Source organism: Chiroxiphia lanceolata, chromosome 5 (assembly GCF_009829145.1).
Source record: "Chiroxiphia lanceolata isolate bChiLan1 chromosome 5, bChiLan1.pri, whole genome shotgun sequence".
Lineage (NCBI taxonomy): Eukaryota > Metazoa > Chordata > Aves > Passeriformes > Pipridae > Chiroxiphia > Chiroxiphia lanceolata.
Genome location: NC_045641.1, coordinates 35,565,198 through 35,628,719, shown reverse-complemented (window position 1 = coordinate 35,628,719; position 63,522 = coordinate 35,565,198). Strand labels below are relative to the sequence as shown.

Below are 63,522 nucleotides of genomic sequence, written 5' to 3'. Positions count from 1 at the left end.
AAGCAAAATATATATGGGTGAAGGGAAATTAAGAGGGCAGCATGCATGCTTTTAAAAAAACCCAAACCAAACAAACCTGTTAAAAGTATATAAAAGATTGGGGGCCTTGAGAGAACTTCTCTTAGTATGTACAGCCTCTCTAAGTACAGAATAGAGAAGCACCTTAGAGGCTCCAGTAAGGGGGCAATGTGGGGGGAACACACCTGAAGGTGTGTTTTCAGGCAGTACTTTTTGACTGGCATCCCACTTCATATTTATCTACTGAAAGGGAAAGGAAAAAGGAGAAAAAAAAATAACTGACAGTTTCATGCAAGCATCTTATGCTTCCAAAAACCAGAATTTTCAGTCAGTGATATAAAGGACTCTGAATTCAAATTTATAATTAAAAATTACATCTCCATCTTAAGTTTCACATATTTGCATCAACACTGATCTTAACTGCAGTTTCGTTACCAGAATATCGGGGGAGGTAGCAATGTTCCCTACTTAGAGGCAGGACAACCAAGGCAAGCCCAGCAGCTAGCATCACTAACACAGGCACCTGGCACGTGCATCGTCAATGCCTAAGGTTCCTTTGCCCTCTACCAGTTTTCTACGAATTTAACAAAGTCTACAGGATGTACTAGGTTAATTTTGACATAATATATCCTGAACTTTAAACAAGTAAAGTCAAAACTCCAGTTACCTTTGAACAAAATATGTTTTAAGACAGCTCATGAATCAAATAAATTGCTCCAATATATATGACATCTGCATGTATAAAATTGTAATTTTAATTCAGAACTACCAAAAGCAAGAGCTCAAAGTTCATGTGCAATGTGGGACAGCAGCACAACTGCATTCACTACAAAGAAAACTATGGAACCTACGCTATACCCTGCCTTTTTGTAAGAGAAGGAAAAAAGCTCATGGTTTAGCCCATCTTTCCTTAGTCGAAACACATTCCTGGAAGTGTGTAATTCTTCACTTTTTATTTAAAAGCAAGGAAACCTTTTTTTAAAACCAATCTCAAGCATTTAACTAAAGTGTTCATGTAATTGCTTAGTATTTCAACACCTGTGTTGAAACTCAAAATGTTCTCTCAGGGTCTTACCTAAACAAATTGATTCCCATGCCTACTTCTATTGAGGCAGTTCAGCCAAACCCCCTTTTTATTGAAAAGGAAAGAGACAAATTTGTAACTTTCATTTTATTTGTGTCTGAAAATCATGACAGTATTGCCAAGGGTCTTTGTTGCTATTGGGTGTGTTACAAGCAGTAAACCCAGTTTATGAGAGCTGGGACTTCACATGTAGATTTTGTACTTAGTATGGGAGTGAAGCTACTGACTTCACCCTGCTAGATTTGGAAGTACTAGGTAAAAATGCCACATAGTATAAAAAGGTAAAGTATACTGATGAAAGAAGGAACTAACTTCCACTATAGTTTCACTCACTAACCAAGACTGCAGAAATGTCCCATCGCTTCCAGTTTATGGTAGTCAAAAGACATTTTGTGAATTAATTAGAAATGACAGTGTCTTTCAAAAGAAGTAGTTCACCCCAGCCACAACCTCAAAGAAAAAAAGCCCTGGTAGTAGCGACCTTTCTTAAAACAATGAAGCTGTTGAGCTTGTTGTACGGCAGAACTAGTATCTCTTGAAACTGAAGTGAGGCCAGTGCAATTACAAAGACATTCTCCATTTGAAAATCTCTCCCTAAAGAGCAAATCTCTCCCTAAAGAACAACTCCTTGAAAACAGGAAGCCACACTCTCCTTGATGATTCAAACTTCTGAAAATAAAAGGCTTTGGAAGGTATTTAAAAAAAGCAAACAAACAACCCCCCAAAAACACAAACACATAAAAAAAGCAGCAAAATCCACATTCATCTGTTGTTTGAAGCCCAGATATTGCAACACTGAGAACAAAATCAAGACTACAAAACAACTTTGTTTACGGTTCCACACTAAGAATGTAAAGTTTTCCACAAATATAAGCATCTTTCCAGAGTTTACTTCATAGAACAGAGAATGTAAATTAGGTTTTAGGAATCCTCAACTTGTTCATAAACCTTTCAAAGAAAAGCATAAGGTGCTTGAGATTCAAAGTAAGAACCTAATTTGATTAAGAGCTCTGCTACTCTAATGCTACCTTAGCAAACAGCTTACAACTGGATTTTGTTACATATTTGATCAACTTGTTATTTGCTTTCATCCTCCTTCCCATACACAGGCAAAATAAAAACTATAAATTGAAGTACAGCCTGATTCCATTGGGACAGCAGTTTCAAATCAAACGAAAAGCCTTCTGTCTACACTGATGCTTGGCTGCATCATCAGATTACAATTCAAAAAGTGCTACAGACAGCGGTATGTTGACTATTTTTGACCATTCACATTTCTATTGTTGATATGTCTAAACTGAAGTCTGTCTAGAACTAGTACAGTACTGTGGCCAAATCTCTCCCCCTTTAAGTTATTTCCAAAACTGGCAAAGATAAGAAAACTTCGGAAAAAAACCCAAGCAGTTTGATTCCAAACTCCTCCCATCTCTCATTTCTAGCATCACAGTATCAGTACATCTTATGAACAAATGTAATATTTAACTCTACAATACTTTCCCAGAAGTTAAGTTCTCTTGCGCAGGAGAGCAGTAGTAGTTTGAGCTTACAGGTAGTTCATTTGGACATGTGAAAGCATCTTCCAATGTCTCAAAACAGTCTTCTATTAGGCAAGTAACATTCACTTCATAGAATAATTTGAGAATGAAAAAGGGCACTAGGAACAAGGTGAGGTATAAGAGGAAATTTATACTGCAATGAAAGAGTGCTAACATGAAGAGTGCAATTCCATTAATTCTTTTGTATTTCAAGACATAAACATTACTTTTTTCATAAAAGGGTCAGACTTTAAATATTGACATATACCAGTTTCAGATTAGGGAGGAAATAAAGCAGTCACAACCTCTGTGTACACTGTAAGCATAAGCTAACTTTACAAGCAGTAACACGTGTACTAACACCGAATTTGAAAAAAAACTTACTGCGTTAGTTCTCTAAATGTGAATTATGCATATTTTCATCCAAAGTTTTATGAGAAGTGTTCTGCTTCTGTACAGGTAGTTCAAGCGTGAGCTTCTTAAGCACTGGTACACAAAACAATTAGCTTGAAGACATGTTAAAGTTCATTCAAGAATTTCAGCAGACAGGATTCTTTTCTAGAATTGGTAACTGCTTACATAGTTCCAATTCCTGTGGGGAACTGGATGTTCATTTCCTCAGTGGGAACAGCTTCTTATGCTGCACTTATTTAGATATGAAGAGAATTTCCATGTTTTACTTTAAACTTCATGTCCATCATTTCCTTAGCATCATTCTGTCACGCATCTTCCCTTTAACAACCAGGACACTGCTCCCTTGAAGCTTGCCTATGTTTTCAAGGAGAAAAATACTGGGGTTTAGGTATTACCTGTGTTATGATGCCCCAGCTTTCCAAATCTGACTTAAGTTCTAAATACAGGGGTTGTGAAGTAAGGGGGGGAACATATTTCATTTTTTTGAGCACAATCTTTAGATGTTAAAGCCCAGAGATTGTGAAAATTTTACTTCCTCAGGATTTGATCCAACTGAATACCTCTAATGCTGAGGAACAGAACAGCCAACAATGTTTCGGTACAGAGCCTTTCAGGACAAAGCCTGATGTTCCCTGTAAATGGTACTCTTTGGGCAGACACTTGAGACCAGACCAGGGCTCCCCCCCTGATGTTCTCAAAGAATTTTCTCTCACTCCCGCCCAGTGCCATCTGTACAGCTTACTGGAAAAGAAACATATTAAAAAGACTGATAAAAGGACAACTGAGACATAAAAGTGTTACAAGACCCAAATAAGCAGAGGATGAAAATGAAGGGAGGAAAAACACTGATTAGCTCATCAAGGAAGAAGGTAAGTACCTAGTGAAAAAAGAACTAGAGCATCCAGTGCTCCGGTCTCATCTACTCTGGGGACCATGCAGGATGCCGAGTGCAACAGTGATATTTATGGGGATCATCACATCTTCTGGTTTCTAATGATAAGTGAAAAGGAATTTCAGTCTTAACTCTGGTTCTGCACAGGTGGAAGTGTGTTACCTCCATTAAACAATGGTGATGGACTGATGAAATTACTAGCCACAAGGATCAGCTGGGCTCCTTAATTCACTTTAGGCAATGTAAACTATCTCAAAGCTTATTGCTATTAGCTAACCTAATCTGATTGAGTTTGCAGGAATGGATTAGAACAAGCTCTGATAATTCTGTGCCAGAGTAACAGGAGACACCAAGTATTTGGGTGTGACATGAATTTTCAGCAGCACAGTCAAAAATCAGGAAATCATCTACAGTCCCCACATTCCAGTTCTCAGTCCAACAATGTTAACAGATATTTCAAGTCTGCAAAATTCTACACTCAATACTGCAAGAATGCTCTTCTGCAGATTTCCTTGAAACCAAACAAATATGGTTTAGTCATGCAGAAAAATCATATTGTCTCCCGAGATAATTTTTTTTTGAGCTACATTAAGTAAGTTTTAACAATTCTGACAGTTCTTCCTGGAAAGAAGGAAAATAGCAGGCAACATATTTTTAAGTTTCCAAAATAGCCACTGGTAGTCTAACCTCTGAAGACAGGTATTTCTCTATTAGACTCTTTGTTACACCTTGGAATATTCCAAGTCAAGAACTAAGTAGGATTTAATTCAGTCAGAAATTCATCCACCCTAACATATGGGATACAAGAAATATCTATGGCAAGTATTTGTCAAAAGACAAAGTCATAAGGGTTCCTTTTCATTCTAAGATGTATGACTCTGCACTGTGTAAGAGATTTAAAAATCAGTATTTACTAGTTCTACTAAACCACAAAACATTCAAGTAGTATAACTGTAATGCAAGCCCTTGCATGGCAATCCAAATTTATTGAACTACTGATGCTAAGTCATACAAAATTGCACCACTTTTAATTAAGGCTTTTAGTTTACATTTGGCCACCTCAAAGCAGTTGTAACATTAGGTTGGTCAATTTAAATACTGTGGCTCCCTGTTGGATATACACACAATCTTTACACCCAAACGTTAATGCATACAAAGCAACAAGGCATTGTTAAATAAATCAGCAAAAGTTAATTACTGCAACTTAGGCCCTGTGACCAATTACACATGATTAAAATTACTTCCCACATTCACATCCACAGTACTCTTCCACCATTTAACATCTCAACCAAAACGTTACACATGTAAAACAATCACTAACAGGCAAAAGTACTAAACCTGTATATTTGGTATTGCAAATACACTTATGCATGAGCAAGCAAGGGAATCACAGTGAGAATCTACAGCTGCAGAAGCCCAAAAATGATTTACAAAAAATTGTTAAATCATTAAAAAATTGTTTTAAAATATACACTTCTTGTTGTAGACCCCCACTGTACACACAACTATAAACATTGTTCCCTATGTAAACAAGGAAAAGGAAACATACAATAAAAGGTTGAAAAGTCTGGACATTTCCTTCCCAACAGATATTAAAGGCCATGTCTTTAGTCAGACGCTATACTGAAAGGACTCTTAAAGACTAGGTCACTGTCTCCACAGGTTTTTCCTAAAATTAAAAAACTATATAGCCGTTGTGTTAATCAAAGCGCTTTTGTACAATACGATGATGATGATGATCCTGTATTTCTTTAAAAAAGTTACAATAAGCTACAAATACCGATGAAGCAAAGTTATCTGGAGTAGTCTATATAGGAGCTCTTTGGACTTTCTTTTATTATGCTAAAATAGTGGTGCTTTTAGGATTTACATTATTGTACTCTCCAATAGAAAGTGGGGATTGTTGAAGTATACAGTACACAGTTTTCATACATGTACAACATTGGTGGATGAACAATGTCTCTTATCAGTAATACTGGATGTAGGCTCTGGTTTTACCAGTTGCATACATAGAATATTTAGAAGTAAAAATCTCTCATGACACTGGAAAGTGATTAGAATGTGCAAACTGATGTAGCTTTCATCCATTTCTTAAAGGGTACCACCACAGGAAAGTCCATTTAAGATGTTGGTAGGTTTAATAAAGTTGGAATGCTGGCACTGTTGAATTGGGCAACAGTTCTTCAGACCTGTAACAACAAAACAAGGGGTTAGTATTAAGAACAACTATCCATCCTTGCTCCTTACAACCAAAGCAGGAACTAGCAAAGTTCATAGCAAACACAGAAAACAACCTTATCACTTCTCCTCAACTAATGTAATTTCTACTGTACATATACAAAGAACATACTATCTCAATTATTATCCTAACTGGATTAGGATACATGTAGTAATCCAAGCTGAATTGTGGAAGTAATATTTGACTGGGGAGCCTAGTTTTGCTTCCTGTATGACAGTTCCCGTGGCTTTAAAAACAGAAACACAACTGAAGGATCAAAGCCCCTGAATCAAAAGTCCTGTTACGTAAATGAAGCAACCATTTCTGCCACTCTCAGCTAATGTTTGGAACCCTCTCAGTTTTACATTGATCAAAGCTGTTCAAATTAAGGAATTTTTAATTTATCAAAAGGAATTAAACACAGCACTACCTGATAAGTAATAAAAGCCTGCAATTTCTGACAGTGAGATGTCCTACCAGAGTCCTCCAGTATCTCAAATAGCTCTATCAGATAACAAAATAATAGATCATAGTACTGAAGCAACTGAACCACCACATGTTCAATAAAACTGAAGGGAAGGGAGATAACAGGCAACTTGCCCAACATCAGGTCAATCAAGACAGACCATCAATCTGTCCATACTAAGGCTTGGAGATGAAAAGAGGAAAACAACCTGCCCAAGAACAAGTTGCAGAAAAAAATTCATGCCTGCTGACTAACTTCTGAAAAGGCTTGCTTAAAGAACAAGGTGGAGCTTCCTTGATCCTTCAGCAGCCTTCTCTGAGTACAGATTAAGTCATGTAGAACTTTTGCTGACTGAAAATGAGTAAGAAGTTGATCTAGTAACCAATAGCTCCAGGTCAAATATTTGGAGTGTTACAATGCTTGCTTCACCTCTCTCTTCCAAATGTACTAATTACAATGCAGCCTCCAAAATACCCATACAGTCTCAAGAAAGGAAGCTAAATTCCTATGACACCACAGAAGCATATGCATGCAGGAGTTCAAAGCAGGAAGTGACACTTTAGTGTGCAAACTGCAATACTGTACCATGTGCATTCCTGATAATTGAGCTCTTGCAGCATATTCTACCAGGCTTCAAAAAATAAAACTGTTTCCAAAAGCTAAAACTCGAAAGTATCAAAACACTGTTAATTTGAGCTCTCCCAACACCTTAAAGTTTGAAAAAAATTTTGATACTAATGTGAACAGTGTATCTTGCACATATTTGTAGTTCTGACTTTGAAATGGCAAAATAAAGACCATAAACATTTCTATGATAAAGTAAATCAATAATTTTCAATGCTGTTCTGCATCAGCAGCTACCACAGCTGTTTAGGGTTTCTTCTTTGTTGTTTTGTTTTTAATAGCCAACAGAAAATTTAAAATGTTTACCTGGCTCAGAGCTACAGTACAGTTATGTATTAAAGTAGCTGACATGATGACTTTTTGCGTGCTTTTCCAGGCACTGGAGTTTTTCTGTTAATTTGTCGCACAAGGTCATAAAAGATCTGAGAAGATAAAAATCAGTTGGGTTATTAAAATTAAAGAGATTTCTCTTACAACCTTAAGCCTTGAATCTTCACACATAATGTACTCACATGCTCAGGAACCCCTCTAAATATTTAGTTATCACAAAGCTAGAAAGTTAAATTGTATACTTAATTAATAACTGTTTGGGGTTTTCTCTTGTTTAAGATAATTGTCTGCCAAGGGTTTTCTACTTTCAGTGAAGCAAATTGGAAAGGCATCTATAATCTGCAGCCGTTTAATCTCTGGGTCAAATTAATCTGAATTCACATGACAAATGCCACAGTGATCAACTACTATATGGTATTATTTTGCAGTTCAGCACTGAGGTCAAGAAACAGATCACGGCTCTCTCCTAACTCAAATCACTCTAAGGATATTATTCCAGATACTTTAAAATACTGGTATCTAAGGAATCAATTCAGCATCCCTAGAACTACAGCATGACATAAAGCGTAACATTTCTCAGAAAAGTAACTCATGTATGGGACTCTCACACTTTGAGTTTCCTAGAATTCTAATGAGAACATCATTTTTTTGAAACGTTATTTTAAGAAAAGTCAACATACTACAATTCAACAGCATCTGTTTCATTTATAATTGACGTTGTTCCAATTATTTCCATATTTCCTAAACTAAGAAAGTCCTTGTACTAATGCCATCCTGGTAGTTTCTTAAGCACTGGCTGTTAAAGCAGCAAAATGTTCCAACAAGGGCTTATAGTATTTGATGGAAGTTCTAGTTTACTAAACATATGACTTTTATACAGTTGGGGGGATTAATTTATATTTAAGAAAAACTGAATAGTTTCCAGAAGTTCCCAACTAATTAAACACACATTACTTATTTAAAAAATGAGCTGCACTGAAAACCGCCATACTCTTTTGATTACTTGCAAGTCTTGCACAGAGGCCCTTTCAACTCAACTGATGCTGCCAACGTTTTCCACACGACCTAATGAACTGTGGGGTGTATCATAAAATTCAAGCTATTCCAGAAATGTAAATACTAACACAGTTTCTTTTTCTAAAACTTTTGTATCCCATTCTTTATGCTGGCACTTCCCCAGATAAAAAGGCATGCGTTATGGCAAGTCCCCAAAATGCATGCATTTGATCAATCATCTAGCTCCTCTTAACAAGTAGATACATTGTAGAGAGGCTTTTGCCTCCCTTTTTCTATAGAGAGCAGCTAATTTTAACAAAACCTTTAAGAGTTTTTGTTCTTACCATCTCAAATAATTAAACACAAATAACTTAAATCAAACTACTTTTAATGACTTAACTCTCTTAAAGGTCTTTAAAAAAATAGTTTAGCAATACAGTCTCAGTTGATAAAAATTATATCAACTAGGGAATAGCACATGAAAAAATTATTTATTCTAAATTCATATGAATATAATTTGAGAACTAATTATACTAAAATTAATATATTTGAAAAAATCCCAAATCAAATCATAACATAAATATATCCCTTAACATAAACATCTCACAATAGCAGGGTACAGTTTTGTCCATTATAGTGGATGTTATTCATGATTTTTTTACTTTTTCCTTGACAACGTAAATGTTTGGTTACCACAGTGTCCCATCCTTGCCTCCCTGCTACCCCTGTCCAACACAGGTAACGTGCCTTACCTCATTAACGTTTATCTTTGATTTTGCAGAAGACTCTAAGAACGCACAGTTATTCCATTGCCTTGCTAGGTTCTGACCTTGTTCCTTTCCCACAACTCTTTCATCTTCCAAGTCACACTTATTGCCAACCAGAATCATAGGCACCTAAAAACCAATTTAATGCCAGCAAAGAAATAATTAGAATTTTAGGAAGGCATCATGTAAATGCACACCTAAACCCCTATCTGAATCCTTAGAGGATTCTGACTTTCAGAATAATCAAGCTCTGGTCTAACTGCAACTTAAGTTTACAGTTGTGTGGCACTTTAATCCTCAAATGACTGTACTTTTTGCCTGCTTTTGACAGGGCAGTGGAGGGGAATGATTTGAGGATTCAGAACACAGCCAACTGAGCAAATTTCACGTTTTCTAGATGACTTACTGAGACTTCATTTCTAGGTGTTTAAGGCATCAAGAAGTCTACTGAAGAATTTGCTACAAAATTCTTACATGTTTAGAAATTCTGGAAACAGCATACTGGAAACATGCTACTGTACTGGTAGCACGATGATGGATGTTAAAGCTCCTTTCACCATTCCTCTACTTTCAGCATATCAGCACACCTTTCGAGAGCAGTTTGCGCACGCAGTTCTTATTAGCAAGGTAATGCATACAGAGAAAAAAAAAACATGCTACCTTATCAAAATTACCAACTACAGAAAACACTGATTTGACCTTTGTGGCAAGAAAAGGCAATCATCCAATTTTTTTTTCCTTTTACTGTTTTAAGGACATAGCTAAGTTCCTCACAGATTCAAGTGTCAAAAAAAGGTTTATAAAATTACAACTATTTTTTTTTAATTTCCCCCCACCAAGAAAGCAAGTCATGCCTAAGCTTTGGCACGTGAAAAACTTCTTCTGTGAATTTTGATGAAAACTGAAGTTGCAACTTGAAGCTCATTATCTTTCTGCTTATGCCTTTTGAGACTGAGGGAGTGTTCTGAAATGAAATACAATTCCAAGGAAATACTACCAAAATGTTACCAAAGAAAGCTATTATGTTAATCAGCATAAATATACCACATAAAGTAAGATTTTAAATATAATCCCATTTATCTTGATTTTAGTGTACAAAACTAATTTCATGATAAACAAGGCTATAATTTGGTAGGTTGTGGATGGGAAAGGCACATGCAACTTAAATACTAGCCTTCTGAGATACATATGTGATAATGGGTAATAAGTGACTTCTAGAAGAAATCTGCTGAACATAGACAAGACCTGCAAACACTTATTGTCAAGAAAGTGCAGGGTTATTTGTTTTGCAGAAGTCATAATGCACTTCCCTGAAGCTGAAATGTTTAATACATTCTGTGTCTGCTGTCAGCAGACACATATGCAGATACATGCAGTAAGGAAAGCATCAAAGTTTGCATAAACACAGTTTAAATGAGATGAGCACACTTAAAAACTGTTCACTGCTTAAATTTTTCTTCAAGAAGGAAGTTATTCTGCCTGAAAGCTATTAGCTACAAGGTGTTTCTGTTACGAATGCATTCTTACTGCTGTTTCACATTTGAAATACCTCCTTCCTTTATTAGGGGACTGAGTATTCACTTCCTTCAACTGTTGTAAGGGGTTTTCAGTAGTTTATAAAATGTAAGGTTTTAGCCTCACTTTATAGCTTTAATAATGCTAAGAGATACATATAGAAATTGCATGGAAATAGGATGACCAAACAACTGCAAGCAGAAAAAACATAGAAGCTGCATAACGTGTAAATTTAAAGTTTACAATACTGTCTTCTGTGAGAACTTAATTTTGTGCTTTTAGAATACCATAAACAGTAGGGATATTGAAGAGAAAAACTCTAGGTGTTTTTAAACCTTCATTGATAGGAATTAAGAGAACAATAGAGTTGCTTTAGAAATGCTTGGTGCAGTACTGGTGAATAAGGTTATATACAGTTTTAAATAAAATATTTTAAAGGAAGAGATGAAGCAATTCTCTATATAACACATGATGAATTACAACTTCTCCAGTTTACCTTACAAGTAAGGTATCTACGGGTTGATATATCTCTTAATTTAAAGCTTGAAAGCCATCTGACCACAGTGTGTATACACTGCAACATCTGTAATGAAAACTCTAAGTATTAAGAATTTTTAGAGATGCTTACATCATCAGTGTCTTTGACTCGAAGAATCTGTTCTCTTAGATCCTGTAAATCATTAAATGTGGACTGCGCTGTGATGGAATATACTAATGCAAAACCTTGTCCATTTTTCATGTATAGATCTCTCATTGCTGTAAACTGTTCCTGTAATTAAAAAAGATACAGATGTTGCATTCAATTTGTACTTTCCTTGCACAGACTGCTACAAACTTAATGTTACAAATGGATCACAAGTACAATGCATTTGTGCCCCTTCCCTTCCCTGTTAAACTGACCGATATTTCACTGTTTGACTATACGCACTATAGTAAACAGAACTGCTTTTAAAGAAATCTGAAGTTTGGAACACTATCTGGGGTGGCTGAGCAACATCTAGATATTGCCGACAGCCATAACCTGGGAAGAAAAGTCACAGAAACTAGAGTAATTTCATGGGAGAAAGGTACAGTAGAAGGTACAGTGTAATCTGTAGATTACAGAAGTTACATTCCTCCCAAATATCTCCTTACATACCAACTTTTTCTCCATCACCCAATAGTTCCTTAAAATGGATCGTAAAGTATATGCATCCCTTTTCAGTCTCCATTTTTTAGTCTAGGCACTTTTCTATTTTAAATTCCACTGTAATTTCCAAGGAGATGGACTAGAGGATGGAGACACTCAATAGAGTTGTCACATTTTCTTGACTTCAGTGACAACTATGATTTTGCATATAAAGACTCACTGGTGCACTGCAGAGGAGCACCAGGACTTCTCCCTGTTTGAAAACTCTTACCAGTATGACTGTGGAATAGCATTTGCCTTTCTTGCTTTTGTGACTTGGCTATCTGGTGCCTGATCAGTCACTCTCTGTCCCTCCCTGTATGTCAGATAAAAAGTGTGATTTATTTCTAGAAAACAGCCACTCCATCCATCTGTATTTTTGCAGAGTATTCATCTAATATGGAATTTAAATAAGCCATTATTCAAACAGATTACTATTACAGTTCAGAGAACACATGTTAAACTACTCCAAGGGTCTTGAGCTTAAGTTCACTGGAATCAATGAAGGAAACAACTGGTTTCAAAAGTTCTGGAACTAGTCAGAGAAAAACCTGAGCAGTATGCAAAGAGTCAGCATAAACCTTGTGCTTTGAGCTCCTATAAGCTGACTAAAGCAATACTATTTTTATCCCAATGTCACAGTACATCTCACACACAAAACAAAAAGGAGATGAGAAAGACTGTATTCTCTACAGCAAGAGAAATCAAACCTGAGTAGCCAGTGGGCCTAAATTTTCTCTGGGCAATATAAACTTAAAACAGGAGCAAAATCTCTTTAAAAATACTCAATCTCATGTTTCCCCTATTACAGAACATAAGTTCAAAGGAAATGCAATTTATTTTCTGCTGCAATACTCAAGTATTTTTAAAATACTAATATGTTAAAGGACACCCTCTAATCCAATGAATGCACCGACCACAGTTACTCTTTAGAAAATGGGGAAAGAAACCCATCACCATTTATATCCCTATAGTTTTTGATAGTTTTAACACTGTATGTCAGTATTTAGGAAAGTTCCTTTTTACATACCGTTCCTGCAGTATCTAAGATTTCAAGCATACACTGTTGTGCATCTACTTCAACTTGCTGTTGAGAGAGAAAGATCAGTTGGTTAGAATTTTTCCTCTTGCAACTCTCCTCTCCAAAGACATCAGAAATTGCGTGATTTTTATAAGCAAATTCATAATGCATAAAGCAACATAATGGCTTAAGAAGTTTGAAAACAGCAGGAAGAAGCCTTTGAAAGAACCCCAGTGACATTTTCAAATGCAGCATCAGCAGCCAAGTACCACTTTGCAAAGTGATTAGGGATTTTTGATTATTTAAAAGGAGGCTGCTAAATTTGTAATGATGGTTATCAGCAACTAGCACAACTAATTTCCACTTGTTTCTGTGATCATCACAGATTGAAAGAGAAGCACAACTGAAATCTAGAAAGTTGAATTGTCATCTAATGCTCCAATAGTAATTTACATCAACAAGAGTATAAGTAGTTCATGGCAAACAGTTAAACAAGAACCACTAAGAGCAGTGTCACCAAAACAAGCCTTCAGGAACACTAATTAGAAAATTGACCCATCTTAGAAAAGTTTGCAATAAATAGGTTTGAGAAGGTGGATAAGTTTCTATACCAATTCCAGAGTTGCTTTATCTAGTTTTTACCTCAAAGAAATGGTTGTGAGGCTAGCAAGGGACATGAAAGTGTCCTCAAGCTGTTTCGAGCAGGCTACCCACATTTTTTTTTCAAGTTGTTGGTACACTTTCCTTGTTTCCATTTACATGTCAAATTCCTGGTTGACAGATCAGCACTCAAAAGAACTTTATGTCACCTATTCTCCATATATGCATTGTAACTTTTCTTCTGTAAATGGATTTGAGTTTAGGGGATGGAAAAAGGGAGTATTTCCACTCCTCTTACACCTCCCAAATGTCCCCTATGGATGGCGATTCCTTAAAAATAACTGCGATTTTAACATGTATTGCTGACACAGTTATCCAGCTAATTAAGACGCATTTATTCACTTTATGAAGAAATATTTGGGGAGTAAACCAAAGCATCAAGTTTCAAGACTTCATGCTCAATTATTTAGTTCCAGACAAACAAGTCACATCCTCTCAACTTCAAATACTATAAAATTAGATTTAACATTAGTAGCATAGAATTGCAGCTGCTGAATCAACACATCAAATTTTGAATTTACTCAAGAAGCAAGTTAGAATTGTAACTAACAGTAAGGGGGTGAAAATGACTGCATAAAGTGTTCAATAATCTGGCTGACTTGAAATGAGCACCCAGAGGTATTACTAGTCATTTTAGGAACAAACCTGAAAAGAACATAATAAGATATTTACTAGCCACAGTAACAAAAAATGTAGTTAGCAAAAGGCAAAATTTCTTAAGATGGCTTTACTTTCCTAGGCTCTGTGGAAATAGTCTTTGGAAAAATTAACCCAGCAAACATCATAAATCTAGTATGACCTGAAGGATGTAAATATATAAAAAAAGAAATATTTTGCTTTAGATCACCCTGTGAATATTTTTTGAGTCATTTACTAGGCCTGACCCAGCAAAGGCCTGCACCAACCACCGGGATAGGATCCAAAATTCCTGCTTCTCTAATACAGAAAAACTGTCTGTATAGAATTTGGTTTTGCTGTTATCTCTTTAATAAGAGTTCTAGCTTTGGCTGGAAGCCCACATACTTAAGACAGACTAGGATTTTTCCAACATACAGTTTACATGAAGTCAAAGAAAAGAGGTGTGAATTTATCATTTTGCTCTCACTAGTTCCTCTTCTGTTCAGAAGAGATTCTGGTGACTATATACTGCAACAGTTGTTAATACATCGTCTTCATTTCAATATAAATGTAGTCCAGTGCTGAAAGAGGAGGTCTTTTTGCCCATTCCTATCTAGGGTTTGTGGATCTTGCCTCCCTTGTATAGACGCCGGCATTTTTGTGGCCACATGATAAGCTACATCAGAATATCAATGCAACTGAAAAGTAACTCAGCTAGGAAAAAACCCAGACAGATAGATTAACGACACAGCCAAAAACTTATCTGTTGCACCAAATGGTTAACGGTAGCAGTTCAGATACAAACTATCTTAGTCTGGCATCTTAATCATGGTCTCAGGTGAAACTGAACAGTGAGCAATATGGAGATTCAAGATGATGCAAGCAGAATCAAACCTTTCAGCCTGTCATGCTGAAGACGGGAAGAGAGAAACTAACAGGCCACTTGCTGTAAATGCTTGTTCATTTATGATAGGTTTGTGTTAACTTATTAATAAAACAACAGCCCATCTAATGGAAGCATATTTATCTACCATTTAAATCATTATGAATGCAGTATGATAGATGCCTCCAGTGTTCTAACGGTTAGTGTGAAGTCGTTTGTAGCAATTTTCTTAGTAACAAAGCAGCTTAGCACCTCCGAGTCCAAATCTACCTGCAGATACCAACACACAAACAAACTAATAATAAATATGATAAAACCAGGAAATGGTAGTGTATTTTGCTTTTTTTTTTTAACTGATGTTCCCAATTCTGACAATGAAATTACCATTTCTTATTGACTAGCAGTAAGATATTATACTTAAACATCAAAAAGCCAGTCCTGAATTATTCCTTTTAAACAGACTTTAAGAGCACCTTTATATTTCAAACTTGCTAAGTTACCTGGTATTACCAGGCATACCCTTTTTCAAGCAATGACTCATATTTGACAATAGGTACTGCAGCTTTAAGTTTCTGTAACACTAGAGAGGTCTTTTGCATATACCTTTCTGTAGGAGTCTTCTATCGTAGGATCGTATTTTTCAACAAATATTCCTTGAACAAATTGTACAGTCTGCAACACAAAAGTTCTTGTAAGATTCTCTTGCATAGTGACATTACGTAAACATCGCACACAAATTACTGTTCTAGGTGTATATTCAGTTATCCATTAAATTTTTAAGGCAAATTAAGTGATTGACATAACTATAAAATTTTAAGAAACAACAGAAAGTTAGATGTGTATGCCTATTTAACTATTTAACTGTTAGATGAAGCAAGCTATCTTTTCTGTTTTCCTTTATCCATCGTCACTCGGAGTGTAAGAATTAAGGCAAACATTAAATAAATGCATTCTTAACTCTTAGAATCAGCATTAGTTTCTAGTTGACCAGGATACTATACAGCTGCATAGCTTTTACATTTGCATTGAGAACTACTGCATCTTCTGTCACTTATTGGTCAGCACAGGAATTAGTCAAAAAAGAACGGCCAGCTTTTACTAGTCTTAACTAGACTCAGTAGGCTGTTCCTGTGTACCTAGCATGAAGGATGTTTTTAGCACAAGTCAGATGGAACTTTAAGACTCAATGGCCAAGTCAGAGCAGACAGATTCAAATTCAGAAATGCTGCAGTAAGATAAAGAACTCAGAGGTGAAGGAAGATGTTCTTTCACAATCTAGCATGATTTGTCATTTAAGTTTTTCTTTAGGAACTGCTTTGTAAGAGAATATTTCTTACCCAAGAGTGGACCTCTGGACCTTATATTATGATAAGGTGCCCAATTAAACTGAAAGATGTTACGTTTTTAGGTGGACTGCGAACATCATATTTTGTGAACTTTATCAGTTCTTGTCTAGGTCAGACTAAACTGTTCTGTAATCGTGTAATTAAAATGCACGAGCTCTTTGATTTACAATCATCTATCTGCCACAGCTATACACCCACTTGCACGGAAAGGTGTAGAAAAAATGCTAAACTTCCTACAAATATGCAAATATGTATTTCTATTTGCATTAAAAAATATTAGTGCTTTAGAGACAGCTATCAAACATTAAGCACCCTGACGACCTGTCTAGAGACAGGACTTACAAAGGTCAGACACAGGCAAGTTATTTCATTGTGTGAGATTCACAAAGCACCTTGATTTCCCACAGACTGGTGGCTGGGCTACCTACTGAAGCCAGAGAATCTCACAATGCTGTGGCTCTGCACCTCACTGTCTCAGACTGATCAACCACCATCAACCAACCACACATAAAACAGAAGCACGTGAGAATGCACCAATGGATGCAGATGCACCTACTAAAGGATCTACCTATTCTAGCCATGAAGCCTCAGCAGTCATTACTAACATTTATATTTATTTGTCCACAATTACATAGAGAAATACACTTTAGTAGAGAGTATATTAGAGAAAAACAAGTTTTTCCTCGAAAAAACCCCATACTTAAACTGCCTCATAGAGTACTTACCAGAGCAGACTTTCCAACACCTCCAGAACCAAGAACCACTAGCTTGTATTCACGCATGATGCAAGAGATAAATCACCCTCAATACCTAAAACACAAAAAGCCACCAGTCTGATTAAAGTTTGATCTATAACAGAAAGTACAAACATGACACCACAATCCAGTTCATTAAGCAGGGTTCAATAAAAACTCCTTTTAACTTTTTTTTAATACAACAGATGTTTTCAAACTAACAACTCTTAATGCAGCTACAATGAAATGCTGCAAACCATCAGATATAGTATTTCCTCTATCTCATTACTGTTCTCCCATAAAGAATGTCAAATAAACTCTACTATACTGAAGCTAACAGTTACTATTAATAAGAAACAATTATCCAAGAGGATGCATTTTTTCACTTTGAAACACTTAAATGCTAAACAAAGAATCACACAGAGAGAGATTTGTATAAGAAAATTAAAATCTCCTCTTCCCAGCAAACAAGCATTTCTTTAAAAGCACAGCAGGATCCCAGAAATAATTTAAAAAAAAATAAAACAATCCTTCCTAAGACTGGAAGTTGATTAATGTTTTCCTAGATATCTAACTGCAGTTATAATGACATGTTTCATGAGTAAGTGGAGGCAACTAAAATATTCTTTTGAGACTATTCCCCTTCTACAAGCTAGATTTGTTCCCCTGTTCCACACTAGCTAGTGTGGCTGCCTACAGCAATCTGACAGATCTGCTCGCTCATCTTTGTTGAAAACTGACTCAGCAAAACCAAAACAAGGCCACAGATTTTGGGACATGTCTTTGGGTCATACTGCTCAAAAACCCACACCTGTTACAGTTCCACTACCAACTGAGCTACTAACAGGACTCTTACTGCTGCCCTGAGAGGAAGGTCTCATTTCTTTTCCTGTGGGGAGTCTAGCACTTACCAGATTGAATTACCCATTTCTCCTCTCTCTACCCCTGCAGAAAGATGAAACCCTCCCCAGCTAATGAATAATCTGGGGGCTGGGGAAAAGTGGAAGTGCAGGGATCCAACACAGGTGCTTGTAAAAGGTAAGCAGCAAGGAAAGTAAGAAAGACCTTTCTCATCAGCAGTAATCTCACAGCATCTCTGAAGTCACACCATCTGTTAGGTGCTTAGCACAAAATGCTAAGATGACTTACACAGAAATTAAACCACCCCCACGATAGCGTCCTGTCTTTGCCATCACTGATCAACTCCACATCATCAGAAGACTGAGAAATTGAGAGGTTGGGTCCTATTTCTTCTTGGAAACACATAATCTTTCAACTTATCTAAACTGTTCCTCACAAAAGAAATGCAAGGAGAAAGCCTTAAGGAATTGACCTGATGTCCAGCAAAGCAGGTGTCTCCACAGGCTTCTGTTACCAATAAATTTTGAGACTTTTCAGTGATTTTCACATCTAATAGGACATCGTTTCACTCCTGACTTTAAGAACTGTTTCCTTCCCTACACAATTCTTTGCAAATGAAGACCATGAGAACCATTCACACCACAGGTTTTTATCTGTTTGGCACCACTGTAAATGTTCAGTTAGATCCACAAATCTGTAAATTGTTCAGGCTTTCTAGAAACAGGATTGTCTCTAACTGTAAAGAAAAGTACCTTTCAAACTCATGACAAGTTAAGCCTTTAACTACATTACCCTTCACTTGTTTAAAACAAACATGCAGTTACTCCTTTATTTTTAGAAAGGTGTCCCTAGAATGATACAAATGAAGCGAGTGTAGGAGAAATCCCAGTACAGTAATCTTGGTGAACTGCAGCAATTTCAGTGTCTTTTAAAGGACAGTTTAAACTGAATTTTTCAGTCTTCAGCCTGAAGTTAGCAACTAAGTAAGGAGAGGTCAATAATGAAAGCTTACAGTAGTTTAAAAGTAACAGAACTTAAACAGCAGCTACAATATATCTGTTTTAAGTAATTTGTGACTTTTTTTTTTTACTTAATGATCTACAATTCCATGGAAAATTCCAAATCCTGAAATAAACTAACAACTTTATTTTAGTGAGACTGGCAATTTCATTTTTGGCTCTCAAACAGCAATTCAGGAATTTAACACAAACCAAAGCTTCTTTCAGCATCCAGATTTGGAAGTTCAACCCTAAATATCCAACTGCTGTACAACACTCTGGAGTCGATTTCCCTACTTTAGGTGGTGGTACATAATTAAAGCATATATATACAGCTTGGTTAGCCAATTTTCTTAATAACTGAACACCTAAGCAAAAAGCTTTTTAAGATCTTGAAGACATGACAAAGCCAGACTGCAGCACACTCTAAGCATTTCTCTGACCTTCCCTCCAAACTCGGGAAATGACCAATGTAATTAGTACTAACTTCTTCCTCCATGACAATGCTTTTGTCATTTGTACAGTTAGTCTTTAACTCACAAGAGCACACAGTAATCCTTTATATATGCACACACCCACACAGCACAGAGGTAGCTTGGCATCCCTGCACTGGTGTACTGTCAGGTAATCTGGCCATCATATCTTGGAATGACACACAACCCAATGTATTCTCTAAAACGCTTTAAGAAAGCTAACTTGGACATCGGTAACACAGCATGCCACAAAAGCACCATCTACAGTCCACTGCCACTTAGATCTACCACCTCACTGGCTTTGGGCAACAGTACTGATGTCACTTCACTGCTCACTGTTTTCTAAATGAAAAGAAAAACCTCAATTCCTAGCTAAAAGAACTTTCCTAATAAAATTTTCCTGTTTACAAGTCTTTGCCTCCTTCCCAGCTAAGAAGCCACTGGCTCATGAAGCTAGGAATTTCTTTAGGACACTGCAGTCTGCCACACTAGTTGATGTAATTAAAACCTAGCACACACTTTTTCACTGACCCATATGCCTGATGGCTGCAAGCATGCCCCAGCCTGAGCTAGGGCTCTGATCCTGCCTGAACTTAACTTTTCAGCAATTCTCAGGTACCCTGATCCAGCTCTTCTCCAGCTCAAACCCATTTTTCCATATCAGATGTTATACAAACTGCTTGCATCCTAAATCTTGATCATGCTCTTACTTTATTTTTCAGTTGACACAATGCTTGACTCTGGAACTAGAATTGTACTTAGATTCATCCGATGCCAAACCTATTTCCTTTTGACTCATTAATGACAAATGAGTGGGGGCAAAAGAGGAAGACAACAAAGTATAAAAGAGGAGGTTTAAGCCATAAAGCACCACATCTAGCCAGCATTTCTAGAATAGGATATAGTTAAGTCCAACAACAATATCTGTCTGTAGTCCCCAGATCACCTCTGAGATGTAAAATGAACATACTCAAAGAGGCACAACAGAAATGAAGAGACTAAGATACGTAAGCAACAGATAAACAAACGCCCCAGATTTATAAGACATTTGAGATGTATTCACCTTATCGCCCAACAATCAGATACAAATAAGTTTAAACTTATTCTTAGCAAAATACGAAGTAACCTGTTTGAATCCCCCTCCTCATTTAGTGGAGTCTATTTTAAGAGAAAGGCTTTAAGAGAATTGCTTTAAAGGCTGTCTACCTTTAAGGTGACTGACCTGCAAGGGGTGAGAGCAATGCCAACTTCCTTTGCTTTTTCATTTTCCCGTTCCTCCATCTTTAGGCAGGAAAATACTGTCAACTACGGTCTCTATGCAGGCTCTAAAGAGCAAGAAGATAGGAAGCATGCAAAAAGTAAGACCTTTTTTTCTCTTAACTGGAGCAGGTACTGGCTTTGAATAGCTGAGTCAAGTATTTATATGCACAAGTATTTGACATAACTGAACAGCAGAGATGTCTAATGCAAGATTTAGCTAGAAAAAACAAGGGAAGCTACTCTTTAAGAAACAGCATTATCACATAAACTGGATTCTAATGCTGTCTCAAATATAGAATCTCTCAAAAGTACAGATTCAGACTGCCTCCATTTTAACTGTCAGTGATGCTTCAGTAGCTGCCTTGCACACTTCCCAAGACACAACTGTTCATAAAACTACCATGTCTGAGCAGCCTCTCTCACTAGTCTGTCCATATTACTTTTTGTCATTAATGTATTAGTGTGGCGTATTATTTTAACTGCTTGATTCTACTTCTTCATGGCACAGTTAAAAATTAAAGTACTTGATAAACTAGAAGAGCAAGTGAGCACACTTTATAAGCACACAGACACTTTCCCAGTAAGGATTCTCTTTGAAGGATGAGCAGATCTTTGAATAAACCCATTTGAACAGAAGAAGGAAAGGTTAACCAGGACAAGTCACTGAAAATAAAGCATTTTAAAAGCTTCACATCTGATAAGGACTGTGAACATGGAACTTGCTTTCTGCCTCTGTCCTTATCAGATAAACCACTGAAAATGTGCCTCCTGGACGTTTTCTTGAATAGTTTGTTGAAGCAGTCTGGAGCAAAACGCAAACCAAAGTGATGATGCTAAGAAAGCTGAGGAATAAGTTATACCTTACTTTAGAGGTGAATGAAAAAATTGTACACTTATTGCTTGCAAAGCTTTCCTAAAAAGCAACCACACAATGAAGAATCCAAGGAAGTTCAAATACCATTGGTAATTGGCCTTAATGTGATAGTTATGAAAGTGTGGGAGGGTGGGTTTGGTGGGGTTTTTTGTTGGTTTTGTTTTGTTTTATATTTAGTTCTCTTTCAACTCCTTCAGCTTCAAATTTTGGGTTCTGATTGAACTTTGTTATCTATCGGAGGAATGGGAAAGCTAATAATCCAATATTTTCAAGTGATATGAAACCATATGAAGCTGTAACTGGAGCTCAGCCCCAGGCCAAAGACATGAACTAATACAGTCACTTACTTGAAGATATCCCCAAGGTTTGCTTATATGAACTAGTTGTTCAGGTATGAAATTAAACAAATTGTCCCTCCCAGAAGCCTTATCATTTTCAGAAGGGAAAATTATTCAGCACTTCACAGACACCACAATCCTTGTTCAGACACTGACATTCTGGTTGCATTGGGAAGTTGCAGTGTACTCAGAAAAATTTTCATAACACTTCTGCCCCAGCACATTTACCTCTCTGGAAAAGAGGCTTTGTTAGAACCACCTCGGGAATAGCACTCCTAAATTAATCTCAACTATTTGCATGAGAAAAAAAAGTTTCAAATACGAGATTGAGAGATGAAACAAATTAACTGACTGGTTCACCTGTTTACAAGCAGCAATGGAGTGGAAAAAAAGCCAAGGGAAAAACCCCAACCCTGCTCTCAGAAAGGGGATACCAGCCCTGAGATGGAACAAGATGATAATGGTCAGACAACATTTGGAAAAATAGCACTAGTTCAATCACGGGACCAACCCAGGTCAGAGGATTATGCCTTTGCAGAAAAGGTTTTTCCCATTTCTGATACTGGAGCAGTCTCAGATGGCCAAACCTAAATCTTTCTCATTGTCTGTACCATCCAGATTCCACTAAGTTTTGAATCTCTTGGTTAAGAATCTCTTCTTCAGGTAAACAATTAATTAAGAGAAGATGAGTGCTGTTCTTAATATTGCCCAAATACTTGCATGTGGGGAAGTCTTAAATTCTTATTTCTCAACTCCAAGGAGGGTTTTTTTCCAGAATAATTTCAGTGCGTAAGCAGAACCTTGAAAACATAACCAGAAGTGGAAGTCTGTTCATTTTCACCAGCTTTTAGATGCTTTAGGAATAAATGCAACTGAGATAACCCTTTCTCAAGAGGGTAAGTGTACCTCTTATAAAAGAGAAATTAAAATACTCCAGAGTTGACTTTCATACATTTATAGAAAACATTATTCAGAAATCAATTCTGAAGACTAGATAGACCCAATCGGCTTTTCAGTGTAACTAAAGACTTTTACATTCAAGATTCCTGGAAGTAAAGCTATTTCATTACTAGTGCAGACTCTCTGGAGGAGAATCAACTGCTCAGTAAACAAAGCTAGCAGCAACTTTTATTTCTAATTTTCACCTGGTTTTGATAGCTTCTGGGTTGGACATATATGTACTTTGTCAGTTGAACAGCTAGTTCTTCTGGGCACTAATACAGTAATTTTTCTTGCACAAAAATATTTTTTCAATTATGTTCAAATATTTTAACTGATGTTAGAGAATCTACAGAGGATTTTTAAATAGCTGGGTGGTTAAGCTTATTCAGTGACATGAAGTCATACTAACCACCTGAGAAACAGCCAGAGAGATCTGAGAACAAGCTACTGCAGCACAAACATGGCACCAAGGCTTAAGCTGCTCCTTGAACTGCCCACAGGGACATTTACACAAAGACAGCTTAACCAAGTTTTCCTCCTTTCACTGAAAGGAGTTACCTTGATTAATACTGCACACAGGGACCATTTCCGCAAAGCACGTAACAGAAGCTGACCTTGTGAGACTAGTTCCACTGTCTATAATTAGTATAGCTGAATAAAATTTGTTTTAGTTTTTTTTCTTAAGTCAAAGTTAACTCTCAGTTAGATCTGCAATCTGAACAGAAATCTGATGCATGTTGCCTGCTTGAAGTCACTGATATCTCAAGATGAAAGCTTCCTGATGTGAGAGACTAACAACCATGTGCAACTTGTAGTAGATTCATACAAAGTATAAAAAGGCTTCTCAAAGCAAGTGATGTAACGAACATTCTTATGCTACTAAGAATATGTTATCCTTCAACACTTACTGAGTTCAAGTTTCAACTTTGTACAAAAATTCCAATATGTCAATTCAAATTTGAAGTACGTTATAAAACCTATACTATGGAATCTATTTAAGCTTCAAATGGAATTTGCAACATTTATCAGATATATTCTTATTTTTGGTGACTATTTGCCATGGTTTTGCATTTTCTCCCTATTTCTGTAAAATAGTCACGATCCTCCAGAAAAGTTGTTTGTGAATGTTCTACCAGCCAGACTTACAGTGAAAATTATGACCTCGGAATTCCTGGAGAAGCTGAATTGCAAAGAAAATCCAGGCAGGCAATAAACAGAAATAAACTCAAATTTTTAAAAATACTACAAGTATATTAAATTCCGATAATGCATAATTACCGCTTGCTATGCATAAGCTAAGTATTCAACCATACAGCAAGTTCTGAGAACTGGGCCAGCAATTCACTGCCATGAATTTGGCTGTCATTGCAGAGAAGGATCAGTATTTAGCTGCAAAACTTGTACAAGTCAATGGATTGCCCCTTCATAGTATACACAACATGCTTTTCCTGATATGCATACTTCTGATTAAAGGCAGATATAAGCATTTGTTTGTCCCCATAATTGTTACAGTAAATTTTATCTTTCAAGCTACAAAACGAGGTCAAACCAGCAGGACTACAACTAAGACATGCAAGTTTTCAGAGTCAAGATACTTCTCCTGTAAAATGCACTCATGTAATTTGGAAGTTAGTTTGAGAACAAGCTTGCCAGTTGGCTTAAGATACTCTTCTTTGGAAAAAGGGATCTTAATTTCTCTTGCAGAAGCAAGACCTGGCCTCAAATTCCATGTGGTATCTGCTTAACATCTGGCAATCCTAGCTCTACCTTGATTGTGACACTGGCTGCTGAACCAGTAAAGCCTTGTATCAGGTTTCCTTCTACAGACATAAGCCAATGCTCAGATCAACTAAAATTCCAGGATTACCTGAATTTTTGTGACTCCTGTTTCTTTTTCTCCATAACCTACACAGCATACACACCCCTGGCAACGCCAGATCTTGCATATCTTCACTATAAAAGGTTTGGTTTCAATTCAGGTTTGTTTAGATTACTAAGGTGGATATATAGAGAGAGAGATTTCCATCATTATATGATCTTTTGTTACTGGCCATTTAAAACCAGCTAGTGTAGGCCCTTTACATACCAACCATCCTCCCACAGTACAATTTACAGTATTCTATTACAAATCAGGTTGGTAGCCTGAGAGCAGTCTTACAAATTCCCATACGTCATTTTAATTAAGATTAGGAGTTTTATCTGTTGAAAAGACACTGATTCTATGCAAATTGAGAATACTCGCTACTAGCATTCATTAACAGGAATAAAATTAGCTCTTCCATGATAAATGAACCATACCAGCAATGTCCTAAGTAATTTTAACTCATGTCTTTTTTGACCTCTCAATCGATACTTCCTTAATAGAAATATGGTATTTGAACATGAGCAGCAAACGTCACTCAAAGTCACCCAAAGTATATCTGACTTCACAAACAGTTCTTTTGTTATAGTCTCAGACATCTGTCCCGAGGGTAAGCTGAAAAAGGCATACACCAATACCCAGCAACAACCATCATCTTCTGCCACACAGTTTTGCAAACTCTGCAGTAGAGAAGGTGCAACCTTAACTGCCTCTTTTCACAGTTAACTTTGTTAGCTGAATCCACTGATGGACAAGAGTTTGTAAAAGGTCTGAAGTGCCTAAAACTTGGGCAGAACATCCTGTTGTTTCTGGCAGTGAGGTAGTAGCATCTTGTACCTAAGGATGGTTGCTCCTCAGACAATGTCCAATTCACAAGCATACCTTAACTAGGAGATGACAACTGCAGTTGACCTTCACACCTCTGCCCACATGGAGATGTACAGACAACTTGTTTGTTCCTGAGGCAACTGCTAAATTGTCACAAGTTTCAGAAGAGCATATTTAAAACAAAACAAAACAAACACAATCCAACCAATCAAAAAAGCTAAACCCCACAAAAACCCCATCCACTAAAAATATCCCCCACCCCGGAGCCCCTGCCTCCCCCCCCCAAAAAAAAAAAAACCCCAACCCAAAACCCAAACTAACAATCCACAATAAAACAAATGCCTGTTAATCTTAGTATGCAAAGCTGTGAACTGCCATAGCTCCACATCTGCTTTGTGAGCAGCTGATACATCTTAGCCCTCCAGAAGCCTCATTTAATGGGTCAGGAATTTCCAAGAGAGGGGAAAAATCTGACAGTTAGGAGCATAAACCCAAAGGTAAAAAATTCACACTTGCAAGCCTGAGCTCATAGACATGAGGACACCTACACAAAAAAATGAATAATTTTAACCAAATGAATTTGAATCATAGTCATCCCCACACCCCTTTCTACTACATGGACTAGATCTTTAGTAGAGAGTTACTAAATTAATGAGAGTTAAAGTTGTTTAATCAGGTCTCCACAAGATTCTATTTGAATCTTCTTAAGATCACTCTATTTCATGTTTAGACCATACTTTTTGATTCCTCTGCATCTTCAAAGCTTGCCATTTTCTGAAGAAACCTGTCATACCTTAAGATGCACTTTGCTTTAAGTCAAATTGTATTGGGCTTGCATGGCAAGGTTTGGGTAGCAGCATTGCTACATGGGTGGCTTCTGTGAGAACCTACCAGAAGCATTCCCCATGTCTGACAGCCAATGCCAGATGTCTCCAAGATGCACCTACTGCAGGTCAACAGCAAGGTCCCAGTGGTAGCACCTCTGGGAGAACAGATTTAAGAGGGGAAAAAAACTGCTGGGGGAAGAGCAACAGCAGAGAGAGGAGTGAGAATATGCAAGAACATATGTCTGCACTCTGCAGACACCAAGGTCAGTGAAGAAGGAGCAGGAGGAGGTGCTCCAGGCACCAGAGCAGATTCCCCTGAAGCCCATGATGCACCTGTCTCCCTGCAGCCCATGGAGGTCCACGGTGAAGAAGAGATCCACCTGCAGCCAGGAGCGCTCCGGGCCAGAGTAGGTAGATACCCAAAGGAGGTTGTGACCTTATGGAAATCAGGTGCTAGAGCACTCTGTTCCAGAAAGACTGCACCCCCAGAAGGGACTCATGTTGAAGAAGTTTGTGAAGGTCTGTCTCCCATGGGAGGGACCCCATGCTGGAGCAGGGCAAGAGTGTGAGGAGTCCTCCCTCTGAGGAAGAAGAAGCAGCAGAGACAACAAGTGATGAACTGACCGTAGCCCTGATTCACCATCCCCCTGCCATCACTGGGGGAGAGGTGGTAGAAAATGTAGGAGTGAAGTTAAGCCTCAGAAGAGGGAGGAGTGAGTGGAAGGTGTTTTTAAGATTTGGTCTTATTTCTCATTATCCTACTCTGATATGATTGGCAATAAATTAAATTGATTTCCCAAAGCTAAATCTGTTTTATCCTTTAACAATAACTGGCAAGTGATCCCTCCCTGTCCTTAATTTGATGCACAGGTTTTGTGCTATATTAGAAAGCATCCAAAGGAGGGCAACAAGGATGGTTTCCCCTCAAGGGCCTTGAGGGGAAGCTGTTGAGGAGCAGCTGAGGTCACCTGGTCTGTTCAGCCTGGAGGAGACTGAGGGGAGACCTCATTGCAGTCTACAACTTCATTGTGAGGGGAAGAGGAGGGGCAGACACTGCTCTCTTCTCTGTGGTTACCAATGACAGGACCTGAGGGAATGGCCTGAAGTTGTGTCAGGGGAAGTTCAGGTTGTATATCAGAAAAAGGTTCTTAACCCAGAGGGTGGCTGGGTGCTGGAACAGGCTCCCCAAGGAAGTGGTCACAGCACCAACCCTGACAGAGTTCAAGAAGCATTTGGATGATACTCCTGGGCACATGGTGTGACTCTTGGGAATGGTCCTGTGCAGGGCTAAGAGCTGGATTCTAAGATCCTTGAGGGTCCCTTCCAACTCAGCATATTCTGTGATATTTTTTTCTCCCTTGTCTAGTTGAGGAGGGGAGTGATAGAGCAGCTTTGGTGGGCATCTGGTGTCCAGTCAGGGTCAACCCACAACACAAATCAAACACTGATAAGGTAACAGAAGATGTCCAAAGTATACTGAAATTTAAAATTGGCTCTAGAGGTTTGGATGGGAAGAACTTTCTAAATACAAATCGGCATGTTCAGTCTTTTAAGAATCACCAACTATTCAGGCTATGACAATCACCACAGCCTTTGAAAAAGCATTACCACTATATCCTTCAGCAAGTTAAATACATGCATCTCAAAACAATCTATATTTTGGACAAAGCCCGAGTAGAGGAATGAACTTTTAGTCTACATTGACTGTTCCAGTGAAGCAAGTTTATCCTTTAGGAAACCAGTCTTTTATTTTCACATTGCTTAGGGTGCTTGCATTTACCCAATGCACACTCTGTTTAGGTTCTTGTGATCTGTGACTTCAACCTTCTGTTGGCAAGTCTGTGAACATTCCTTATTTTCACTTCTACTGTCACAGCAGATTCAGCATTCAGCTTGGAAAAGAGGCTTCAGTTTTCCTCTGTGAAACTTATAGCACCAAATTTCATTTAAAAAGTAGCCTCACAATAAAATTAAGTAATGGAAGAATTGCATTACTTGTAAATACAAATATTTTCAAGCCTTTGAAAAACATTTTTGGAAACTGCATCTTCAGATTGTGCCTCTGGCTAGAACCAGGACTAGTTAGCAAGACTGCATATTGTTCAAAATATTGGTTACTGCAGTTAAACTAAGTTCAAACTAACATGCACTTAATGTTGCTTCCTCACTGTTTTCCTGGCTAAACAGGATTCAGATTTCTAGCAGAAAAGGAAGACGTAGCAGTCAGTACTCTTTGTTCTTCAGGAATAAAACTGTACAACCTATTTGATCTTTTCATTCCAGGCTTCATGTGAAATATTCTTATTTCTCACTCTAATTCCTACTCACATTGATACAGCACTTTTCTTCTGAGATTACTCTTCAGAGTTTGATGAAAAGCAACACACAGATCAAAAGGATGCCAAACACAAGCACACACAGTGGCCTAAAGCACTTAATTGTAAAACCTCCTTTTCAGCTACTCCATCTTTGCAGAACTTCAGCTACCACACTTAAGTTTTCTATGCGAGATCTCTGGCTGAACCTCAACTTAGCTTTGGGCATTTCCTGACATAAATGGTTCAGGGAGATCAGAAAAAAACCAAACCAAAACAAAAGAGGATCATTAAAAATACAAGCCATGGATTTGCTTAAATATAAAGAAAGGCGAAAAGGTAACAATAAAATAAGAACATACAATGACCACAGGTATAACATAGCTATAATTCAGAAACGCTTGTTTCCCTTTCTAGTATTCAGATATAAAAAGCAAGTAGAAAATTGTACACTAAATGTAAGAATGTTTCAAGACCAAGCATCCAGTTAAAAAATTAGTTATGAATGCCTGTTTATTATAGTATCACAGACTTCTCTAATGGCCTCCAAACTTAATCAATGCCCACAATGATTAAGTGCCAGTGTGTCTCGTCTCTGGTGAGATCTCATCTAATCTGCTACTAAGTGAAAAAAGATATATCAGAAAAATGGAAGAGTGATATCCTCCAGCATGATGGTCAGCTATTCTTGCCTCTTCCAGTGTTCCATCTTGATGCCACAGGACTATTACAGTCTCTTAGATTCCACCAAGTCCTAAGATGACAATTTGGCACTTTCTAGAAGCATGGCACATTCTCAAATAACTAATGTCAGTTGAGGTTGGATTTTTGAACATAACATTTCACAGCCCACAAAGAACACAAGTCCAAGGCATCTAAAACTATGTATTTGTTAATATAAAACTACCTTAGAAATTAATCTCTGGATTGGTATTATATTTGTGAGACTTCTGAAGGTGAGTTCACACTTGCTATGAACTCATTTCTGATGCTGCTCACCATAAAACCCATGAAAGGATATTGCATTTTCTGTACGCTTCTAACAACAAAAACAATAGACAGTAAACAACAAAAGGACCATTCCCTGAATGGGAGTAAAATCACCACACTGAAAGAATGTCTACTGCCCACCAAATCTCCATTTTAAACAAGTCAGAAGGGTCACAGAAAGACAGTATGATACATATTTATATAGTTAGTATGAATAAGGATAACTCTAGAAGTTAGAGTTAAGTGTAAGAGTCAGATTTTGCATGACATATTAATTTATACACTCTCCCTACCCAAAGAAAATCCTTCAGCAATATTAGATGCAAAAGTAAATCACATGAAGCCAAGTAGGCTATGTTTATGGGTCATCTTGTACATCAAGCTTTCAGAATGTTACCTTGTAAGTAGCTTCAGAGCGAAAGACCACAGGAGAGTTACTGACTGCATCTTACAACCTCTAACAATCTAACAAATTGCAAGATTAATAAAAGAGGTTCGTGCACACTATGCTGTTGAGCTGCCCCCAGGCAAGCCTGGACACACAGCCATACGCACAGAAAGGCTTGGATCGGAAGGGACCTAAAAGATGATGTAGTTCCACTGGCCATGGGAAGGGATACCACCCACTAGATCAGGTTGCTCAGGGCCCCATCTAGCCTGGCATTCACAACTGAGTCTCAACTGTAAATGTCACCTTATAAATAAATAAATCAATCTAGTCCTAAATACTGTATTGCAGAAAGTAAGATTTTTAGGTAACTTCCACTTAAGATATTACTTCCTTTCCACATTCCAGTTTACCCTTCTCCACATTCAGAAAAAATAAAATACTTTGCAACTTTCCTCTAGTCTTCTAACAAATCACTTTTTGGGCAAGTATTAGACCAGGTGTTCTAGAAGTTTGATTAGTTGCAAGCAAGGACTGTACAATTGCACAACTTACCTATCACTATTGTCTGGGTTCTGATGTAGTCCAGCTACTGTTCAGCTTCCTAGCTTCATCTCAAAAAATACTGACCATACACCAAACCTCTAGAAAAATCAAAGTAGCTGGTCTGACCCTGCAACTACCAAAAACACTTGTATTTCAGTAGTGCTGAAGTGCCACTTATAGTAACACACGGGTCCTCCTTCTGTCTCCTGTACCTCTCCCCTCTGGAACTCCACACAAGTAACTCAGAAGTATATGAAGTTCACTTTTAACACAGATGTGGTCATACTTTTTTCTTTTCTTCTTCCTGATATACAAAGCATGTTTTTAAGAAACTTTACTTCAGACTCCGCTGCAAACATAGAAAAAAAGTGAAGCACAACTGGTTAGGTTGCAGAAACAGAGACTGCGAGTGGAAAAAAATAGGACAAGACTTCAAAAGCTAAGACAACTAATGCAGAGAAACAAAAACAGTTGCAGGGACTATCTGTGTTCACAAATTATTTCAGATTAACTGAAGACGAGGCTAGACAACATACATTATTTGGGCAATAGATAGTAAATTCATTTGAGAAAAAGTTTTCACCATCTAATGTCTCAAAAAGTTATGGAGTAAGCCATACTAATGGAAATATTGTTGAAATGCATCTTCTCCTTTAATATGGATTACCTACCAAAATCAGGTACTGACTTAATAATAACTGCTATAATTAAAGCAAGTAAGAGTAACATTCACTTTGATGTCAACAAATCTCGATGCAAAGAGCACATTCTCTTTCTATGAAAAAGAATTTTAACTATGGATCCCTGCTTTAAGTTTGTCCTCAGTTATGAAAATAAACTGTTCTCCGTTCCAGTTCAATGCTGTCCGAAAATTTAATGACATGAAGTTTCTCATAGCTCTACAATTAGAGTTACATTGAAAATTATTTCATGAATGAGTAACAGTGGCATACAATATCCTTTTTACAGAAGACCCGGTCAAGTCATTCAGATTTAGCACACCCTCCTGTGTTGCAACAGCTGCAGGAATGATACCAAGTGATCTAAGAAAGTAGAGATTTCCTGAAGAGAATCTTAAACGGGAGAGAAACACGAGATGCTGCTTGTCTGCCACAAGATGCAAACACCAACCCATTAGAAGGGCTAGGCTGTCCTACTCCTGCACTATGGTCTGGCCTTCCTCCCTTGGCCAGGAATGAACTAACCATGTGGGCTGAATTGGCAGTCTCTTTTTGTAGCTGCATAGCAGGGATTTACTTCAAATAACGTCAATTCCTTAGATTAAGAACTGGAGAGCTGACTGGGACAGTGTATGAGAGAATGCCAAATGTCTCTTCTTCTTCCCGGTTCATCTCTACAAAGTTCCTCTAACTCTGCAACACATGGTCCTCTAGGGTCTTATAGTGACTTTCACTCTACTGCTTCAGTAGTAAAAATCACTGTTAAAACACTATTCTCAAAAAAAGAGCATCCTGAATAGCTAGAGGGCCCCCAAATCATTTTATATTTCAAAAGTTGCTTCACAGGCAGATTTCTAACCTGATGTTTACAGCCTTCCTCCCTTTCCTTGCTGCTAGAAGAGAGAACATGCAGTTGTCAGGAGCTCACAACATCATGCATAGGCAGACACATAAAAATAAAAAAACCTTTATCACTTTTAGTTGTCCAGTGTTTCTTTAGGCATTCTAAAGCTTCACAGATGAGTTTCAAGAAAGAACCTTCTGCTGCTTTTGAAGGTAACCTCATTCAACTGCTCCATGAAGAAACAGTTTGTACCAGCTGACAAGTCTTTGACTTTCTCCATATAGTGTTTGCCTACTACAAGTAAACTGCCATAGTTTCATCAAAGTACGGCTTCTACTACGCCTGTCTCACTCAGTTGACAGGCCCTAAGGAGAAAGCCATACATTAGATGTTCTGAGATACTAAAGCTCTACTACAGCCACCTGTTAAACAACTTTGAAAACTCAAGTCAACTTGAAAACAAATCTCCTATTAATGGCATTCGAGTACAAAAACACTTCTTTTTTTCCCTGGTCTAGGCAAGAAGAATGGAAACAGACCGTCTTAATGATTATCTGAGCAGGAAAACAAAGTTTGCCTTCAAATACAAAGGTGTAGTTACTGTAGATACTCCTTTAATCTCTCTGAACAAGAAGGCTAAAATATCCCTCTACCTGACCTAGATGCTACAGAACACAGCAGAAGCCTGCCCCAACTCAGCAGGGATTCAGCACACTGACACCACACAGTGCACTTTGGTCTGCTTTTGGATTTGTTCTGAGGTAAAGGAATGGCAGCATTTGCAACCACAAGCTAAACATGAACTTCTGTTGCACAAGGTATGCTCAGTGATCTGTTTACTAAGAGAGCAATTTTGATTAAAACTCACAACAACTTGAGCCTAACCTGAAGAACACGCAAATGTCAGTAAAATATCTGAAAGTCATCTAAGCATTACTTAGACCAACCAATTCATAAAGGATCCACCTACCCTCTTAGCATACACCCAAGGTCAAGAGAGTGCCTGTTTTTACCTCTAAGATATTCTTATCCTTAAAAGCACCTCTCTATACCTAACCCCAAGCAGCCAGCAGAGCTCTGTGGATGACAGGATTGGTACTATAGCAGTAAGCATCAAGTACTCAAGTACTTCTGTGACTCTTGCACTTCCCACATCCCAGATGATAGGTGGACAACTGTTTATTTTAGTTCCCTGTCACATTTACTAACTGTTAGATCACAAGCTACAGTGGAGTCTTCAGCACACTTCGTTCCTCACCGTACGAGCAATTTCTTTCTCCTTTTGTAGGCCCTCACCTAGATTCCCATCTGTTTGCCTCTGCTCCAGAAAGGCTCTCAATTAAAAAGACAGTCAGTTTTACTGTGCAAAACTGGCACAGCACAAAAAGAACTGTCATGGCTCACTTCAGATTTATTTTTGATGAACTGTCCTACAGCAGAGCTTTGGAACAAAATAGCACAATTTTAATTCCACTCAGAAAACTTATCTGGTGCAAGCATATAGTAATAGAAGCAGGACGCACAGGTACAGAGAGTTAAAAAAAAAAAAGACTACTGGGGTTTCTTGTCCCCCTATATACAAGTTCTGGTTTTACACTTATAGTCTTTCAACTCTGTTTTGCAGATTATTTCACCCCCAGGCAGACAGGTGCTCCAAGTATGATCATCTTTGCTGCAAAAAAGATACATGGCACTTATATTGCACAGTGCAACTCAAAACTCAGTTACATGGGTACAGATAGTAAGAGAATTTTGCACTACAGTTCTAAGTTAAAACTGAAGTAGTTCACATCGCTACAAGAAGCATGTCTGAAAACATAAAGGTACCAAGGAAATAAAACACTGCATCTAACTAGTTAGAAAGTTTATTTTTGCAAAGCCTTCATTGTGAACAGACAAGGTAACCCCCACTACTCACTTAGCTCATTTTTATCTGGAATGAAGTCTACAGGACAGACTTTCAGTGAGAGTAAAAAAAGGTGCAATGAATAAAGAAAGTGAAAATACTCGACTGTAGCAAGTTTGGTTGGTTTTTTTCCTCACAAAAGATTGCGATTTTAATACAGAGGCAAGTCATCCAAAAGGTAATAATTTGACTAATGTTTAAAGTTTTCCATAGAGGCAAAAAGAAACTCTTTCCAAAGGGAAATACATTTATTTTTGAATGGCTGCTCTTTAAGGCAATGCAATTGCTTTTTTCCTTTTAATTATAATTAATGAAAAAGAAGAGTGTTTCTTGTCTCCTTTTTTATAACGGTAATTTCGATGTATACTTTACTGTCAAAGATTACTGGAAAGTCTTTGTCAAACACTGTCTACACATCTTACACTTGGGTAAGATGTAGCTTTTATATGCTGAAAATTACAAATTACACTAATCAAAACATGTAAATGCAAAAACACACACGCGACCTGTGTGTTTTTCAAGCTGGGCATCTCTGACACACTCTCTCTCTTGGAACTGTTTCACCTTCACCTTACTACCATACCTCGAAACAGTACAGAAAAAGATTTTCTTTTTTTTGTTTCCTTTACCCTGAGCAGCACAACCCATCCCTTTAAGATGGAAATGGGAGTAAGAGCACACTGTTGTTTTTTCGCAGAAAACCTTGGTTTCTTATCCTCTTTTGTAATCTGGGGCCAGTGCGAAAACAGTTGGATTTGATTTTACTTTCCTCTCTGCAAACTTTGGTTTCCTTCCACTGCTCCTTCACAAACGCGAACAGAAGGGTACAAGGATCTCAGGTCCATTTGACGGGTTTGGCGCAGGAAGTGTCAGTCAAATTCTTCCATTTGCTTTGACACGAGTGGTGGTGGGGTGCTTAGACGAGACAAACATCCCTGTCATTCCCTTTTCATTTTGTGATAAGCCAGAGGGAAGCTCGCTGGCCAGGGCGCTGCCCGCTCGTCCTGCTCCATGGCCACCCCCGGCACAATCCCTGCGGGCTGCCCGCCCGGATCCCCCCGCCCCGCCCGCACACACCGGCCGGAAAGAGCGAGCGGCTTCTCCCGGCGGCCGGACTAGGTGGGGCTCGGCTCGGACTTCCCGCTGACAACGCCGGCGGCCGCCGGGGACCGTCCCCTTCCCCGCCCGCGGCAGGGCCGAGCCGGGCGTCACCCGCCCCTCCCCGCGGCCGCCCGGGCCCCACGTCGCGGCCCCGACCCGCGGGGTTACAACTTTCCGCTTCCGCTCCAACTTCTGCTCTGGGGACCGGCGGGCGGGGGGCGGCGGCGAAAGGCAGGGCCGGGCCCCGGGCCGGGCCGCGGCAGCTGCCCCTCGCCGCCCTGCAACCCCCACCCCCGCAGGGTCCCCCCGTGCCCGAGGCCGGACGCAGCGGCGGCTCCCGGTTCCTCCTCCGCCATGTTCCAGGCTGGTGCCCCTTCCCTCACAGCGCCGCTCCCCGCCGCCCCCCTCCCACCGCCACCGCCGCCGCCGCCGCCGCCCCCACCCCATCTAAACCCTCCCCTCCCCGCCACCTGTACCAGAGGCGCGGCGCCGCTCCCCGCCACGGCGGCCCGGCCCGGCCCACCCGCGCTGCCCGCCGCGACCCACCGGACAGCGCCTCCGCTCCCCGCCGCCGCCGCCTCGCCGGCCGATGCCGCTGCGCCGCGCCCGCCCCGCCGCGCTGCGCTGAGCTCCGCTCGCCGCCTGTGCCGGGGCGCGGCTCGGGGCCGTCGCCGTGACGCCGCACGCCCAGCCTCGCTCTGGCGCGGCGGGGGCGGAGGGAGGGGCGGGCGGAGGGAGCGAGGGAGGGGTGACCCCGCCGCACCGCCCCCTGCGCAGGCGCGCGGCCGCCCCGCCCCCGGCCCTGTGGCGGCGCAGGAGGGGGCGAGGGGCGAGGCCCCGGGGCGTGAGGGGAGCAAGTTGAGTTGTGATGACATCGCCCGTGTCCCCGAGTTCTTCGTCTTGGAGCTATGGGTTAGTTACAGCTCAGAGGTGCGTCTAAAGCACGTTATGGTTGCTTTACATTAATTAAGAACATAAAGAGCTGCAAGCGCAAATGCCAGTGCAGTTTTTCTCGTGTTTGTAAAAGGGTGCTGAGATCCACTGGTGAAGGGTTTTTCAGGAAATACTGCTGGATTTATGTGGATCATTACGCCTCTGGATGTGAACAGCCCATCATTAGCCTTTCTGATACAAAGCAGGATGCCCATTGCCTGCAAATAATTATGGTATTTCCTAGCCTTTCTCTTATTTCAGTCCTAAATAATGCAAGTCGCTTTTTTTTTTCCCCCGGAGTGTCACTAATATTTTCCAGTTACATAGAGTTTAGCTGATAAAGGTTAAAAATAAAAGACCGCTTAAGTTTCTAGGAAACACTCAGTAAGCAAATAGTTAACGTGGTACATTCAGATAAAACTTGTGCTCAGAGGAAGTCCGCAGCAGAGTGTGTAAAACTGACAGGAAGTTGCAGTGAGGCTTCTGGCAAGGAGAGTGGGTGTAGAGGAAGCACACGCTCTCTGTAGGGCAGAGATAGGAAAGAGAGACCATACAGCTTCCAGTGACTGTGTGGGAGACGCTGGAGCTCAGAGCACAGGCAAAGAATGACCGAAATGAGCCGAAACGCTGAAATGAGCTGCCCTTGGTAGGGGCAGTTTCATCCAGATTCAAGTTATCCAGAAAGTGACGCATTTAAAAAATATTTTTCTTTTACAGTGTTGCTCCCAAATCTCAAACGTCATAAAATCTCTTCCAAAGTCCAGACAAATCTCTTGGTGTTTTACGGCTTAAACCCTTGTGCAGTACTTTGATAATGAATCCCTGTAAATTACGGATAATGCAAGAGAGCTCTGGTTGTGAGAAATAAAGTCCGTAGAAACCAGTCCTTTCTCAGCAGAGGATCCTATGCAGGGCAAAAATCATTAATGAGAGATGTCAAAATAGATAAAATACAGCCTCTCAAGTAAAAATTGTGAAAGCGTCTCATGCAATTATTAGCTGTGTAGCATGTTTACTCACCAGATAGAAAAACTTTTGTGTCCTTAGTCTTTTCTGTCAGTAGATATTATTATCAGCACCCAGAAATATTCAGAGGAAAAGAACAAAGAAAGATATATCCTCTGCTCTCACAACTTTCTTCAGTGAACTAGGTTAATCACAAATAACTAGCACTGTTCCGGGAACAGATGTATGTTGCTGACATAATAATATTTTACAGTGTGCCTTTAATTGTTCTGTGTTTTATAGGCACTGGGGCAAATCCTCTTCTTTGCTATACAGCGAGAAAACAGGAAGGGGCCTTTGGGAGTCTGAGTAAATCTCCTGTGAGCAGATCTTGGCATTCTGAGTTTCATACAGGGGTATCTGGAATGTAGTATTTTCAAAGAAGTGTGTATCCATGTGTATACACATATGTTTTGCTTAATATAGACATGCTTGGAGATTGCTTACTGTAACTAGAAGAAATAGACAATTAGGATCCATTCTAAGCAAGAGGCCGAGTGTTCCCTTTTCCCAACTCTCTCAGCCACATACGTTGAATGTAAATTGGGCCCTTAATTTTGGATTTTCCTGTGAATCATCTAGCTAATCCTCAGCACAATTCTTAAACCAGCTTTACTCATATCAGTGTGACTGGCAAATAGCAGTTGGTGTGCTTGTTGAGCATACTCACCCAGTACTTTACAAGGGCTTGTTCTGCTCAGCTTGCTAAGAGTTTCATAACGTGCCTAATCACTGACGGTCACTCAAGCAGCTGAGCAAGTGCAGAGGTGCCTCTATGACAGAGCAGCTCTGCAGAGAACCAGGGATACAGGTGAAATGGCCACGGTGCTGTTGTGTTGAGTAATAACAACACAGGTGCACCAGCCTGTCTTAGTGGGCCTGCCTGTGCCCAGCACTGAGCTGGAATTTTTAAAAGAAGGACATCAAATACTCAGCCACCTGCTTACTGAACAAAAACCAGAAGAGACCTGCTTATGCCCATAAACTTTTACATCAAAGACACCTTTCCAAAGCACTGTAGCCCTTGTCCTTTGCGCTGTAACTTCTGTCTCCCAATTTACCAGTTGTCTGCCTGTACTTTAAAAACCTCTTATTTCAATGACCAGTGTTTAGCTGGAGGTAATTCAGCCTGCTCATCATTAACACAGTGAGTTGTCTGATAATATCATGGCTCTTGTGAGGAACAAGGGAACACAGAAGATTCGCTCTGATGGAAGATGAGGAGGAAAATATTGACAAAACTTGTTAAAAAGTTCTGTGGAGTTAGTGGAGGAGTAAGGTGGGGGTTGGTAGATTATTTGGGGAAAACAAAGTAATATTTTTTTAAAATGATTCTTTAATAAAAACTTGGCAGGGCCGCTTTTGGTCACCTTCATGTAATTTTTCTAACTTTGCCTGCATTGTTTTCACTGGGGCTGCATGGGTGTCGGAGTGAATAATGTGGCACTATATGTATTGCAGTTTCATTACTGCTGAAATACAGCCACCTCTGGGACAGAATGCAGAGCTGGCTTGTGCCAGAAGACTCTGAAGTTAAATGGGTATGAGGTGCCAGGGAGTATTGTGCTGGCTGCATGCCAACTAGCTGTGAATTTTTCTAGAAATTTGTCCCGAAGGGAACCACATGTCATTTGGTCAACCTAGGAGGATGGTTTGTTTCAGAGAAGCAGCAAAGTTCTTGTCTTTTAAGGTGAATGGGCTGAAAGGAGTTGATTTTTAGCTCAGAGACTTGGTTGTTCCAGCAAGAGAATGCTTACTAGATCAGAATGTGCTTTGGATCATGGAGCACAAGAGAAAACTTCAACACTAAAGAAAAATATCTCTTATTTTTGAGACATAGGTGTGTGAGATATTTTTATCATTCTTTGTGCTTCAACATGATTTTTGTTTGGTATTTCTCCATACTCAGAAGAATTAGTCACATAGAGTGGGAATACCTGTCTATCTGAATAGTACCTTGAGATATTTCAGGGATGTGAAACTACAAACTCAATGCAATTTCGCTGTGTCTTCATATCTGTTGATACAGCTTCAGCCTGAGGTTTTTCAACAGATAATTATCAGTTCTACTAGTTCATCATCTTCACTTCTAACATAGCTTCCATTATGCAGTTCTGTTTCTTAACCTCTCTTCATTGCATCTTCTTGGTGTATTGCCATTTGCTAATCAAAATGGTTTAAACAGTGAGTTAATCACAAGCTTGACTGAAACTTAACTTCCAGACTTTTTTCCCAACTCTTTCACTTTCCATTGTTGAGGAAAATTCTCAGTCACTCTGCTGTCTTCTTCCTCCAAACTATCTTGAATTAATTATTTTTCTTATCTCTTAGGGATGTTCTATGACTCTTGAAATTCATCTACCAAAATCTCTTACTGAGCTAACTCTTTTCCTTATCCTTGGCCAAAATCCCATTATTTGTTCATATAATATAGTCCTCCCTTTATATTGTGATTTGTCTCTCTCCCTACCCTATGATAACTACTTTGAGGAGCAAAATTTGCCTTTGTTTTTCTAAGCTGGGGAAGAACAGGCAATGGACACTATTGCAATTTAAATTGTAAATGTCAGCATTTATTTACAGAGGTCTCATTTTTTAATCTATTTTCTTCTGTCTTTAAGAGACTATTATATAACTGCAGTTACTTCAGGTAAAGCAAGGAATAGCTGTTTCACAACATAGCTTTTGTGAAAGCACAGTACTCTGAATTGCTTATCAGATTAAGGAACAAGATTGTCACAGCAACGTGTTTTAAAAGTGTAAATGAAGAATAGTGTATCCTCTTGGAACTAGCGAAGCAATGTAATTACCTGGAGAAGAATCTGTCTGGGATATGGGTGAACACTTCTCTCAAAAAAACCTGAACGTTTTCAGGTCTCACACACACACGTGTTTTCATGGTTTCAAAGCTTCAGAAGTTTTACTTCCCTGCTTTTCCAGGAGAACACTTTTAGCACCACGTGATGCAGAAAGATTACTACTTTCTGAATCACCAGCTCCTGCAATACCTGGATAGTTCTTCAGACTCTTCCTTAAAAGGACTGGGTGAAATGGCAGTTAACTGATGATGATGACTGATACATTCACAATTTATATAATGTCAGTATAAAGTTGTAAACAAACAGTTTCTTCATTTATAATTCCGCACTATTCCTGAGAATGTCTTTCTTTACCCCACTGCCAGATATTTTAGAATAATGCATTGAACAGAACAGAACAGTCCATAGTAGTAATACCTACCAAGTACAGAGAAAGTGGGTACTTTTGACTCTGCTTTACAAGAACATGAAAGTGCAGAATTTTTTTTGGTAAAAGAGTGTTTTTACTTGGTGAAAGAGTGTTTATAAGTATAATTGAATGTCAGTACCAACATTTTAACCGTTGTACCTTTCTTTTGTTATTTGATTTTTTTTTCCTTTTTCATTGTTATTCTTTTTTTAGAATACTCATTTATATTCAGATTCTGACTCTCTGCTGGAGAAGAAAGGTTCCTGTTGGTTTTAATGAGCTTTATACCAGGACTTAAATTCAGCCCTTGAGGGATGTGCAACATTTAGCAATACTTGCATTTAAAATATATATTCACTTCTGGTTCATGTCAATATTAAGACAGGAGCAAGTATATTTAACGATGACAGGTCTAAAAATACTCAGTGTTTTTGTCCTGCTTCCCCTAGCAGCAGATTTATATCCCAACTAACATAGCAATTTACACTGACATAGTAGATGTGACTTTTCTTTTTTGTTTCTGTCCACTTCAGAATCAAACCTTAATTAACACAATGGGCCAAAAGCATTCACGGGGTAAAATTGTTTACATTAGCAGCTCATTAGTTTTGGTACTCAGTTTGGTTAGCACAAAATGTACAGCACAGAAAAGAGAATTTATTTCTCATTTATAACTTATAAAGAATTTATAACTTTGTGAGATCATTTTCTTCTTAGCTTTCTTTGTAGATGTGGCCTTGTTCTGCTGTGTCTTTCCTCTGGCGATGGATGCTGTTGCTGAAGCTACAATTAGGAGAGAGATCTTAATGAGGATGGTTAAAATCTACATCAAGGAATAAACATATTCCTTGCCTTTTAAAGCTAGCCAAAAAGCAGGTTATTTTTTTTTTCCATTAATCTGTTTTTTCCCCAAAAGAATGCATTATGGGATTTTTTAGCTGATAAAAATTTCTTTGTTTTACTTCTTTCTTAAGAAGTCCATAAATGGCAAACCCCTCAAACAGTCATTTCTTTGCAGCGTTCACCACTAATCCAACTGTACCTATTATAGTTAGAAGGTAATATTTTAGTGAAATTTTGTATCCTCTAAATAACCAATGTAAAACCAAAAAAATGTTGACAAGCAGGCTGATTTTGGATAAGTGCATATCTTCCAACCATCTCCCAATGAGTTGTTACATGTGCCACAGGCTATGTCTCACAATCTAATCTGAAAAGGTTTCGATGTTTCTTCATGTTGAACGGGTGCAATGATAATCAGTGGCATTGGACCTGTGCAGAGACCCACGCTGCCTCCTCTTGCTCCCTCTCATCACAATCTGCAGCTTTTTTACCTCACTTTAGTCCATCTTTCAGGGTGCTTTATGAGCTAGTGGGCCTGCAACCTATTTACCCCTTTCTGCTGTCACCTTCAGAAGGACTCAGGGGTCAATTCCCTTCTTGCTCCTTAACTGTCCTGAGGGTCTGAATAGATTATTTGTGCAACAGATTTATTTTATGAATACTTCCATTCTACTACTGCTCTACTATGCAGTTCTGAACTTCAAATTGAAGATTTCATAATATCCTATTCCCATGAGAGATCTGTGTTGTTATATTCAATTTTTGTCAATAAAAATACACATTTGAAATGAAAATGCTGTCCTTTCCAAACCTTTCCTAGAAATGTTTCAAGGTCCCAGGTCTTTTAACTGCCTCTGCACTACACAGAATGTTCTGTTAAAACCTCGAGCAGCATAAAATTTATTATAATTCGAACTTTAGACAGGATTTTAACATTCAGAGGAGGCTGGGTGAAGAGGAGCTCTGTGAATCACTACCAAAGACAGGGACAGAATGGAAGCTGTTGCCCTAGTATTGCATTTCCTTCTGTGAAGATGATACTCCTGTTGCCCTGGTGTTGTGTTTCACATGCTAAGGTGATACTTCATGGACTATGCTGTTTGTGCAGCCTGTTTGTGTGCACCCTGTGGCATTTCCAAATTCGATTCAAATGAGAGAAGACATGGGGCCATGACTTTAATGGTGTAACATAAAAATTCTAATTTATTTTAATGGTGTTGCTACTTGAGTTAGTTTTCCTTCCTGCTTTTCCTAAATTTTGGGGTTTTTTTACATTTTTCCTTTTCATTCCATTCTTCCTTAAAAAATCATCAGATTATGTGAGTTTCAGACTCCAGTGAGGACACAGTGAATTGAAGTAATGGATTTCATGCTGTCTTTCTCTAACTCCTATGATTTTGTCTAAGATTTATTGTATATAATCCCATTATTTTATAAAATAGCAACTTTCCCCTTTCCCCCTTCTTCTCTTTATCTTTTATCTTCTCTCCCACTTTGCTTTAACAGAGTAGTTTAAAGATTGCAAGTTAGTTCTAGGGTGGAGTTGTGTGATATAATCAACTTCAAAATAGTATTTAAATGTCCTTTCATCCACTACTATACTGAAATTTATGCTGAGAGATCAGCATTTACTTTTTATTTTATTTCTTTATGCTTCTGCGGTGTTATAAAAAGAGAGGACTCTAGCTTTTTTCCCTCAAAACACTCCTAGATTAGCACCATGTTATTTAACAATTCTGGTACATAACCATGGATTCAGAGAAAAAGCAGTGCCTTGGAGATAAGAGTAATTTTATAGCCAGTTCTTTTGAATAGCTTTTTATCATTTAAGTGATTTTTTTTGTCTGTCTTTTGGCATTAAGTAATGGAGGAAAAGTCCCCAGGGGGTAATCCTTCCTTTTATAGAAGTTCTGAGGCACTTCAGGCTTTCCCAGGTTAGCCCATTTCCTGCTCTCCCTGTATCTGCCCTGTTCTAGGCATAATATTTTATTTGAGTTCCCAGAAACATTCTGTGCACAGTTCAGGCTTTTTGTGAAGGCTGGAACTGCAGTACTTGAGCATATGGACTCTAAAAAGTGAACAGAACTGCCCACAGTATTTAATGTATGTAGAACACTGAGTGTCAACAAGTCGCTGGGCCAGTAATTCGCAGCATTTTCCATACACAGAATTTCTGCTCATCCAGCCAGAATGTGATTAGATGGCTCACTCAGATTAGAATGTAGGGAGGACAGTCAGTCATGACTCCTTTCCACATACATGACACCCATGTTGAAAAGCTGAGCGTGTACTTGTCCAAATTACACTGTGGAGATATATTTTTTAAATGATCTGTAATGAGCTACCTATGCACAACAGAGTCATGAACCATTCTGTCATATAGGTGTCTCTTAGCTTGTTACAGCTCATTTCAGGTTTGTTAGAATATGTCCGAGGCAGCTTGGTCCATAATTAGGACCCCTAAGCGCCACTAATAAATCTCAGCCCTATTTTCTTTCAGTGTATGTCAGTGGCAAAAAGCTTGCCAGCTGGACCTCTTATGGAAACTGTAATTTCTCTAAAAGACAATTAAAAACATATATCCAGTGTCCTGTGATTTGGTACTGGTATCACATAAAACAGGTTCCATGTAGTTACGTGGAATTTGTAAGAAGGACAGATGAACCTTAGTTCTCCCCTTCTATATAAGCAATCGCATAATATATAAACAAACTACAAAATCAGTCAAAGAATATTGTTAAATACGTCTCCAAAGTGAAATTGATTTGGTTATTTTCTTACTCACACACTTCATAAACACGTACATGTAGGCAAAAAAACAAATAGGCATTTTTGATACACCAGTTTCCTAATAATTTGTCCACAGTCTCATAGATTATAAGTGACAGCATTAATATTTGGAAAAATGCACTATACCTATATACATGTAAACACACAGTTAGAATTACTCTGGCAATCCTATATTTGAATTTCTACACTTCTTTGCAATGAAATGTTTGACCTTCATGATGTTTTTTAATTTAATATACTGATGAAATTGGGGCAGAGAATACAGATGACTGCCTCTGAGCCCTCAGGCTCCTGATTATCTCAGGATAACTGTGCCTTCCTGGAGTTGCTCAACCGCTGCATTAACAGTCTTTACTGTGAAGAAAGCAGCATTAGATAAACATCATTCAGAAGGGTATCTCTGATTGTTTGAGCCTATGGAAATAATTTGCCCCAAGCATCAGCAGTAGATAGGTGTGGTTTTCAGATCATCAAGAAATATCTTTGGCTGGTATCAGTGCTGTGTCATCCTCTTGTTTTAAATGACACTGAGTGTATCACTAACGTATTTACAAATTTGATTAAGTCACAATAGTCAAATCTTAGTATATTCATAACAGCTTGATAGACTAGGGAGTTACCTGCCCTTTTTTTTTGTGTTTGAACACCTCATGCAGAGCCAGTAGAAGACATTTATTCCTGAGTATTGGCTAGTGCCAGCAACAGCTGCCAGCAGCTGAGGGTGGCACTGTGAAGATGCTACACTCAACAGAGGCATCCCAGCAGATCTCTTCACTCCCCAGTTAAGCAGCTTTTCAAAACAGGCCACCATCCTTGTGGTTGCAGTCATTACAGTGGAACAGCTCCAGGGACTGAGAAGCTTCTAAGCCATACAGGGCCACCACATGGATTCAAACTGGATGATAACTCCACTGGAGCAGGAGACCTTGTGGTTGTCGTCTCCGGGTGTTGTTGACAAGGAGTGTTTTGAAGACGACCTCCTTTACCTTTCAGCTTCACATCTTCAGTATGTATGTGTTTGTTCCTGTTAGCACATCCACCAATTTTGTCCTTCTGCATATTTCACCCCAATCTTCATATAAATGTCCTGCAATTCCCCCTGCTTAAGTGCAGAGGCTGTGCACTCTTGTGTCGCTACACCTGAAGTTCATAGCTCATGTAACTGCCAGCACAGAAAATGATATAGATATACCCTATAGGAAGTTTGGTGCAGTAGAAGTGTTGGTGTGCTTGGAAACTCCAACTGGAAGGTCTGTCCCACATAAATGAGGCCACTATTCCAGCAAATTAGATCTATTTCTGCTGTTGTAAAACTAGGGAAAGTTTGGTTTCCTGGGACCTTGCCGTCCTTCCAGATTAATTGCATCCAAATTAAATAGAAGGAACTGATATTATACTGGCAGTATCAGATGTTCCTGATTAATTTATTGATATACAAGTTCTGTTATATTTCCCCATGAATGACAAGGGGCCTAATGGTAGTTCCTGGATATGTTGAGATCTATTTGAATACAGTAAAAATCAAAGTCATTTTAAGGGGGAAAGAAAAGGAGGAAAGAAAAGAAAATATAGCTAGATTGTTGATTACTTTTGGGGGGGGGAAGGCAGTTTTACGTTAATCTGTCCTCAAATATAGTCTCAAATATAATCTCAAATATAATCTGTCCTCAAATATATTATTAACAATTTGGATACTGATAGAATATCTATGGCACTGGCTTGTCATCAGAATCTATGTTGAGGCTACTTTTTATACACTACTTTTGTTTAAAACTTCTCTCTTGTCTCCAGGGAATTTAGTTTGAACTACCACAGCTCCTTTTTTTATTTCTTAAATTTTTATTCATATGTGCCTCAAACTATTATACTCTATGTTAAAGTATCCATCACTGCCTTGGGCATATATGTATCAAATCACATAGATATACACTAATATTTGCCATTGTTTCATACAACACACATTATTGTAACAGCATCATACATACACTTACACATACCTATAACATATGCAATTATTATATAGAGATATGTAATAATAATAATTACAATCACATAGAAATGTATGTGGCGAGAAAGATCATAAGAGGATTGTAACAACATGCTTGCTATTACTAGTGGTACTTATTTGCAAGGAGAAAATTAACCAAAATAACTGTAGTGGATTACGTGTGCCTGAAACAGTAGTTGTCCTGGAATTGGCACTGTAATTAAAATTCATACCTTACTTTAATCCAGAAAAATGTTATGAGGTACAGAAACCTCCTCGTTGTTACTAAAAGGTTCCCCACAAGTTGCAAGATGCATGTTGTGAGCATGTATCTGCAGGCAGAAGTTCCTGTACTTTTTACAAAGACAGAACAGTGCCACAGAAAGGTGTTAACACTTCTGCTCTAACACTGTGGTTTCTGAACACTGATGGCTTCTGAAGCCTCTCCTCTTTCCAGAGCAAACGCTCACAAATCTGCCACAGGAAGAGATAAATGGCTAGACTTCAATCCCAGCCTACTTCCACTCCTCTGAACGGCTTATTCAGTAGCACTTGGCTTTACAGACATTTTATCCTGAGGCTTTAATCGCTGAAAGGAAGGGGACACATGATTTCCTTGTTCCCACTGCCGGCTCCCCAGCTTGTGCATAGATCTCTTGCCACAATAGGCTGTAGTTTCAGCAGCAAGCACCAAACAGGCCTTAGCTACAACCTCAGCTGTTCTCAAACTGAGATAGGTCCATGAAGTGCCACTGGTATTTTGGTTGCAAGATGATGATATGAAAATTTGTTTGAATGATACGAAGTAATCCCTTATAATTATGGTGATTAAAATGGAGAGGATGGCAGACCATGCACTTTTGCATCAAAGATACTGGCTGTGAAGTTTTAAGGTCTGAAAATCATTTGTTCTGTCTTAAAGAAAATGTTTCTGTCAGTGCAAAGTTTGCCAGTTTAATGATACCTGCATTCTGTGCAACACCTAGTCCTCTGTTTAATCAATTTGAGGGTCTGATCACATATTTACAACTAAGCTATAACTTTCAGAGCTTGTAGTGCACAATCAGATTTTGGGAAGCTCAAATGTACAGCTCACAGCTGCCTTGAGTATCCCTTAACAACATACATTCCTAAGGCTTCCTCCCAGCTCAGATGGAGAGGAAAAGATATTAATTAATGATGCTATGCGACTTCATACCAGCCAGAGATCCAACCTAATAGTTATAGTCCAGAATAGAAAGAAGAATCTTGATTGTGTTCTCCAGGATACATTTGCTAATTATCCTGAAGATAATTACTAGGTGCAATGGTAGGAGATGATGAGTACTCTTTACTCACACTGGAACCTGTGGGCCAAGTGTAAAATGGTGCCGGCTCTGTTCCTACTGTCTGATAAAGTATGAACATGAGTCTCACAGATACCCAGCAGTGCTAAGGAAAAAGCCCTATATGAAAATTGCATATATTAACCAGCAGCTATTTTGAGCAGAGCAGGAATTTTCATCTTTATATTGGTAGCCAAAAGGGGTGCAAGAAACTGGCTGCTGGATTTTAAGTAATGAAAACTTTATCCCTTTCTTCTGCCCTGTCATAGTAATCTAATAGCTATTTCTGTGTTTCTCCAGTCTGTGTGTTCTATATTGTTCCCACAAGGTTTTTCCGTGCAGTCAGTCTGAGATGTCGATCTGCTGAAAGGATTTCTGTGGACTGGAAGACAACTTGGCAATATGGCCCATTGTGGTCATCCTGCAAATCTTTTGCCTAAGTGTGACAGAAGCCCTCAGTACATTTTAGCATTAGTGCTACATGTTCATCATCCCTTGCTTGTAGAAAAGTAGTGCTCAGTGGGAGATCAGGCTGTTGGGAGCCTTGCCCCTGCTGTTCTGATAGAGATCTGTCCTGGGTTGCACAAAAATTCTGGTATCCACCTTTTCTTTTCTCCAAATATGCCTTTTGGCTGACTCTCCAGCCATTCCTGCCAGCTTTTCCAGGCGTGGAAAGGTGGCCATCTTGTCTCTGTGGCTATGTGTGTGTTTTTAACAGGTGGCAGAGGCTGGCCACCATCGGGTCTGGTGGGTGGGGCTTGGGAAGTTTCTTCTCATTGATTGGTTTAACCTAGTTTTATTAGTATTGTTTTTAGCATTTCTTCTTGGAAAAGAGTTATTTTTTCACTTATATCTGGGTGTATTTGGTCTCTCTCTCTCTGTATTGGAGAAACCAGGGATATTGAATCCAAGGGAGGAGACTTCTGTCCGAGGTCTCTGCCCCTCCAAATTGTCTCAAACTGAGACAAGATCATACCAGGACCTCTTCAGGGAGGACCAGGGCAATGTGTGAGCTATGTGTCCAAAGACATTGCTGTGAGGTCCATCTGATTGCCTTCCTCAGTGCCCAGGGAAGCAAAAGGCATAGCAGAGAGTTTCCCAGGCTGGGACCCCTAAGTCAGACAAAAGGGTGAGAGCCAGCTCAGGTAGCCCAACCGGATCAGAGCCAGAAGCTACACTGTGCTGTGCCTGGTGTTCTAGTTGTGCTGCTCTGCTGCTGGGATATAGTCAGTAGTTTTAAAATTGCTTTAAAGCTGGCTGTTAATGATCAGGAGAAGGGGGGCCACAGAGTTCTAACTTCAGTCCCCATCAGATTTGCCGCTTAAGTAGAGTCTGGCCATATCTACGGGTTAATAGTCCTTCATAATGAATGTTCATGTAAATCAGAACCTTAATGTATTAACTGAGCTGCAGAAAACATATCTCCTTCTCTATCAAGCACATTTAAAGAGTTCTGGCAACAAATTAAATATCACCTCCAAAATAATTTCCGTTCCGCAGGGATCATACAGCACCTCCGAAGTCTGTCTTACTGTCATTCTCTCAGTCTGCTGTTGGACGGAGTTTGTACCTAGGAGCAGTTCTTCCAGAGTGCTACATGTCACCTATAGGTCCTCCTGTTCTGTTTGTCTTGAACTTAGTCCTCCAGGAACCTAAGCAGATTTGCCATAAAGAAGTAAAGAGTATAAGGTGGTATCAGTACAACTGGAGAAGAATTTAAAAATAAATAAATCTGCATTGTAAGAGAAATGAAGCTCTTAATTATTTAGAATTCATCACCTGCTTGGAACAGTAGACCTTTGTGGTTTATTAAAAGCTTAATTTTTATTTTGAATTTTGTTTCCAACTTTTACAGTTATATCAAGCTTCTCTATAGGCCTTTCAGCCCCAGAGTCTTCAAGCAGCTCTGCCCTGCAAATGCAGTTTTAGGGAAAGCCACAATCCTTTTATAAGCTAGATGTTATTGAAAGATAAGGCTATAACTTGGGCAGTATTCTTCCCTAGCTTTGCTATGTAGAAAAAATATGCAAATGGTCTCAACTTTTCAGTATTTCCTCCATTGCAGAGGGAAGTTAGACCTGAGTCCCTGTTTCCTTCCTAGTGAGGGAGCAGACCTGGTGCTTCATGCAGTAAAAAGAAATACTCCTTGCACAAGACCTTCCTTTAATTTTTTACTAGGGTATCATGGGAAGGTCAGATGAGATCTGGCCCTACAGCATTTAATCTGACTTTTTTTTTTTTAATGGTTTCTTTCATGTAAACAGTGCAGTAAAGCACTTTTCGGAACAAAGAAGTATTTGAGAGACCTGCTAAAGATGTTGAGTTCATTAGATTCACATAGGGCCAAATTCTGTCCATCAGGACACACCTTTTATTAGGAGCTAGATCATGCATCTGGGGAATGGAAATTATCCTTTAATGCAGTTATATCAAAGAGACTTCATTTGACAGTTTTCTCATTTCTTTCCACAATTAGAAATGCTAGCAAAAGCCCTAGAACAAGTTCATTTTTCCTTTGATTTATTCCATGTCTCAAGCTTGTTGCTTAATTTTTTAAAAATTCTGTATGACCATAGGAGAGCCCTGTTTCTGTTGGCAAATTGCAAATGGCTAATTTTCCTCCCCTGCCTTTGCTCTTCCACATAAACCAGTGCTTCAGTTTCAAACTATTTCTTGGAAGAAGAAACATTGAAGAATGAGAAGAGAGAGATTGTTTCAGGAAGGGACTCACAAGTTGGTGTTCATGGCCCAAGGTCAGTCTCTGAGCCAGCTGGGCCTTCCTTGCAAAGACGTGGATGGAAAGTGGGAAGGCTTTATTGTGTTACACAGGTGACATGGGAGGTTGGGAAGGTGGATGGTATCAGCAGGACAAAAAGAGATGAGGCAAATTTGCAGATAAAATGTCAGTAAATGTGCTAACAGAACTAGGCAGCAACGTACCACAACAACAGTTCTGCTCGTTGGGAGATGTAGAAGAATGGAATGCAGAAAGTGTCTAGACTCCCATGCTCTTCATGAACAACATCTTCCACTGAAGACATCTTCCACTGGAGACAGAATACTGAATGGGATGGATCATTAATTTGATTTAGTGGGACATTTCTGCTGCTTTCAATTACGACCTGATATTTGAAATTACTATTGTTTTTCAGTGAAATTTTCATAACACTTGAATTGTAATAACAATCAGGAATCAAATTAAATAACCAAAAGTCATGTTTGTCCTAGTTTTTATTGCCAGTTTTTATTTGTCTTAGAAGAGGTGGTGTTCTTTATTGTTCATTTGCAGCATGTCTTTTAACTATAGGAGCCCCAGTCTGTATTTCTGGGGGGAGGGTGCCTTTAAAAGCCACTGCCTGAAGGAGGAGGAGAAGGGAGAGTGAGAGAGCTGGAAACACATAATGTACCAGATGTGGTGTTTTTGTAAAATCCAAAATTTCTTTTCCAATTTCTAAAAAAATCTATGGCTTTTTCCAGGTAGAAGGTGATTGAGTCTGACACAGTGTTTTTTCAGACTCATATTCTGTTATCAATTTGATTTACCTCACTTAATCCCTTTGGAAACTGTATCTGACCTAATTTTTTCAGCAGTGACTCTTACAACAAGAAGAAATAATAGGGGTGACCCTGTGCATTCCTGCCATATCTCTTTCTCTGTAATGTGGATCATTCTAGTTTCAATTCACATTCATCTGTGAAGAGACAAAGTCAAAGATCAGTTCAAAACAGCTGATACATTCCTGCAAATTCACATTTGGCAGTACTATAAGGGGGTAAATATTGCCAACATGTATTGATTGCTTTTCTGCTTCAGCCAACAGACCCAAAGGTATCTGCCAAAGATATTTTTTTTATGTAAAGGACACCTCATATTGCTCGATGTTACATGAGCTGTATCAATTTAATGTGAACCTCACCTGCTCTGAGAGTGTTATTGGCTCCGTAGGGTATTCTGGTCTTTTCAACAACAGATTTTGTGATTTCCCCTTTAATCCAGACTTAGCAGAGAAACAGACCACTAATGGTGAGACTTCCAGTTTTGTCTGTTTGCCACATTATAGGGAGCTGTCTGTCTCTGAATTTGCTGTGACACTGCAAGGTGGCAACATTATAAATTGCTTTTATCTCTCTTGGGCCACTATTATTTCTCTGTGCGCGCGTGTACTTGTGTGTGTGTTTGTGCGAGTACTTGTGTGTGAGTGTGTAACCTGATAAGATGCCTTAAAGTCTATTCTGTTAATAGGCCTTCTGTGTTGCTCCTGCAGCCAGCAGCCAAGCTGCCCTCACTGCCTCTGGTGGGTGATGGAGAATGCTCAGAATTCAACAAGCTGGCTCAGCTGCTTTTTTTATCCCCTACAAAGGCAGTCCTGCAGTGGGGAGGAAAGTGTTCTGTGCTCCAAGCAGCAATATTCTAGGCTGTGGTTGGTGTTGAGGGAGAAGTTCTTTCTGATTCAATGACAGATGGAAAAAAAAAAGAAATGTTCTTCCAAAGTTCTTTCCCTTTGCCAGAAACAGATCTGTTTTATTAAAGAACTGTGGAGCTGGATGCTGTTGCATCATCTAGATATGGAAACTGAGACAAGAAAATATTTTTATATAGTTATATTGTATTTATAAGGATTATAAAATAATTGCTCCTTCTACTATGATGAGGTCTAATAGGTCCAATATCAAAGTCTTAGACATTACAGAAACACGGCAGAGACATACCCTGCTTTAGGAAGGACACAGGCTATTTCAAGAAGATGTGGAAATCCATTATTGCTGCTTTTGACATGACATTAGTGGTTATTGTGAAGATCTGTATGAATAAACAAAGTCACTAATGCAGCATGAATGCTTCCCTTTAGCAGCAACTGCTGTATGAAGTAGTTTGTTTCAGAAACCTTTGCCAGACTGGAAGGTATACAGTGACTTATAAATGCTTTCACTACTGTTCTTTTTCTGCCATGATCATTAATCAGCTCAAACTCTCATTTAGCTTACTGTTATGAGGAAAATCATGCCTCTTATATTGCAGAGCTGCAATATGGGGAAACTTCAGACCCTTCTACCTCTAACCAGACTTCCTCAGTGCCTCTGTGTAGTGGCAGCAAAGGAAATGAGCTTAAAAGCTCCTGGCCTAGAGAGTATTACCTCCATTAGTTGTTGGTGCTGAGAATTGCCTATCTGGGATAGCAGCTGGAAAAGGCCTGAACACCATCCCTTCACCTGGTCTCACACTTTTTCTGTTCCCTATTCCCAAAATGTGTTCTTGAACCAGGAGCAATTGCACTCCATAATGATATTTCTATTGATTGGATCAGTCCCTCAAATAGAAGTAGTATCATCTTAAATTTTGAAATATTTGTGGTGCTAAAAGCCTGTTTTTAAATTTTTATTTTATTTTTAAATGAAGGGAAACTGAGACAGAAAGGAACAGTAGCGTGAGGGACAGAAGTTCAAGGCTTCGATAGAGTGGTCTTCCTCCCTTTTTATGCAGGGGGATATGGAGGTCCTCATATAGGGTCCTTGTCACAGGATGGATGGTGCAAGCTGCTGATTGACTGTTTTGAGCAGTTTTACAGCTCTGCAGTTGGAGGACTAATGGGTAAGGAATTATTACCTGCTCTTGGATCTCAATTATGCAATCTTTGGTCGTCTGTGAAGCAAGAAAATTGAAGCAGAAATGAAATTTATTAGCTACATTATGAATGTGGTAAATGCTGATGTCTTAGTGCAAATGAGGTATTTGCTAAATAGAAATGCTTTTAAAACAGTATAATCCTTCACTGTCCCTTCAGGACAAACAACTGGAGAGCAGTGATTGCAGAAATCATTTAGGTCATGCAAATCAAGCTCTAGCAGCATTGTTTCATACAGTGAGAAAGGAAAGCTAGACTGTCCTATTAAGAAGCCTTGTAATGATAAAATACGATTAAAATGACTTAGAAGAAATTACCAAGTGGGGGTCAAGAAGGGCTAAGAAGGGCAAGCTCATCATCAAAATGTGTTTTAAGATGGACTAATGCCAAGGAAGTATGTTTATCATAGTCACACATAAATGGCTGAACAATAATCACATCAAAAAGATGCAAAAATCATAGCCCTTACAAGGTCTGAGGGTAGTTTAGTCGCTTTTTATATACAGAGCTGATTTACATCAAGTGACATAGGGGCCTAAAAGTCTCACATAATGTTTTCACAAAAGATGACAATCGGCTTTCTTCTGGACTTAAATTTAAATGTCACTTGGAGGAATATCAAGTGACCCAATATTGTACAGTGCAAGCAGAATGTAACGAAAGGTACTGCAGCTAATGCTGCTGCAGTAAGCTGAATTGTACAGGGGAGCCAGCTCTGTCATTTGCAGATCCTGCAGATGAATGTCCCTTAGAGTGGTGCTGGCCTGCCAGTGCAGCTGAGTGAAGACCAGTGTAACTGTTTTCTTTAATGGGTCTAAATAACCTGGGATATTTTTTATGTGTGGCAGTACCTGGAGGAAATGTATCATCAACCAAACACACTGTTTGGTTTCAACAGGCTGTGCATAGGCTCTTCGCAGCTTGGAGAGCACTGACTCCTTGGTGTCACTGCACAGCAGAGCTGAGAAGTACCTCTTTATAAGCCAATGGTTATAAACCAGGTTGAACAGCAAGATATCTCTTGGCAAACACTGAGGAGCATGTCTGTTCCTCCTCCTGCCTCCTTCCCAGCCACCCCTTATTTCACTTCTCAGAATTATTTCTACATCTATCTTTCAGAGGTTTTGGTGCTGAGGGCCCAAGGGCAGTTCTGGTGCATGCAGCTCCCCAAAATCAGAGATACCACCCTGAAATCACATGCCCACACAAGTGGTGAAGCTTGGCTTTGGACTTTCCAGCTCCAAAATGGGTTTTGAGCAATGCAAATTCTTGATGAGCTACCGAAGCAGGAAGCCAGCTGGCTCTGAGGCTGCGTCAGCTGCTTTCCAACCTTCCTCACCAAAGACGTGGATGATAAAGGAGAAGGGTTCAGGAGGACAATAGTGACTGCTACCACGAAGGAGAAGGGACAACCAAGATTTTGTCTTTGGCCTGGCCATGGAGTTGTAGCAAGGAAACCGAGAGGCTAATTAGATCTCTACCCAACAGAACGATAAGAAGCATAGGAGCTAATTTCGTATGAGGTGTTACTGTGACAACCCACGAGGCAGCAGCGCACTGAAAACAAAGTACGGAAATGTAAAGCTGAAACCAGAGGAGGGAAAAAAGAGAAGATAAAAAACATGAAAGTAAGGGGAAAACAAATACAACAGAAGCAAGAGCAAATGAAAAGGTCAAAATACAATTTGAAAGGATGGGGGCAAAAAAAATGTAGATAGTGAGGGGACACCAAGAGAGATGCACGATCAGAAATGAAGTTTTTGATAGCCTAGTTAGCAAACAAGATACCAGGATGTGGTGTCTTCACACCAAAGACCCAGAGATGTTTTGGGTTGGGTTTTTTAGTCTGATTTTAACTGCTCAAAGTTAGATGTTCAGCCTGAGGAGGTTTCCTAGGCTCTATCAGTAGCTGGCAGAGAGAAACAAGTACCAGGGGAGGTTCAGTCGTTCTGCAGTCAGTGTGGACGTAGTGGCTCCACAGATGTTTCCTTTGCTGTCAGCTATGGCTTTAATTTAATTGCAGCTCTTTTTGTCTCCTTGCCTTCTCACTCCTTTGCACTGTTGTATGACTCGTGCTGGCGAAGTTGTTATTGAGAGACGCAGTGAATTGTGCTGGGAAATCAAAGAGAACTCTTGTTAGTCTATGTTGCTTGTTCAATCTGGTGGTCACAGAGAGGCCACACAGAGTTTCACTGAACTGCTGAGAGAGTCTTGTGGAGCCACAAATGAGTGATTAGCAGAAATCATCATACCTGGTTAAGCCCTCACTGCCAGTGGAAAAGGTGCCCACTTGCTGTAGCAGTGATGGTGAGTGATTGTTCATTGCAGGTGTCTCAGTAGGGAGAGCTCTGATGGCTAACCTGGCCTGGCAGCCTCACTTCTCCATGGCCTAGCTCTTTGCAACTAGCACTTCAGGTCAATTACTCATTGCAATAATGGAATATCTGGGCCGCTATATACATGGAGCAGAGTTAGCTTCATGGCAGAGGGGTCCAGGAGAGTGTGTAGGAGCTGATCCCAAGGAGTGTTGGTTATGGTAGACCATGGCTTTACATGCCTGGGGGGTGTTGCACGCTGCATGATTGCCGCCTGGCTCTGAGGCTCTTTGCTACCTTGAATTGCATTTCACATTGCAGGAGTTCACTTCTGTGAGTCTTCCGTATTCTTCATTTTCCTGCTGGGCTAATCACTTTGGCAGCACCAGTGCGAACAGCACCAGTGCCAGCTACCTTTCATATTTAAAAACTGCTCATATATACAAATTTGCAGTAACTAATTACAGAAAGGAAACTCTGATGCAGCAGCAGTCAGAAGGCAGTGAAAATTAACGGAAACCAGTTCAATAAAAGCCCTCATTTGGAACAGCTAAAATGCATGGTTGATTTAAGTATCTGACCAGGCTGGATTAAGTAATCTACACTGGGCACAGACCTTCAGCAGTCACTGCACTGCTAATGAGTGAAACAATTCTCTTATTATAAAATCATTATCAGTCAATAAAATGAGCTCAAACCACAAAATGGGAGCAAAGTTCAGGGATCTGAGAATTCATGGTTTAGCCCCATCACTGAAAATGTCAGGAAATTAAAAGAAGCTCTATGTAAGTCACCACACAGTGGAACCCAACACAAAAACAATCCCCGAATGCCATGGCAACATTTATGGACTCTTGCGAAACAAACTGTTGTTTCTAAGGTGAAAGAATGGGACCTTAATCTTTGCTCCCAGTTCTCCATGCCCACCTTCATCCCATCGGTATGGTTCATGCAGCTGCTAATTATCTAGCAAAGTGCAGGCAGGAAGGACAGAGGTGAACACTTGGCTTGAAAGAAAAAAAAGAGCAATACAGTTAAGTATTATTATTTAAAGACATAACATAAGAAAAAACTGTGAGCTAATATTATGCCTACATGTGGGCACAGTTCTCCCTGAAGGTCCCACACTGCCTCTAGACCTAACCTGGGCTTGCACAGAGCTGTCTTAGGAGTTATCAAGAGCAGGATAGATAATGATAATTAGTGATGGCCAACTGACTCTTGCTGAAGTTGACAGTGAAAGTAACTTTTTCTCAACAAAGATTTTTCTCAACAGAGGTTATATCAGAGAAAGAGTTTATTACCTATACCTCTCATTTAGTTAGGATCTGCTCCTCAGGACTTGGTTTGACTGATGTTTATTCAGCACATTCTTTCCCTTCAATTTTTTCAAAGGAAAGATGTCACTTTTAGGCAGCTTCAGCAGCTCTACACTCAGACTGGGCTGGTCCCAGCTTGCCAGCTAGTCCTTGGGCTGCCTGGTTCTGCCTCCTGCACACATGGCTTTATGCCTGAGGAGCTGCAGACAGGATCTCTGACGTGCTACTTCCTTTCATGGGGATTGAAGGAGGAGTCACTTTGTCCAATTAATTTACTTCTAGAGGGTTGATAACAGGACAGATTCAGAGAGGTCATGGCAGGGCAGAAAAAGAGAAGATGGAGAGAAGATGCTGGAGAAGGTGAAATATTTTATGTAAAAAGGCAGTGCATGTTTTTTCTTAGACAGATTTTATACCCTAGCCACTGAATCAGGGCATATGTGTGGTCACCTGGAATATGAACAGGCAGTTCATTGTGCTAAATTCAGACTATTTGCAGCCTCAGGAAGACATTACTGCACCAGTTGCTGATGCTGTCAAGTTTCAAGGTTACCTTTGTGATGATACAGGAGAGGAGCAGATATCAGGGCAATTCACGTTCTAAACCAGAGTCTCAAGAATGTGAATCCTTGCAAATTCTGGAGCATGATATAAGAAAATATTGAAAATACTTTCAAAAAGCACAAACCCTGTAAAAACTACGAAGAAAAAGAGAAAAAAAAAAATCTCTGAATCACAGAATATATGTATATTGATTTAAGATACACCGGTAGAGTTACTTAGGACAATAGTACTTAGCTTTGTTTTACAACTTTTTCATTTGTAGATCTTAAAATTCTTTATAGAAATGAAGGAAATATACTTTTGTTTTGCATATTGCAGCTATCAAAGGGATTGAATCACAAAGGAGCCTAATGACTAACTCATGGAGAAACACTGGGTCTTTGTCTGTCTGGGTCTAGCCTGGACCTTTTTGTATGCCCAAATTTATCTTAATCTTCAGGTTTTGTTGGAAAATGATGCATATCAGTCTCCTATAAGAAACCTTTGGGTCTCTGCTACATTGCCAAGGCTATAGTTTCAGACATACCATATTTAGGATACCTTATGAGTGGGCTAACCTTGTAATAGATACTTCCAAACTCTGTAACTAGGCAACTAAAAAAGAAGAAAACCCTCTAAGGTGGTTATCAAATTTGTCTTAGGAAACCCTTGTCCTGCTGTGCAAGTTAAACCAAGAGATGATGTTGCAGCATAATTACATTTTATCTTAAATTATATTGTCTCATAATTCATGCAACTGTATTATCCGTGTTTTACTCAAAACCATCAATCTGCATCATATCTACCACATCAGAGAGGCAAAATGGTAATTTTTATAGGATTTTACCTCTTGTTATTAAATAACTGTTATCTAAAGTAGTAAAGCATTCTAGTCTAAGTACACACATTTTATTTCATTGCACCTGACTTCTCTATTGTTAATGAATAAAAACTAAAAGAGGAAGTATAACTCTGAGCTTTTTCTATTTCTCTTTATGTATTGCAGTTTGTAGATCCCAAGAGTCATTTGGATTTACTGTTTTGAATATCCATGGAAATACACAGATCACTTGTAGTGACTGCAGTCCTTGTCAGAAAGGTTCTGCAGATGAAGCTTCGCTTGTCTCCACCTGCCAAGCTAACCCCTAGTTATTACTTGCTATGCTGAGTCCCAGTGAACTTCAAGAAGTTCACATGAAGCAGATGTTGCGATGCAATGCAGTGGATGAGCTCTCACAGAAAATTCAAGAAATCCGAAGCCAGATTTCTTACAGATCTTTGTAAACAAGCCCCAGCAAGACACAAAGTAGTAAGGTATCCCAATTAACACTATGTATCCCAATATTAAGAAAGAATAACTATGTTGCAAAGTCAGAATGATGACTTTGAAGACTGTACAAAAAAAGTTATATCTAAAGTATAATTAAATACTCTGAACTGAGTTGAAGGTGATAAAGGCCATAAATACCACAATTATCTGACACAGCAGATTATCAATTTTGATGATACCTATAAAGCTTTAAAAAAAGAAGAGAACTCTTAATATAGGGTAAAAAAACCCTTCCCAAATATTGTAAAGAAATGCAGTAGCATTTACATAGACTCATCTGTTTCTGCAGAGGGTTGAAATGCCTCCTCGGGGAACAGCAATTCCTAGGCAGAAGTGCCAGTGTGAAACCCTCTGTCCGACTGGAGCCTGGAAGAAAAATCGGGCGTTTCATTCTGGATGCATAGGAAGTAATCCGTGAACAGTTCAGGAATCTATATGTCTTTTCAGAAGGAGATTAATGATGGCCTGTTTTCCAATCATTTGTTTGTAGCAGCCAGGCTGTGTGGAACAACTCTTGTGACTTGCATCCTGAAAAGTTTGCTATTTGCAAAACATTTTGCCATTTTCCACTTCAGAAGCATCTAAATATAGTAATAGTGCATAACTCTGTCTCCCTGGGGGCCTCCAGTTCAAAAGTCCAGCTCTGTTTTGAATGTAAGTTTAGAGCAAACAGCACAGCATGACATAGTAGTGGCTAAGGAACAACCTGTGTCTGTTCCTCAGTGCAAAATCCTTGTCCACACAATCTGAGGGTGCAGGAGCCCAGGCGAGATACTTGGGGGTGAGGCAATTCAAGGTGTTTTCTCTCCTTCTTTCAGTGTGGACTTCACAGAGACATGAGTTGTTCTAGTTCTTCCTCTGGATGTCTGTGGACCCATGTCTGCTTGCACCTCCCACCTCATGTTGTCTTGCTGAGAAGCAGTCAGTCATCTGAACAACAGCCCTATGGTCTAGTTGGCCACTCTTCCTCTGCAAAATCCTGCTTGCTGGGTCACAGTAATGTATGGAACCATTCTGTCTCCCTCCTGCTGTTCACTGTCCCGCTGCTTCTGGGGCCTCGGTGTTCCTAGAAGGAAACAGAAAGCAGATCTGAGCTCCCTTGAACTGCAAAATCAGAATCTATTAATCACTGCAGCAAACAGCAGTACACTGGAAAGATGGACTTTTGTAGAGGGGAAGATATTTGCACATATTCTTCATGGCTGGGCTTCGCGAACGAAGATCTGGGAAGGCTCTATCCACATTTGTTACAGGCACGTTGGTGACCCATGAGGCCAATACGTGACAGACATATCCGGTTGCAAAAGGCACAACAGAAAGACTCCTTAGATGAAGTATTCAGCAAGACACGGTTCTTCCTGCGTTGCCTTTTCTCCTCGAGAGAGATCCTGCGTGTGTTCTCAAAGGCTTCCGCTGCGTTATAGATGCTGTGTCTCCAAGCCTCCCGATTTGAGGCCAGAGTGGACCAATTATGGTGATCAATATGGCCAAGGCTGAGATGTTGTTTCAGGGAGTCCTTGAATCTTTTCTTCGGGGCTCCTCTCTTGCGGCAGCCAGTGGCAAGTTCACCATAGAGCAAGATCTTAGGGAGGCGGTGGTCCTTCATCCTTGAGACGTGCCCTGCCCACCGCAGCTGTGTTCTCATCAGCATGGCCTCTACACTTGTGACTGCTGCTTGCTCAAGAACAGAAGTTCTCCATCAACCTGCACCTCAGGAAGTCTTCCATCATCCCCATATCACCATTGGCCAATCAGAGCTCAAATCAGTCCAGCAGTTTAATTACCTAGGTAGCCTCATCTCCTCGGATGGCAAGATTGACAGGGAGATAGACAACAGGTTGGCAAAGGCATACAGTGCTTTCGGAAAACTCCACAAAAGAGTATGGCGTAATAAACACTTGAAGAAAAGCACCAAGATCAGTGTTTACAAAGCCATAGTGCTGTCTACTCTTTTATATGGTTCCGAATCATGGGTCATCTACCGCCACCACCTGCGTCTCCTAGAACGCTTCCATCAGCGCTGCCTCCGTACAATCTTAAACATCCACTGGTCAGATTATGTGACCAATACATCTGTTTGCACATATTAGTGCAAAGTCAAAAGTATGAGTCTTTGACCCTTTCATTTATTATGTTTCTTGACCCAAATCTTCAGAGAAGCCATTTTGGAGTTTATAAAGGGTTTTGAATTGCTTCAAACCACTTTCTGTTCCTAGTTAGTCCCGTTCTGGGTCATGTCCTACTGAATGTCTCCCATCATACTTATTTCTAGTTCTACTCCTCCCAGCTCCTCTTCTAACATTTTTTTGTTGAAGATCTTCGTTTCCCTCTTTCAGATTTCTTTACAGATTCTATGGGAAAATTCTCTCCGGTCTTCCCTCCCTTCTGTCCACCTTTGACCCAACATAATCTCATCTGCCTATACAAAATCAGGTGACATCCCTGTGGATATCTTGAACTTCCACCTCTCTGCCAGAGCTTTCTGTCTAAATCTCAGCACCTCACTCTGTAGGAATTCCCAGATGATGTCAGGTCAAACTGGATACACCAGCAGAGTGCAGTGGCTATTGTTGGCTAGGCTGTCCAAAGTCATCTCAGTGCTTTAGGCTCTCTGTGTTAATATAGTACAGGACCCTAAATACTTTAGTAAAACGTTTTTTCTTTTCGTCTTCTCAGTAGCACTAGTAACAACAGTAGAAAAATTTCCCTAGGAACAAATTCTTAAGTTATGAACTCTAGATTTAAACAAGGAGCATTTATATTGAGTGGAAAAGAGAAGGCTTTGTTTGAACACAACAATCAGGCGTGAAGAAAATACAGAAGTATGCTTGGCCAAATTTTTCAGCTTCATTTTCTGTCAAAAAGCTTGTGGTAACAGAATTTTTCTTGCTGAGCTTAAAGCTTGTGCTGTATTATTTTAGATATGCTCCATTACCTTATGGCACAAAGGATTTGTTTTTCTCAGTATACAACAGAATTCATGTTTCTGTTGTGAAATCATTTGAACATTATGAGAAATTGCACAGGGAACTATGTCCTTTGGCAAGAAGGAATGGTGGAAAGCAGAAGGTGCTGCTTATGAAACTCCATGGGAGTGAGTCTGTCTAGCCACACGGCAGCATAAATTCAGCTCAATATTTATCGAAAAGGAATTAATCTGCACAGTCCCCCTATGCAGCCAAGTTCAGATTACTTCTTGATAACTTTTCTAATGGATTCAACTGTGCATGACGAAAAGCTTGCACCTGAAATCAGACACAAGAACTTTCACTGTTTAAAAACACGTGCTACTGTTGTGCTTCATTGTGGTTTTTTTTGTTAGAGGTACATTTGTCTTATCTTCTGAAGGGGAATCACACCTATCTGCATCTCAAGGTCAAAGATCAACCTTCATTTGTCAATTCTTGAAATATTTCCTGAAATATCTTTTTCATAGATTAAAGCCAGGAACCTTAAGTAAGAACATGGGGGAGAGAATGCTGAAGATGTTACCTCCCTCACAGCAAAATGCTGTAGATGAGTAAAATTAGTGTGGGTTCCAGAGTGACTAGACAACTTAATGAAAGATGAATCTGTTGAGGGCTATTAAATGCAAAATCACTGTGTCTGGTTCAGGAATCCTCTGAACCAAAAATTGCTGTGTGCTGGATAGATATTCTGGGAACAACATGATGCACTTGCTCTGTTCCTAATTCTTTTCTAGGCATTTACTGCTGCCCACTGTTAGAGACTGGGCTGTGCTGATGTTCCTTGACTTGTGTCCCCGTTTCTATGTTTTGAAAGATTTCTGTGGATTATTTCACATTTCTTCATAGGAAAGGTGGGAAGAAGAGAGGAATCAAATGATAATGAAGAGAGGAAGGTGAATAGAGGTCACTGAGAGGGAAATTGAAAGAGAAAAAAGTTGTAAATATTGTCATATTTTCCCACTGTCCTATCATAACAAATTTATGATGTGGAGAGAGACTAAGCCCCTTTTGGATACATTGTGTGTAACCTGATGAATTATAGAAGAATGAAGAGCTTGGTGCAAGTTCTGATCTTCTTCCAGTCCAAACAGTCTTCCTCAGAGTCAAAAGAAAACAATGTGGTCAGTCTCTCTTGCTCTCTTCATATTCCCTACTGCTGCTAAATGGGTAATTTAAAAAGGCACATGTAATTCTAGCCTGCCATGCCTTACCTAATCAATTTAGGAATAGAGTACCTGTCCTCTGCTTTCCAACTTTCAAATAGCTTTCTTTTCTTGATCATTTTTGTGGTATGCCTGTGTGGTCATGAAAGCTGAATATTTTGGTCCCTGTTAACTCAGACCTGTTCTTTCTGCTCTTTGTCTGCTGAACAATCATTTTTGCAGTTTCTATTTCACAAGTTAAGAGTTCCTCACCCTGCTGTTCCCTGCAGTTGGGGAAAATAAGGACAGAAGCACTAGCCTTGTTTTCACGTAGTAGCCTGGACTAAGACCTAAAGTTTGGGAAACAGCTGAGCTATTTGGCAGCTGTTGACTACTTACTGACATGCAATGAGACTTTGAGTAAATGTCTTATCTTTTTCTGTGTCTCAGATCTGTCTTTAAGGCAGCCCATTCTCAGTGATCTGTGGTTTCTGGCTAAATCATTTTGTGATTACAGAGGCAGTTTGGATCTGGCCAGGCTCAGTAGTTCAGACAGTGTTACATAGATAGCTATAGCATATCTAAAGTAAGTTTGTCACTGAAGAAGCTCAGCCAATTTTGTGCGTTCTGTACTCTGAACTGCTTAATCCCCCCAGACTGAAGCTTGCTCTGAACAGAGCCAACTGAGGTGTCCAAACACCCCATCGCTCAAGGTGGCTTCGCACAAAGCCGCTTCAGTTTAGCAAGTCTGGCTAACTCCTGCAGAGCCCTGGCTAACAACTGCACTGTGCTCCTCAGCCAGCTCTGAGGGTTCCTGCAATGTGGAGCATGAACAAAAGGCCCCAGCT

At 39.4% G+C, this 63,522-nt stretch overlaps 1 protein-coding gene across 3 annotated transcripts; it reads right to left on the bottom strand.

Moving 5' to 3' along the window:
- Positions 1 to 2,870: 2,870 nt before the first annotated feature.
- On the bottom strand, positions 2,871 to 36,021 carry RAP1B (RAP1B, member of RAS oncogene family). Of its 3 annotated transcripts, none has more exons than XM_032688068.1 (8): positions 35,868 to 36,021; positions 17,281 to 17,365; positions 15,813 to 15,881; positions 13,058 to 13,114; positions 11,488 to 11,628; positions 9,330 to 9,473; positions 7,558 to 7,673; positions 2,871 to 6,132 (listed from the first exon to the last, which is right to left on the bottom strand). In XM_032688068.1, the coding sequence occupies exons 2-7, from the start codon at positions 17,335 to 17,337 to the stop codon at positions 7,587 to 7,589; spliced, it is 555 nt and encodes a 184-aa protein (XP_032543959.1). In that variant the 5' UTR covers positions 17,338 to 17,365; positions 35,868 to 36,021; the 3' UTR covers positions 2,871 to 6,132; positions 7,558 to 7,586. The 3 variants fall into 3 exon arrangements, with proteins under 3 accessions (XP_032543959.1, XP_032543961.1, XP_032543962.1); XM_032688070.1 differs by lacking the exon at positions 35,868 to 36,021 and adding an exon at positions 20,844 to 20,998; XM_032688071.1 differs by lacking the exons at positions 15,813 to 15,881; positions 17,281 to 17,365; positions 35,868 to 36,021 and adding an exon at positions 12,260 to 12,343 and having other exon boundaries at positions 13,058 to 13,108.
- Between the last annotated feature and the right edge of the window lie 27,501 nt (positions 36,022 to 63,522).

What these genes read in the sequence shown, in the direction of transcription:
- RAP1B (XM_032688068.1), bottom strand. Translation starts at nt 17,337, where the DNA reads ATGCGTGAATACAAGCTAGTGGTTCTTGGTTCTGGAGGTGTTGGAAAG. An exon ending in TCTTAGATACTGCAGGAACG is followed by an intron (nt 11,629 to 13,057) that starts GTATGTAAAAAG and finishes TTTTAATTACAG; the next exon opens with GAACAGTTTACAGCAATGAG. An exon ending in CAAAGATAAACGTTAATGAG is followed by an intron (nt 7,674 to 9,329) that starts GTAAGGCACGTT and finishes TTATCTTCTCAG; the next exon opens with ATCTTTTATGACCTTGTGCG.